The sequence below is a fragment of the Rhopalosiphum padi genome, chromosome 2, assembly GCF_020882245.1.
Source record: "Rhopalosiphum padi isolate XX-2018 chromosome 2, ASM2088224v1, whole genome shotgun sequence".
Lineage (NCBI taxonomy): Eukaryota > Metazoa > Arthropoda > Insecta > Hemiptera > Aphididae > Rhopalosiphum > Rhopalosiphum padi.
In genome coordinates, this window is record NC_083598.1 from 6328129 (window position 1) to 6400217 (window position 72089).

The following is a 72089-nucleotide window of genomic DNA, read 5'->3' on the forward strand; positions in this document are numbered from 1 at the left end:
TAATGTTCTGTTGTGAGTTGTGACTAGTGTCTATTTTCTTTCGTTTAATTATATTATAATGCCTATCGTAATGTCTTCGGATGTCGATTCTGAGGAAGAGGTAAGTTAATAAATGAGTTAAAATTATAATTTTTTCTAAATTACCTCGATTATCACGATGTATAATTTAATATAATACGTGACTCGAGAATTCAACCTGCATTTGTGAATTACATTTTTTTTAAAAATAATTTAAAGAATTGAAATTGAATTGTTTTAAAACTAAAAAAAAATTAATTTAACTTAGCATAGAAACCAGACTGTACAAAGATTAATATGTTTGGATGCAAAACATTTAAGAATAAAATTCTATTTTAATGTTTTAATTTTAAACTCATACTTCTGGATTAAAACATTTAAAAAATGTGATTTACCAATTTAAACTCAAAATAACATGAGTCCATAGTATTATTTTTTGATTTGGAATCAATTAGTCAAATATTTTTTTACTAATTAATAAGTTATATAAATTATAAATATTATCACACACTTATTTCTTAATTAGTTGTGAAATCAATTAATAATTTCAGCTATTCTTAACTTAACAATAAATTTGTCTTGTTTGGATTTATATACCCTCTATCTAATTTTTAATTTGATTTCTGTAAAAGATTGCTTTTGTATTACCTTATATTATTCAATTATCATATCTATTTATTATTAACTAATTCATATTTTATTCATTGAAATTCCAATCTTTTTTAGTTGTTGGAATTGTATGCATCTGGCAAATTAAAACCAGGTTTAAATATACCTGTAGAAGAAGATAAAGTATTCATTAACAATGTTGTAAGTAATATTACTATTATATATGTGTTTATTGATACCTATAGAATATTATCTTGATATATAAAGAGTACTACCTGTTTTGAAAGTTACATAAATAAGGTATAGAAAAGTATTAAGCTATAATTGTCTAGTTTGTTGAGTGGAGGTAAAAAATATTATGGTAAATTAATTGAGTTAATATAATAGTAAACAGGAGAGAGAAAAACAAGTGGACAATAATTATCAACAAGGAACTAATTAAGTAGAAAAATATTATGTCTTATAGAAATGCTCTAAAGGCAAGGTCAGGTAGTATATTCTACTTGTGTGGGATAAAGACGAAGAAATATTTATTTATAAATAATTGTTTTTATGAATGTAATATTTGAATATTTGATAAAATTACTTATTGCTTATTTTTTTTTTTTTAGAATGGAATGAAAGAAGCTATTGCTTCATTTCAAAGTAGTTTGCCATGGAGCGAACGACTCGATATTGTGGCTGAAGCTGCTCCAATGGCGCCTGAGCTTTCAATGGAAGTATGTATAATATCAAATATTTTATATACATTTCAAAAAAAAAATTTAAAATAGCAGATTTGATTATGAAAATTAATTTTTATTACAATTTACTCTTTTTAACTACCTTATCAATGGTAGAATAATAATTAAACAATTTTCTCTACTCGCACCAAGTCAACACTGCTAGTATAATAAGTTAATAACATAATATTTATTATGTACCATGCTCAAGTAAGCAGACAATCAATTATAACCCAGATTACCCAGCAATGTGTAATAAAGGTATACCATTTTGTCATGTTCTTATTACAATCCTGGTTATGATATATTGTTATTTTACATTTAAAAAAAATATTATTTACCACTGCAACATATCTAAGTATTTAGATATGGTATCATTTAAGGAGTAAAACTTGATTTGAATTCTCACAGTTATCAAATTTTTTTTATGCTTTTAGTTATTACAATAATTCACATTAAAATAAAATCATTAATTCTTTAATTGATATTATAAAATATATTAAATAGCTTAATGAATAAAGGTAGGTAGATAATTTTAACAAATAATTTTTAAATACAATAACAATAAAATTTTAATAAGTGTTAAAAATCTAATTTATGTAAAACCTTAAATCATGCTTGTTCTTTTGTTGTATACACATTTAAAATATCCAAATGAAATAGTATTTGTTAATGTACCAATTAAATTAATATTTCTGTATTAACCCTGCACAATGTACTCAAATAAAAATCTGGTATCTTTAAATTGCTTTATATTGCATTATCTATATCATAATATTTTTGTATTATTTCAGATTACTGAACAACAACAATTTCTTAAAGCTGGTAAAATTGATGAAGTTGCATTAAATGATTTTAAACGAGAAACAATGTTCCACCGTCAAGCCCAATCTGCTGTTATGCGTGGAATAGAATTGTTACGAAAACATAATATAGCTACACATCGACCTGAAGATTATTTTGCAGAGATGTTTAAATCTGATGAGCATATGCAAAAGGTCCGACATGCACTCTTACAGAGAAAGACTGCTCTAGAACAAACAGAAAAAGTTCGACGTATTAGGCAAGAGAAAAAATTAGCTAAAGAAAAACAAGTAGCAGCTATACAAGAAAAACACAAACAAAAACGTGAACTTAATGAAAATATTAAGAAGTTTAGAAAAGGTTTGAGAAATGATTTAGACTTTTTGGAAACTGATAGTGGGAAGAAAAACAAGACAAAAGATGATGGTGGTGAAAAGAAAAAAAATCTTTCAAGGTATTAAAATTTTAAATTGTTACCTATTTAACATTAAATAATGTTTAAATTAAGTAAATAACATAGAATAATAAACAATTTTAAATTGTTTTATATATTTTTCATAATAGATTTTATAACTATAAAACAATCAATTTAAAGTAAATTATGCAATATAGAGCTAAAAACTAAAATAATAAGAATATATATTAATACATTTACTAATTTTATATGAAAGCATGACTGAAACAATAACAAACACCCAAGAGTATAACCTATTACTTATTAGTTATTAGTTTAAGTATTAAAAAACTACATACACAGCACAAAAAAAATTTTTTAAAAATAATATATTATGTATAGTATTTTAATTTTAAAATGCACACATAATATTAATATATTTTTATATATTTATTTATAATTTTTTATTAATTTCTTGTGATAAAACTTCTTAATTATGTCCTATCTATTATGAGTTTTTTAAATTATTTTCATAAAATTGAAAGAAGTATCAAGATAAATTTATTTTTATGCATAATTAATTATTTAACAGATATCAATAGTCGTGTGGCTATATATCGTTGAATTAGGTTACTCTTAAATTTAAGATCATTATAAAAATCAAAATAATTTTTATTGATCTGATTGTGATCAATATAAGTTATTAATTTTATTTTTAGAGTAAAGTTTAAGTGAGCAGATGATCTGGGCTCCCTTAAAATTTACATAATATATTCATTTATACATTTTCGGGTTTAAAAGTAGTAGTCTAAGTATATTTCATTATCTTAGTTTAATTTTTGAAGTATTATTTTTTACATTTTTATCATGATATTTAATGTATCTTAAAAATATATTAAGTTATATTATTTTATTTTATAGGTCCCAACATAAAAGAAAAGGAAAAGATACAAAGTATGGATTTGGTGGTAAAAAAAGAGGCATGAAAGGAAACACTACAGAAAGTACATTTGGTGGTAGTGGAAAATCAAATTTGAAAGGAAAGAATAAGGGTAGAATTGCTAAAAAAAAGAGAATGTCTTCAAAAAAATAAATAAACTCATTTTTAAAAAATTTGAATGTACATAATTGTATTATCTGTGAAATTGTTTTACTGTTTAATCCTGTAGTAAGTTCAATTTCCTATTTAAACATTTCAATACAACCTTTTACTAAAACGACTTATTCTATTTTTTTTTTTATTTTCATAGTATGTACTTTATTCAAAATAAGAAAGACAGTTGGCGGCGACCAGTTTTCATCAGGTAACACCCGTTTGTCCTTCTCTACCAAGTCAACCATTTATATGCTTGTTGTGTAGTTTAGCCATGCCCCTGCAAATTAATCAGCCGCCAATTGTGTTTCTGAACTCGAACAGAGTGTAGTTTATTTATTTTTTTAATGATCATCAAGAAATAAATTAAAAGCTATCACTATATACTTATATTACACAAGTATACAAGTTTATACATTTGTGTTTTGATAAATGAATAAAATATAAAATAAGTATTTAAAACATCAAGTACATTTTACACTTGCATTAATTTACAGTAGGACTTATCATTGTATACAAAATTAAATAGGTTTGTTAACTGTGATCACAAATTTAATTTAGCAAAATTTTGCTATCTAATAATATAACAAATAAATGGTGGTGATAATCACATCATAAGTCAAATACATTTATTTAACCATGATATGTAATATACATGTATTATGTAATATCCATAATTTTTACTATACAATAGGTAAATTTAGCAAATATTTATTGCATCTTGAAATAAAATAGAATTTTGAATTGAGTTGAAAGTTCCTTAATCGTGATTTATATAAAAAAAAAATTTAAAGTAATATTAATAAATACTTGTCAATATTAATCTAGGAAATAATAGGTTTTGATTTTAGGGTATATTTATAATGTATATTGCATGCACATAAGATGGTAGTAAAATTAAATCCATTTGTTAACTTTCAATTAAAATTATTGATAAGTTTATTTATTTTGTTTAAGAGGGCGCTACACCCACATGTGTTGTCCCAACTTCCTAATGTAAAAATGGCAAAAACCGTTATGCGTGAGAAACAACCTAGAAGGCTACAGTACACTCATAATACTCATAACTAAGAAACAAAATTTTCTCCACATAAGAGCTTTGGCTGTGAAATATTATTTTTATTTTTTGATATTTGAACAACAAAAAAAGTTATTCAAACTCAAATATAAGGAATTTTGAATATTCAATAATAAAAACTTTTTTCCGTTTTTCGTATAATTGATATTACAAAAATTAAAACGATTTTCACAGATATTATTCAGTATTCTAAACTTCATTGTAAATCAATCTGGAGTTTTAACTAACGTCTATCACTATTCACTATATCCTGAGTGATTCTATTTCGCGCAAAACCGTTTTTGCTATGTGTAATAATACATAATTCAAAATAAAACACTGGAGTTTTATACCCAAAAAAGTATTTAATAATTAATCCAAGAATATGTCTAAAATAAATATATTGCTATTTATTTATCAAATAAACAAAGAAGATATTTTAGTAATCATTGGTTAATTAAGTACTGAATTTTATTACTTTGTACAATCTGTTAAAACTACAACATATCAAATAAATAAATGTTTAATTGATTAAATATTTAAAGTAAGTATTGTATTACTTTTTATAATCTGTTAAAACCATTGTGTATTATTTATTATAGGATTAGATTTCAAAAATTAATAACACTTAAAATATAAAATTCAAAGTTACAACCAATAAGGTACTTCTCACTAGCAGAGCAATGAGTGTTGGTTTCTATGATAAAAATTATTATGCTGTTTATTTAGCCTTTATTGACCTGCGCGAATGTCTTGAATAAATATTACCAGAAAACAGTAGGTCATATTGCACATTATTAAATTATTTAACCAACAAGATATTGAAAATTTGTATGATTAAAGTTTTGATAAATTATGTTTACTTGTAATTATCTAGTTGAAATATTTAAGAAAAATTGAGTTATTTTATTGCCACGACCATGAATTTACATTCTATTTTATTTCGATTATCATTTCATAATTGATAATAAAAAAAAATTAAAAGTATCTTGAACTATCTTAATATCTTCCCTTTTAAGTATTAACTATTTTAATGCGCTCAAGTACTTATTCAACTATAACGTCTATAACCTAGTTAATATCTTATAAAAATATACCTATCATATTAATTTGGTTAGATTATGTTATACAAACTTAAATATACGTATTAAAAATATTAAATTTATTTTTTATGCCAAAATGTACTGTGATTGCATGACGTACCTTTTTGATTTAATTTTTTTTATATTTATTATTACTTTTTATAATTTATATTAGTCTGTTAGTAAATAAATTCATTACAAATGGTATATTTTTATGATATAGATACCTATAATAGTACCTACCAACCTAAATAATATAATACCTACATAAGTAGCAATTGTAGGTGTACCTACTGGCTACAGAGTACATTTATTGATTAAAATATTATTTGTGAATATGAACTAGGTACTTACTAGTTATTACTTAACTCAACTTAGGTACCTACCGCCGAGCGAAATTGAAACTGGCAGTTTAAATAATTAGATTGACCCACCAACCCCTTATAATACCTAAACATTTTTCAAACATAATTTCTATAAATAAATATGTCATTTTAAATAGAAAAAAATTGCCAAGTAATATAAAAAATAATTAATTTGATTTTTTGATGATCATTTTTTATTTATTTATTTTTTAATATTAATGTTTTATTGTTTAAATTAATTTTTAAAACTTTTTGGAAACTTGTGCAGCTATGCACATAAAAAAAAATCGAACCTAATTTTCTAGGCAGTTCAATTAAATTACATAAAGAACGTTTTCAGCGCCACTCTACACATAAACAGAATATTACTGCCATAGTGCCATTATTTTGTATTATCTACTTTTCTAGTTACTAATTTATTATGCAAATATGCAATCAATAGGTGATCATATTCAACTTAGGTTGTTTAAGTTTGTTTCAAATTTCAATGATAAAATTTAAATTATCATTCAAAAGTTAATATTCAAAGTTGTGTTCATCACTCCAAAATAAATAAGTTAGTTACTATATACTTATCTAGGTGTCTAGGTAGTGCCACTGTTTCTATGGGTATACAGTAGGTTGTAGGTATAGGTACTATATCTGGCGTAACCAGTGGGGTGTTTACTGTTTTGGCTGTTAAAAGGTTTATGTAACCACAAACGATCATACAAAAAATATCCTTATGATTAAGATTACTACCAATAGAACATGTTATATTTTAATATAAAATTAAAAAAAATTCTGGCAACGCGCGTGTTTATAGTTGTAACTTGTAGATGCCGAACTATTAATAATTTTTAGGACCTTATAGTTAATTACAATATATCCACCTACACACGTCACACAGTTGTATGTAAAAATTCTATATTAATCGTTATCACTATTAACCAATCTATATTATCGTAATAATTTTATTTCCTGGTGGCTTATAAGTAAGACCCAATCATTATAATTTATAATTTCAATATCGATTGCTACGAAATTACAGCGAATCATTCATCAAATAGATTATTAATTTTAATTACAATATTATATCCAAAAAAGTGACAGATATATTATAAATAATTAAAAAATATAATTAGGTAACTATACGTCTATACGCATAGCCGCATAATATGTACCTACCTATTGTTAAAACCTACTTACTCGTCATTTAATTGTCAAAAGATACTTATACAGACATATACATAATATAATATAATGTAAACTTATTATTTATGCAATATTTATTAATGTATATTATTTATGTATAAATGAATGTTTTGTTATTTTTATACATATATCATACCAAATGGGTAGGTATAAACTATAAAGTATTGTATAGATATTATGCAAGCGACTAAGGGAGCAGAATGCATACTATACTCATTACAGTTTAGAAAAAAAAATAATGTTTCAGAATAGATGACAAATTTTATAATAAATAAAACAATTTTAACAAAATAATAATTAAGTATAATTTACAATGTCGACATTATTTTACTGTAATTTTAATAATATTGTAGTCACTGCAGCGACTATAAATCATTATTTTGGTATTTGGTATATATCGTAATTCGTTACTACACCTGCATTTACATATGTATTGCAGTCATTGTTAAACATAAGTACATGCATAAATACTTAACATTAAAAAAGCAATGTTTATTGCAGTTTATAGGAATGTGTCTTTCGAATTTTATTCAAGAGGTATAACAATTGTATTTAAACAATAAACTGAAAAAATATTGTTTAATGTCTTTCACCGTCGTCCGTCAAGATAGTTTTGTTCAACATTTCTGTTGAAGAGATTTGGGAGGTCAGGTTAAAATATTTCCTTACGTAAAATGTTTTATAATAATTTACTTACATTAAAATAGTTTTCTTGACAGTCAAAGTCATCACGAATATTGTTAGGTAGGTGCTCGTTGCCTTGAATTTTTCGTTTAAACCAAATTTGAAGGACATTGTTTGAACGTGAGTTTATTGTAATGCGTAACACAAAACAATGACAGTTTATAAATGCGGGTTCAGCGTCCTGTTATACCTAATAGTTTTTTGTAAAAATATTCAAATCACAAAAATTAACAACTTATTAATTTGATTTATCGACGAAAACGCCGGACACACATCTAAGAGAATACCGAGTAGGTACCTGAATAAAAAACTTCACGATTACACATTTATTTGATAAACAATTCGCACAATAAACAATACTGTCTGTATTTATACCGTTTGCGAAGAATTAATTTCTACTTAGACTAGTCACCTAATGACTAATACATGTATAATGTATGTAGTGATAATAAATCTTGGCGTGATGTCCAGCTCTATTTTTTCTAAGTTGACATATGTAACAAGAATGAATAATTGTAATCATTAAAAGCACTTGCAGTCACAACAGATAAGTAGGTATAATTAGGGCCGGATCCAGGCCGTATAATAATAATAATAATCAACATGCAGATAAAAAAATTATTAAAAAGTGTTTAGTAGGTACTTTGGTGGCTAAGCATATTAAAATAGTACATAAATGCATTCAAGTCTTGAGCCAGGGGCGTATTTAGAAGTTTTTTTGGGAGGGGCTGAGGTATTTTTAATTATATAGAACTTCTACAATTTACATAATATGATAGGACATAATAAGCAGGCTTAATAAATATTTTCTGGATTTCGAGGGGGGGGGCTGAAGCCCTCAGTCCCCCATAAATACACCCCTGTTTTAAACTAATATTTGAAAGAAGCTTTAATAATCTCGTGAGTGCATTTTGAGCTGGTTGATAGGTTAACTTTATAGGTCGAGCGTTAAATTATATTATTTGTAATAAAATATAAGTAATAATATTTACATTCTTGGGTACCCACATAAGTGCCTACATTGTGTATACAGTTAAAACACATATTTGTTCACACTAAAACAACAAAAACGCTTGTATGTCATCAATTTTTAATAAAAGGCTTTTAAAGTCTTAAATGAAAAATTAATTTAAGTCCACGTCTATGGTAATCATAGCCAATAGTTAATTATTGATTAATTTTGAGTTTTGACCAACCATGTAATAGAACCCTGCTCCTCAAAAAAATATAATATGATTATATTCTTAGGAATGATATATAGGAAATATTTAAATATTGGTATATTATTAAAAACTATTATGACGATGACGATAATTTGATTTAACGGTATACAATTTGAAATTCTTTGATATAATTCATAAAATACTAGTGTCTTAGCTTGTTTGTTTCCCCTATTTATCTTCTCATTTAAAAATTAAAAATGCACATAATTATTTTTGAATATTGAACGGAAATAAAAATATTTAACTACTTAAAAAATATTTACAGTTCATTTTTACAAGGAGATTACACTATCCGTCAATTTCTTTCTTAAACAAAAATATGTAACGTATACACATCAATAAATCATCATATAATATATTATCTATACAAAAAAATATAGAGTAAACTAATGATTTTTTCAAACGTTTTGAAGTTTTGATAAAAAAATGAAATAATTATTTAAAATAATAAAAGAAATCAAATTGTTTAAATAACAAATTTTAGTGATTTAATCTATTGTTTTTTCATCTTTTTAATACAATACATCATACATGTTTCACATTTGGTACTATAAATTAATTATAAATTATTTACACAATTTGTGTTCTTTTATTTCAGTTTTTAAAAAAAGGTTTGAAAAAAATCAGAAGTTTACACAAGATAAATATTTATTTGTATAACAATATGTGTTATTTGATATAATGTATATACACTATGTAGTAAATATATTTGTGTAATTTCCTTGTAAAAATGAGCTGTAAACTTACATTATACTTTTATATTGATTATAAAATGTATTTAATAATATAGATTCTATGATTCTTTGTAAAAATGTTAAGGCTAGGTAAAAGGTAAAAAAATTCAAATAAAATCTGTAAAATCTGAATAATTATTTATTTACATTATTTATGGAATATAGACATGTATAGGATCATTAGGATCAACCAAATGTTTGCATTTGAGTGAAAAGACATATAAGCAGATTTTTTTAAAGTGTGTTATGTAAGAAACGTAGTGACAAAATAAAATCGATAAATAAAAATATACCTATATAGTATATTATAGTAAATTTTAACTTTTAATGTATGCACTATGCAGTATGCTATATATATGTATATAGTATATTATATATAGATGAATCATTTAATATCTATTGTTATATTATATAAGTATTAACGTGACAAAACAATTATTTTCGTAATGGAAGGGTAATTTATAAGGTAATGCGAATTTCGAAGGGAAGGTAGTATACATTCTAATTTCATTTACTTTCTAAGAATACACAATTTATTATTGTTTTTTACTTTTTCAAAAATATTATTTTTAATACTAATTTTAAGTTGAAATTTATAAAAATAATTAAATGCAGAAGTGCAGACAGTGCAGTTATTTTATTTTTCATAACGTAAGACTAAACTTATTAAAGTGATGAACATGTACATTGTACGTAGGCCATTATACATTTATATCTGATGTACTTTGAAAAAGATTGGGTTTGATTCTTGATTATGATTATAGTTTTAATAATTTTATAGTTAGTATTTATAGGTACTGGATATAGCAGTGGTTCTTAACCTTTTTCGGTTCAGCGCCCTTTCACGTAGATACGGCTTACTCTTTTACAATCAATCAAAAATTTCTCATACGAATAGGATCATTATTCTAAATTAAAATAAAAACTCTTAATTTAATGTTTAGTAAATAATATTTTATTTAATTCTAATTTAAACTTTTCTATAACTATTCTGAATTCATGTGCGATAATACGTGTCACTGGACGCTATTGTTTTTTTTATTTCTTCCATTATTTCAAAATTGAGAACTCATCGCCCCTCCAACGCCCCTTCAAACCTACCGCCTCCTATGGGGCGGTGCCGACCACGTTAAGAACCACTGGGGTATAGTGTTATGATTATAGCAATCCTTTTAAAAGTAGGTAATTGTAATATAAGTAGTTCTGCAGATGACGAAGTGGGTATTACCTGCATGGTGCACATATGTAATACGTAGATTGCAAGTAAACTGTAAAAATATAATAACTAGTAAGGTAAGTATAATAAATTTAAATAAGGTACGAAAATTTCACAGAATTATTGATCGATATCGTATGGCGCAATTATTAATGGGCAATTAAGTTGAGTGGAACTACATTCATTTTTAAATTATTGGAACCAGTTACTTTCTTTGCATTATATAGTAAAACAAGTCTTATCGTCTTATCGAGCATTCAGGCGTGTATTTAGCATTTAAGTAGGTATAGTAATCTTAACTAATATTTAGAGCTGGCCAATAGCCCATAGGCTGTGGTATTTAATAGTAATTATTATGACTAATGATGGACATAAACATTGTTTATTAGAGGCGTGTTCGTCGCATTTTGAAGTTGTTATTGGCACTTTTACATCTTTTAATTAAATACACTTAACACTTTTAAATTAAAATAGTTTTTTTATTAGACCTTACAGCTTATAGTTTGTACAATATAGTAAAATATTATTGTTTAGTAATGGAGTGGTCATCATAATGCACATTTCCCTAATAATTATTTACTCTGTAGTTTATTTGTTCATTATAATATTTTTGTTAGTCTCAAAAAAGTTACATTAAACATTATTCACAACACTCAATATTAAATGTGCACAAGACTACAAGATTATGTTTTCCATTTCGCTTCTCGGTACGATCAAGGCATGGCACCGTGCAATTAAAATAAATTCTAAATATTGTAGTAGATGCGTCCCAATACGACTAGTTTGTGGAACTTGTGAATGTACATTGATGATTGATGTGCACTTTACCTTGACGAAATCCTGGGTAATGGTCGAAGTGTTTCGCTAGAATGTCTTATTGCATATTTGCATAAAACATTTTACCTATCCTATTGGGAACGGCGAAAACAGTTTAATCGAGAATCGGACATCGTGGTGGGTGCTGAGAAAGTGAGAAGACGGTAACTGCTATAGTTTTCCCCATTAAGACTCAAAGACTCACCAACAGAAAACATTATGATTACGTGTTTATGAGTAAATCATATATAGATGGCGATCATGTCATAAAGTCACATAAATTGAGGTACGCTTTGTATACAGCAGAAATTATCAAATGGTGACCCGCTGGCCATATGCGGCCTGTGGGCTGTGGACAAACTTTAACTTTTCGCAAAAATGTAGTTTATTTATTAAATAATATTTTTTTGATGATGAATTAAATAAAAATACTATTTGTTTGATTTTGCATATTTTTTTTTGGTTTATTATTTCATAAAAATAAATTAACAAAAATTATGAATAATAAATTATTTTAAGACTTGGTATTGCAAATGTCGTAATGAAGTGCAAACCCGGGAAAAAGTTTTTTTTTTAATTCGTTTATTTTATGAAAATTTACAATCTATATGCATGTGAGTACAATAAATAAATAAGTAGTATTGAGTATTAGACGATGAAAATAGAAAAAATTGAGATGGAGTTTTACATTGGAAACACCTGAACACTAGTTTTAATTAATAATTTTAGAGATAAATAATAATATATACGTTAAATATGATATGCATTAAAACTATGTTATTAGCGTTTCATGCGTTGGGAAGGATTACCCGGAAAAAGTTTGCGTAAAATTTTTTCAAAGAAATATGTTATTTGACTGAGAGATTTCGCGATAACTTCTTTAGTATTTGCAGCACACTTATGTTTATAAATGTACAATGTACATTGTACATGAAGTGAAAAACTGTTGGCGGACTGTCATAATTATATGGTATATACACGGTAATATTCAAGAGTAAATAATCTATTTACAAATTGTACGCAAGTTTGTCTACCTACTTTTAATTTTCGGTATTTAGGTACATGCAATAATGATTAAAATAATTAGGAATCAAATAAATTAGTACAGATAAATTATTATATATAAGTACTATTCAGTATTTATAATCAATGGTATAGGTATATTAGTTGTTATAGTTATTACATATTTACATATTAATATATTATTATTATGTTATTATAACAAACAAAAAGTAAAAAAAAAATAAAAATAGTAATGAATACATATCATATTATTCTGTAATACTGTGAATTTTTTTGAAAAATAACAATTTTATTAGCAAAATATATATAAGAGACTTCGCAGTTCGAGGAATTATTAAATTGGAGTCATCGCGTAACTGTAGAACAAATAAATAAATTGTTTACGTGGTATTTTTTTAGACGAAATACGTATGTAATTCGACTGGGAACCACAGCATAAAAACTGTCACTCGTTACTCATACACATAGACATATGTATAATATATAAGAATATTAAATATTATAATAAAATGTAAACACGCGTAAAACGCGGTGGGCGTCCAGGACAGTGTCGTTATATAGTAATGAGTGTACACTTATTACGTATAATATGATGCATATGTACGGTGTACGGATGATAACATTATAATATTATATGTATAAAATATAAAAATATTTAATATTTTAGTTCACGTCGAAATGTTGAACAGCAAAATAAACATGAGCAGTAGATACTTATAAAATCTCTCAGACCTTATCGTTCTCTCTTCCGCCGCCAACGCCGCTGCTCTATTTACCCGTCTCAATATCCCATTATGTGTCAGTCTGCACGTGACAGTAATTCACCGTTTGTCGGTTTTTTATTGTTTGTGCGATCCCAGTTCACCGTCCGCGTAAGATTATTGTATTATATTATATTAGGTATCTTATTGAAACAATGAAACGATTTATATTACGCACGAAAACCGTGGTAGATATCAATCGCTGTTATACAGTAGTCGCTGCTTATTCACCTATAGGCTCACACGCGGTCGGGCGGCGGGCTGGTCCCGATTTACACGAAAACCAACAAATAGAAAACAATTTGTTTATTGGACTCACCGCACTGGTTATTGGTTAATGGGTTTAATGAGTATTTTCCGAGAACATTTCTATTTTTCTAATTCATTTTCCCGCTTTTATTGCAAGTATTTTTACGGTTATTAATACCATGTCTTTGGATCATTACATCGAAAAGTATATTAAAGTTATTAAAAATGTCTTTATTACATCATTTGAAATGATTACGAAACCAAATTGAATATTTCCTATTTTTATCATTACTTATCAAAATAATCATGTAGGTATCTTTTCTTTATGAATGGCAATCTACATTTGAACTACACAATAATAAATATTAGTATATTAGTACATAGTTAGATTAGATTTTAATTGTCAACTATAACGTGTACATACTTATATCTTTTTTATTCTTGAATTTTTCGCCTTATTGAGTCACGTGGCTAATGGGAACAACGCACAAATTCTCTGGTCCTGAAGTGAGTACAATAAACGCCGACTATACCTATGTGGCTATGTAATCATCGACAATTAAAAACACCCATTGCGTGTCGTCGTGGTAAGGAAGAACAGACATTGCCAATTTTTTTATACTGTATTATACTTATTTATACTTATTATATTGTCGGACTTGACTACTTGAGCGTTGAGAGCAGTTGCTCTGCTCAAAAAATAAAATATGCCTCGTTGACTTTTGTATTGCAACATAGAACGCGTAAACACAATTATTATTCTCGGTACCAACTACCTACCAACCTACCTATGTATATAACCACTAACCATAATAATATAATACCGGTACGCCTATTATATGCGATCTATGAAAATATCACGATACATGTTGTAGAGTGAAAAAATCATTAACTCATGTTACATGCTTATAATATAGCTCCGATAATTAGATTCAGTACCGCACACGAGCTCGGGCCACGCAGAACACGAAAATACGTGTACAGGAAATTGAAAAGAAAAAATAACAGCCGGCAAAATTGCAGCGATTCGACAGGGAAACCAATTATTGAAAACAAGGCCTCTGGGTCGGCGCGCCGATAAAGATGACGCGAGAGTCGAGGACGCCGCCGCCACCGAAGACACGCGTGCGACTAGGTTACGCGCGGCTATATTTTGTTATTTCATTTTTATCATATTTTTTGTCCGACGAGTGGCGCGCGCCAGCGGCAGTTTACCTAATGCCGTTTTCACGTGCGGTGTCTGCCGCAGTTCGTTCGCTCCGTTTGTTTCGCACACAATAAAATATAAATAATAATAATACCTACGACCCTGCGCCGTTTTACGCGTACACACAATACACCGTATATTATTATATCATTACACGATAGTGTACATACACGATAACAGCGTTATAATATTATTGTTCCTACTACATTTTACTATTGGATCACCGACGTCGAGGAGTTTTTAAATTTTTTTTTTTTTTTGTTTGCCATCAGTACATTTGCCGCGCCATACTGACGTTGTCGTCTTCTCTCGACCGTCCGACATTCGACGATGTAACGACTGTCGAGGAAATTTATTATTCAGTGTTTGCGCCACGCACCTGTAGCAGAGTGCAGGACGACTGTCACTGTGGTGTGCGCGCGTGTCCCCAGTGGTTTTTGCCGACTACTTTATAATAATATCGTCGTTGCCGCTGCTGTCGTCGTCGTCGTCGTCGATTTCAATAATAATAATAATAATATATATATATTGTAACCTCCCGTCTTTACACGGCGACGTGAATCCTACACACTTGTACACTACGTTAGTACGTAGCTGCGTGGAACACACGTGTGCGCGTGTGTAGACGTCCGTCCGTCTGTGATAATATTTTTAATTTTTAATTTTTAAGTTTTTTTGGTTTTTTTTATTCAATCTCATTCACTCGCAATTGGGACCAAGTTACACAAACCGTGAGTTTTATATTTTGATTTGATTTCAGTAAATCTATCAGTACCTATAATACCTATTTTGATTTATATATATGTAATATTTTTCAACATATTATTTGTGACGTGTATAATAATAGCTTAAGTTCGCATAGATCACTAATCATAAACGTAATACCTCCGACTATTAAATATATAATATGAAAAATTAAAAAAAAAAATAAATTATAAAAACGTACTTACACGTGTGCGTCGACTAATAGTGTAGACTGTAGAGGTACACGCTAGTATATACATACAAGTGTACAACATCAATCGTTCATGCGTTTTCTCCGAGTGAACACCTATATTCATTAGGACATTATATTAGGTTTTTAATTTAAATAAGTAGGGAAAAATACAATACATAAGTTACGCATTTTTATTTGATATTATGATTTTACTAAAAGATTATAAAGAAGATACTTAAAAAAAAATTAAAAATAATATATTTTTAATGTACCTATAACGGATTTTTGTTAACTGTAAATTTCCAACGCAACATTTTAATTGGTTTAAAATACACAAATATTGAAATATATTATATAATATTGAAATACTTATTTTGTAGTTATTTATAGTAAACAATTTATTTAGTTTTGTTTGCAATTAGAAATTCAAATATATAGACGGGATTAATATCGTTGTATAATACACCCAGATAACACTATAACAGATTTTTGAAAAGTTATTTTTTCAAGTATTCTACGTACATTGATATGCCTACTTACCTACTTTCGTTTTCTCTCTTTCTTGTGGATGAGAAGAAATGATTTGTACCTATTCGGAGGTGACCGGTGGTTTTGATTCAACCGTCAATCCTTAATAAGTGTAGTAATAATAATAAAAAACAACTAACCTACATAGTAGATATTATTAGATTACCTATATAATTCATTATTCATAGTATTAATGGACATTTTATTATTGTAAAGTTGTTATTTTATATTTTTAATAATCTGAATAAATAATTTTTGTAGTCACGGATTAATAAATGCTTAAATATATATACATTAAAATATTGTTGTGGGTAATTTTGTATACATTTATTACTTTATAAAGTTTTGATTGTTTGGATATTTATTTGATTATGACATGTTTTATTTAATTTTATATTAAATCTTCGAATTACTGAATTATGTTTGAATGTAGTGTTTAAATAATTGTTTAGTTTAATGATTCATATAATTTCTCAATTCGTAAAAGATATCAGTTACCCATTACCAAAATGTTATTTAATATTTGTAAGTATTACTATTGTCAATAGACAATAATGTTTATTATAATTTATAATGGAACTAATCTGGTAGGTTTTAAGTATAAAGCTTATTTGATTATGAAATCAAAAACTTGCAATTTTAGTTACTATATTTTATAAACTATATTTTTGCTATTTTTATCATGGCACTAAAAGATACAGTTTGTGTTTCTTATCTTATCCAACTACTCAAATATACTTTAGATTGTATAAACAAAATGTTATATAATTAATTCTTTGAATTATGTTTAATTGGATAAATATGTAGAACTATGTAAATATGTATTAAATAATAAGTCATAAAAAATGTTGTCTTCTATATGGCGATAAATTGTCCAAAAACAAGTAAGTATGTTGCACGGTGGTTCTCAAACTTGGCATTTCTCGATATTGGAAGAAATATCCACACAGATTAAAGAAATAATACGAATGCTGAATGCTACAGCTCCTCCCACGTACAAACCAAATTTAGTTGTCGACTTGTCGTCTATGTTTGGATATTATGTATCAAAGTTGAATTGAAGCTTTTCCAAACACAATATTGTGTTAATTTTAAAAAAAAATATGAAATCAGAAATTGTGTTAGGTATGTTAAAAATACACATAAATGATAAAATAGGAAATAAACATCTATAGATTTAAAGAAAATGTATATGTAAACTATAGTCATATTTTTATTATTATTTAATGACACAATAAAAATTGTAAAAAGGTAAAAAAGCTGTACTTTTGACACTAATAACAGGTTTTTTGAGCACGGCATAATATTTTATATTTATCCGATGTATATAGTTGTTCATTTTATAAAATAATTTATTGTTATATTTTCGATTATTAATTAATAATTAATAAAAATCTGATTATTTTTCTTATTTTATTGGATATAATCAAACTTTTTAAAAACTATTACTTCCGTTGTTACAGTGTTACTTTTTATAGTTTAATAATTTAACATTTATAAACATTTATTTCAGTTTTTAAAATTGTAAAAAAAAATATTAAAATATACTACAGTAAATTCTTGTTACAACGAATACCAATACAACGGAAAATCCCGTTATAACGAAAGTCATGGAAGTCCCCTGCCGAAAAGCAGGGCTTATAAAGAGTTTATTCGAATTTTCGTTACAACGAAATTTCCGTTATAACGGAAAAAAAATTTGGTCCCCTGGAGTTCGTTGTAACGGGATTTTACTGTATTTAGTTATTATAATTTATAATAATAAATTAAATCATAGGTTCAAAATATGTGTACTGCCCTTGATTAATATTTACGTTATCAGCCAAAGTAATTATTTAACAGGTCTGATTGTTAGCAATTTTAACCAAGTTTTTTATATATGATTATTCAGCGTTTATGTACACAACATAATATGAAATTAATACATTTATATAATTTTCTTGGTTTTTTAAGGCCGTTAAGGTCCATTGCCGTAACCACCAATAACTTCTATCTCTTCCTCTTATTTACTAGTTGTTTTCTATTGTGTTCATCAATACCAAAATTGTTAAGTATTTTTCGATTCTATCTCTATATTGTTGCTTGGGCTGACTTCTTAGCTGGTTTTTTTGATTTTCATTTTATGGCCCAATTATTATAGGTCTTTCTGATCTCCATACATGACTGGCTTAGCTCAGCCTACTATTCGTAGGAGCACCAACTATATTGTTTCTCTGTACAGTTCTTCTTTACCTCATCGATTTGTCCTTATTTCGTATTTTCCTTGGATGTTTTTTTAGTCCAATTATTCTTTTAAGAATCTTTTGTTTGAAGTTATTTTTAATTGTCTTTGTTGTAGCACATGGTTATGCACATTTATCCTCATTCACTGTTAATCAAATTTATATTTATGTATTAATATATGATTTATACACCTAGAAATAGTTATTTTAATACACGGTGAAGTATTGTTTTTTGTGAAGAAATCGTCAAATTAGTTTATTTATTTTCAGATGTTCATAATATTTTTTTGCATATTAAAAGTAAATTGTTCATAGTAAAATAATATATTGTGAGAATTATATATTAATCATAGGTGCGGGTTCAATTAGGTATATCGATTTTATCAGTTGAAGTCTTCCATAGTCCATGGATGTTTTATAATTCGGTATAATAGATAATGATTTTTAATAATACATACTATAGTTTAAATATTATGGCTTTTAATTTACAAATAATAATTATTATAATGTTTTTTAAATGTATCTACAAAACAACAGATAACATTTAAAATTGTATGTTTATGCTAAAAAATACAATAATTATATTTGTATATGTACAAATAAGTTGTTTATTATTATGAGAGTATATATAACATTAGCAATAAAACTAAAATATGTGGAAGGAATATTCACTAGGTTTTCATTTGAAATTAATTTCTTTATAAAATCAATTTACTTGACATTTCGTAAATGTATAAATCGATCTCTTTTATAGAGATGATATCAATTATTATTCCTTTCTCTTTTTCCACTTAAGGAATGGATTTTTTAGTAGGTACCTATTTTAATATAATTATATGATTTCTGCATTTAATATTTTTATACCAAAATAATATGGGTATTAAAATTAAATAGTACAATTATTTCTTAATTTTATGTAATAGAATATTGATAATTTACGTTGTAATATTGATTTAGTATTTATATTACCCTTTTACGTACAGCTGTGCTAATTTTTACTTTTGATTTTGTGATAGATCACGGTTTATTCGTAATTCGATAACTAATAAACTAGATAATCAAATGTAATCAATTTTTTTAAACTGATTTACAATAACATTTATATGCAATAAAATATTTTAATAATTTAATTTTGAATAGTTGTCTTCAAGATGTATAAATAATATTTTAAATATAATACGTATAATAAGCATTATGTACGATACTAGAGAGTGCTTTACCTTCACTGTTATGTGACAATATAGATTTTCACATAATACAGTCTAGTAACACGCACTTGTAAGTACTATAGTTAAGCTTAAATATATTTATTTTTGTATACATTTAATGTATATAATTTAATTAAATTGTTTTGATAACTTTCTTTCCGATCAAATGTAGAGAGACTATATAATATAATTATTAAATAATAAATAATATGGATTTTTGAAGAATTTATTAAAATTATATTTTTTTGATATAAATGTTATACTCTAAAATTAATATAACTTTTCATGTAATACTATATGAAAATTTAATTTTAAAACTTTATTGGAAATGCATTGAACTATTTCATGTGTATTCATTTATTTATTTATTTTTTATCTTCTTCGGTAAACAATTATTTTAATCAATAAATTTGTAAATTTTATAGATTTCCTTCTCGAATTGATGTAAAAACTGTAATAACTTTCTTATGACGATGAATGTAGCTAGCGATTATTTCTGGCTTCACTTAATTAAAATACAATTTTAATAGAGAGAATATATTAACAGACATCTTAGAAATTGTATTAACAAATAAATTTAATTTAAATTTATTTTTTCGGAATCTCAAAAAGTGCAAATGTAGTTATATTATCACAATAATATAGAGCAATGTATTTTACTAAAAAATTTGATTATTTTGTGATGCATTTTATTAGATTAAATTTGTATTGATTAACTTTGTAGCACACTTACAGAAGTAATGAATGTAGTGTATGTTGACCTAGCGTTTTCGTGCAACCGAGACATATCGACTTTCAACAATGAACTTGAAATAGTGAATGATGTTCATGTTACCGATATTTTTTTTATACAGAATATCTAGTTTGATTTAAATTTTATAAATGCTTTTATTGATTGATAAATAGCTTCCATTAGCAAATAATGAATACATTTAATATATAATATGACTTATCTTATTTACCTATCTAAATAATGTATAAATTGTGCAGGTAATAACATTGATCTTAAACTAATTTTTTTGTTGACCTAAATATTCTAAATAAAATAATCCATGAAAAAGTTTCTTTTTAAATTAATTTAAAATAGATATTTGTTTCTTAAATGCTTTTTTAATAGGTAATTTAATACTGTACAATTTTTAAAGTTTGCGTTACTATAGTAATAAGGTTTAGTTAAACAAACATAATTTTTATTGATAAATGAAAGTTCTTGAAAAGACATTGTTTATTTTAACTAAATTCTGGGCTATTGATTTTATTACATTTTTTAATGTTAATTTATTTTTATTGATTAAATAAATCCAAACGTTATACATAATATTACACGACTAGTCCTTTCATGTTAAAAAGTTGTAAAAATAAAAGGGTTAATTTTAGTTAAGTAGGTACATTATAGTATATATACAAGGTCATTCATAATGTCTTATTAATATAATTTGTATTTATTGTAATTTATCTATTATTTTATTTATGTATTTATTTTAATCATTAGTATAACTTTCATTGATATTAATAAAATTACGTTACTTGTATAATATTAAATGTAAAATTGTAAAATGTTTTTATTTATGGTACTGCGTTATTTATATTATAGTTGGGTTTGTTCAATAAAAAAATAAAAATAAACTTTTTTAAATACCTATTTTAAAACATTCAAAGTTCAACATTTGAAATATAAACAATGTACTTATTATTGATGCATTAAAAATGTTCGACTTGGCAAAAATTGTGCCTTATCTATGAATATATTTTCAAACTAAATAATTAAGCGATATCAATCTTTAATTCGTATTTGTATATTTACATATCATTATTATTTGCCTTGTATATTATTGAATTGATAATAGCAATATATACATTTATATACTAAACATAATAAATTAATTTTGTTAATATCATTATTTGTAATAATAAAAATTGTTTTGTTACTTTTAGGACTAAAGTGATCGATTATATTAAGCACTAAAAGTTGGTAACTTTAGAAATATGAAAAAAGAAGAGCCAGCCAACGTGGAGACCGGATTGGTCATTAAGCAGACTCGTAAGTCTTTTAGTGGTTATAATACGATATTCCTTATATGCATATACAGCTTATGTTGATAAATTTAAATTTTTTATAGGGTCGATGAACTGTTCAAGAATATTAAATCTCATGGTTTTAGTTGGATTTATGGTCAATTATATGCTACGAGTGAATTTCACAATAGCCATCGTAGACATGGTACCTAATCATAAGCAAAATGTTTCGATAGAGCAAGCCACTAATTTTTCAATTTCACCATTAAATGATACCAATGTAAGTACACCTAATGTAATTTCAATGGGTTATACAAATTATACTGATCTACACAGAATTGATTGAAGATTTTGACAATTATTCTAATTATAGTGGAGTATCAAACTAATTTCGTATTCGATATTTTATATTGATATGTACATTTAAAAAAGTTTTAGATAATACTACTTAGAAATATCGGTTATTACGAGTAACACTGACCTTGAATTTAATTTCACTACTTTATGACAACATATTGTTGGTCAGTTATTTTACATCATTGGCACGAAATCTAAAAGTTTTTGGACGCACACCAAAGCAAAAACATTGGTTTTCTATGACGGTATTATTAAAATCTGGTTCTATTTTTGCTGTCCCCGTGAAAACATTTCTCAGTAAATTTAATCAAATTATCAACAAAATAATATGTTGTTTATAAATATTGATTATTTATTAGTAAAATAAAATTAGTAGTTATATAATACTTATGCATTTTTATTTATAAGTTAATAAGATAATTAATACCTAAACATATGATAATTATTGGTAATTGTAATATCGAGGTGCTTAGGAATTTTTGTGTTCAACTTAAAATTGTTTACTGTTCTTATGAACTTATATAAGTACACCGTATTAATTTTCATCATATTTATTAGAAAGTAATTCATATAACACAAGAAAGATAATATAATATGTATTATTGATTTAAACATATAGCATTAATGTCTTAGACTATAGATAATTATAATTTAATATGTAAAACATTTTTATTGGGTTTATAACTTTTATATTATTGAGACAAAAATATCTTCGAAGCACTAAAATAATCAAACATGCAACAAATTCGTAGAAGGCAATGCCTATAGCCTCCGTGGGTTTCCTAAATGTACTTATGTACTTTAAATTCGAAGCTATTTGGGTTCGGAGCTGGATATATAAGGTTAGTTTTATTTCCATTGTAACTGTATATAAAATATTTTAAGATACATAGTCAATTCGCATTATAATGATTTTCAAGGGACCGAGAAAAAAGTTTATTAGGTATATCTTGAGTTCGTTACATCCATATTCGTATGGGAGCGACAGTTTTATTCTGTATACCGAGATTTTCGTTAGACTATTGATTTTAGAATATATTATAAAACCAATGGTTATACCGATCTTCGTTATATCGGAAGTTGATTCTTATAGATTTTAATATATTGTTGAAATATTATCATAAAGTATATTGACTACTAGAATTGTCCATTTGTCATCGATCAATCAGTATAGGTAATACTGTAATAGGTATGTTATGTTTATTATTGAATTTGGTAAGTTAATTATTTATTATATTCAGTAGTTATTGTCCTATTTGGAAAATAAATTACGAATATTTATTATGAATTGTTGAATAACATTAAATCAACAACTATTATTTAACGATTATAGCATGTGGTATTATAAATTCTTAGAATATCAGATTGCTTCAAGGATGAAAGTATAACAATAGGACAATTTCCTTTGCACTTTGTTGTGATGTAACTTATAACACATTTTACGGACTAACTACTCAGCGTTCAAGGAATGACGGCAATTAAAATGGGTAGACCTTTGGAACATACTAGTAAAATGCTATATGATATCTATATAGTTTTATTTTTTTGCGTTGCATACGTCAATATCCTTATTATAAAAAGTACAGTATCGCCCTCTTAACGGCAACTTGATACTTTTCCTTGTTCAATATGTATTAACTGACATAAAGCTGTAATGCTTATTTTTTGATTTAGCAAGGTTAAAACTGAGATAAATATAAATAATTTCAGCATTTTTGCGTTCTACATTTAGATTAAAATAATCCAAAATCAAAATCAAACCATGTAATAAAAAGTAGGTACAGGAAGTGACTATTATGTCATGTTATCTATTATTAGTTATTACATTAATACATTATACCAAGTATAAAACAACCAAACTATGTTTAATTGTTTAAATCGTATTGAATTACGTCGTAGTAATTTGGAGAATGTTTTGAAGATAAATCAAAGATTTGATATACATTAAGATCAAAGTACGATTTTATTCATGAATAATTAAGTATGCTAAATATATTAATTAATATATACATATACGTATTTTAAACTGCTTGATAAAAAAAAATTATTGTAAATAAATATATCAGTATATCATTTATACCCAATATATTATCTATGTTATTCGATTATTTTTCTTCATGTGAATATTTTAAAATTAAATAATTAATATAATATAAAATAAAAATATATTTTAATATTTTGATTACCTAATGATTTTAATCTACAATAAAAGACTATCTATCTTATAGAATTTTGACGAAACATTTATTTTTGTTAAATTAAAAAACTTTTAATTTTACTGCGCACGTGAAGAAAAAAATTCAATTTTTTTTAAATAAGTGTAATATTACGTAGGTTCATTTTGTTTTTTATATTTTTGAATTTGAAATTTAAATGGTGATAAAAAAAATTAATGTTGCTTTACAAAACACTATAGTAAACTATAAATACTAACTATTGTAAGAAAAATTTTTGAAAATCCTGTTTTAAATAATTTTCAAATTTGACTATATGAGAAATAATAATTAAATATTACATTAATTGTTAACTACAATATGCGAGTATTTGGAATTTGACGAATTTCGTAAACATTTGGTATTTAAATGGAAATAAAAAAAAATTGTTTTCTCGATTTTTTTTTAAATACTGTAAAAAAAAACTGATGAATCTTGTATTGAATTATTAATATTTTTTATTCATAAGTAAACTTTTATAATGAATTAATAAAAAAAAACTAAAAAAAAGAGAATTCTAGTCAAAATATTTTTAAAAATGTTTCATACCAAGGAAATGCTAAAATATTTATTTATTTATATTTGTATAATATAATATAAATTAATGATAAAAACACATAATTACTGTCAAAACAATACATTTATCGCTCCACTCAGAATCTAAAAAATATATTCATTATATTATAAGAATACGTAACATACCTATTATAGATATTGCAATATTAAAATTTATATGTTTTAAATGAATTGATTGATGTAATAAATTTGAATTATTGATGAATGTTTAAAATATCGTTTTCTTAAGTTAATTTTTTTTTCTACCTTTTAAACACAGTAAATCTTAAATTTTAAGTTTTGATTTATTATTTTTATTTTTATTTATATTCAATAATCAATATAGGTCTATGATGTTATGTATTATCATTTATCATATAAATAAATCGTGCATTACAGAATAATCGTAATAAGTAAATGCTATGTATAATAATATAGATTAGACGAATCTCCAATCATTAGATGATGTACCAATTTGGCAAGTTGTACAATAATAATTGTACCTATGTTATAAATTCACTCTGAGGACATTTAACGTTATGATAAGTAGATAGGTGAATTTTTTATTTCCGAATTTCTAATCTTTAGGGTAAATGATTAAATATAAAATGAGTTGTATTTTTATTTTTCTGATTTATGTATATTTAACTATTTATATTGAATGATTAGTATAATTATTTACGGCTAATATAAATTTATTATGTTTTCTAATTACTAGGTTAAATGCCCCGAGGTAGTGAAAATATAGCTTATAAATTTATAATTTATCAATAATAATTTAGGGCATCAGATCACGATATGGTTTTAAATTATTTAATAACCATAATACCTACAACTGATTTAATAGGTTTTTTTCTGATTGTAACCAATATATGTATGACCTTCGATGTTTTGATATCGGTTTAAATTACTTCTGTATTCAACAATATACTATAATAATTATGTTACCTAGTACATTAATTAATTATTTCTTAATGATAAATAAAAAATAATATTATATTATATTATTTTTTTTTTTTGTATGTTGGGAGAAATATTTTATGTAGGCTAAGTATACGAGCTATTAACCAATAGACGATGACATTTTTATTTTATATTTGTATATTTTATGTTACATTTTTTAATCTTGAACTACTATAATGATGTGTTTAAGTCTTAAAATTGTATATTTAAAGCCTAAAATAATATTTTGTTTTATACATTTTTTATAATTTCTCTCATTATGGGCCATTTTACTGATACAATTACATTACTTTTCTATAAACTTATCATTAATTTTACTTAAAATGTAAGTCTTCAAATATTGTAATGAATAATGATCATATAAAAACAAATGAAAAAATTATGTAAGTATTTAATTTAGAATATTGACTATAGAATTAAAATATCATGCGCAATAATTTAACGTTCTCTCTATATTCTATTTTAATTTAAGGTACATGTTTACAATTTTTTCATTAGTTTTGTTACTGTAGGTATACTGAATAAATATAATTTATGTTTAATGTTTATATCATGTTTTATACTAGTAATGCCATAATTTATTTATTAGGTAAATTATTTGTTATTATACATATTAAATAAAATGAATTTAAATTAAATAACTAAAATAGTATACCTACAACTGTAAATGGTTACCTACAAATGAAGCAAATGGATTACAACACTTTTATTTTTATATTTATTTTAAAATTTAAATAAGATGATGTAATGCGTAATCAAAATAATATTTAAAATTATTTTTGTGACTGTATATAGTTATAAACATTTCTTTCTTACTTACAAATTAGTTTTAAGACCTTTTTATTATAAATTAATAATAGATGCTTGGGATATAATTTATATTTTGATACTTGAATGTATTGTTTTTCTTTCATTGTTTTGGTGGTTAATAGTATAACTAGTATAACAGCATACATTTTTATGAAACTTAAACAAGTGACTTTTTATTTTGCTTCACTCTATAAACTCTCACGTGAAATTTTAAAACCAGATTTTTTAGTCCGACTAGTGCTAATATATGCTATAAATTATCATAATACCTGATACTTTTAGTATATGGATGTGTAATATATTTTAAGGATCAGGTTTTTTTTTTATATAATACAAATACCGTTATTTTTAATTTATTTAAAGTTGTTGTTTAAATTTAGTTTAACGTATTGCTGCTTATGTATATATTTTATAAAAAATAACATTATGAATTATGATATACTAAAATATTTGTAAATTATTTATTAAATACCATTGTGCTCATTCATCCGTCATGACATATTGACATGCGTTACCACAATCAGTGGCGGCATGACAAAGGCTCTACTCGTAAACTATTTACAATTAAAGATATTAGGTATGCGTAACTATTTTTAATACTTAAAAATTAAACTACAATTTTGGTGGTCCCTAAAATTGTTTTTGTCTCATGAATGAAAAATGTTCACGCCGCCACTGAGTCCACGGTTACTAATATTATCATTGTCGGTTTTGTAAAATATTATTACAAGGACTTTTAGTTTATGCATTTTTTGTTATTCTTTATAGTTTCTGATAAAAACTTATGATATTTTGATGATTTTATTATAAATAAACTAAAAAAATAAAAAACTACTACCATGCTAATTTCTTAAACTTGATGTTTACGAATTTATAATTAAAATATAACTATAAAATTATTAATAATATTATTTTTATACATTTAATTGTTCAAAGTTTAAATACAATTTAAAAATTGTATGCAACTGAACTATGGAAAAAATTTAAATATTTTATCGTAATTTAATACACGCGTTTCACAGAGCGACAGAGCTACCTGTTTTTAACAATTTTTATTAAAAAGTTTACATAATTTTATTTATGTTAATTTAAATACATTAAATTTAATGAAGTATCTAGTTGTAGTATAAGAAATCATCAGTTAGTTATATTTAATTTTTAACTCATAAAATATACTTATTTACTTGAAAAGATATTTATTATTTTTAAATTTATAATAATTTATAGACATCAATAAATTGCATTAATTTATTAAATTAAATTTTAAATATTAAAAATACATTTATAAATGTTTCAAGTAAAATTAATCACAAATAATAAATACAGCTGTGTATATAATAATATATAAATATCAATATATATTTGCAACATTATTTAATATTGAATATTTGGGTATTGTTAAATTAATTAATTGATTAGGTATTTTAAAAAGAAACCATAAAATAAATAAATTGATATACTTATAATATTACTTGGAATATTACGCTTTATGATGCTATTTATTTAGATGAGTTATGTTATTTGTACTAATGTAAATAATATTAAAATGTGGCAAGTAACAATTATTACTAATTCGTAAGTTTTAAGTAGGAAAAAGAGACTTAAGGGAATGTGAAGGAGAGCATCTCACAAGTCTGTATAATATAATAATTACTTAGATTTTTCACAGCTCCTCAATAGTATTTGACTACATTATACACCAATAGAAATAACAGATGGCCATGACTGAAACTACCACTGGCACATGGTCACTAATTGAATTATAAATTTACGAAACCCAGTTAAAACAATTAGATTTTAATTTAAAATTGATAAATTAACAATTTATTATCAATACGATTATATGACACCAATGTTTGGTCTCTCGCAATATAGTTCATGCATATCAGTAAATTAGTTATGTGTTTTTATAAATTATTGGAATGTGATTTTAGAATATAAATAAATAAATAAAAGAAACTATTAGGTATATTAGGGGAAATAACTATATTTTTATTTTAGTATTTATAATTCAACAAGTAATAATGTTTTAATATATTTTCAGGCCACCGTGAGTTTGATCCACCATAATCTACCTGGTGCTGTGAAGTTTAATTGGTCTGAGTACGAACAAAATATGATATTGGGCAGTTTCTTTTGGGGCTATGTTCTTACGGAATTGCCAGGTGGTCGTTTGGCGGAAATGATTGGAGCTCGACCGGTTTTCGGCTACTCTATGTTGCTAGCGTCTATGGTTACCTTATTGACACCTATGGCCGCAAAAATCAGCATATATTGCCTAATATTTTGTCGGGTGTTTTTAGGATTTACTCTAGTGAGTACTGTTAAATATATTTATTACAATGAACAAATTTAAAGAGTAGATTGACACATTTTTATTATTTTTATGTGTACCTATGAAACGGATTGTTTTAATTTTAGTTGTATTCATACCGGGTGGGACATTATTAATAAAACGGAAATAAGTTTAATGTTCTTTGAATATAGTTATGCTGAAGAGTAATTTTGAAATTTAACAGTAGATTTAAAATTCCTTAATTACTTTCTTCTATAATTTGTTAAAAGAAGTACCTGTAATATGATGATAAAATTATAATATTATCATGTAACTTCTACCTGTTTTTCGTATTTCAGGGAGTAACATGGCCGGCTATATTGCCACTTGCTGCCAATTGGATCCCACCAAATGAACGCAGCAAGTTCATGTCCAACATGATGGGTATTATGTCTTTTAACTTAATATTTTATAGCTTTTATATCATACCATATTTTTAACCATTTTTTTATTTATGGTTATTTTTTATTTATACATTTTTATTTTTAGCTATGGAACAAAATTATTCAGTAGCAATTCTTAAAATAAACTGTTTATTGTTACATATTTTTAAAAGGAATGAGGTTTATTAATTTATTAAACTGCCATAAAAAAAATTGAGTTCTTGACAATTAATTATAAAACACTGTATACTATGAAGAAAAATTTAGCTTAATATGCTGACACTAAAGTTAATTTGTCAATTACATTGTCTCGTTTCTTGATTAATTCAAATTCGTTATAAAACTGTATATTATTGATGTGGGAAGAATTTTTAATATTTTTATACATCGAGCATACTTGTAAAAATGTAATCGTGAAATGATTATTTAAAAACAAATATGTAGTGAATTGGCCATAGTCATTATACTTATGTTAGTAAAATATATACAGATAATAGTCGTATAATATCAAGATTATAGATATTAAAAAAAATATTGTTGTTTGAATAAATCATTGATAATAGTATATAATCAACGGTGAAATGTACAAATTATCTATGATATAACTATCGAATTATTGGATTTTATTTCCAATTGTTCGTATTAGAAATAAACATAAATTACATTTTTTTACTAATTTATTAAATGTCTATATAAATTACACTATAATACAAATAAATAATTTATATCTTATAATTATCATCAATGTTTATACATTTTCTAAATAATATCACTAAAATAATATAAAATAATTATTCAATTGATATAAAAAAAAATTCATTGAAATTATTATTCTTAATTATATTTAAGCTATCTATTTAATTGCTATTAAAAATTGTCTAATATCTAATCACTAATCGTATTGGAATTTCTAGCTTCTACTTTAGGCGCAGCTATTACCTTACCAGTTTGCGGTATATTAATTTCTGCATGGGGATGGGAATCCGCATTCTATATCACAGGACTAGTAGGTCTTGCATGGTCCATATTGTGGTTTAATTTAGTTTTTGAAACACCTGCCGATCATCCTAGGATAACCGAATACGAAAAACATTATATTGAAACAGAAATAGCTAAGCAAAGCAAACCTGGTACAAAGGTAATAACGAGTTTCAATAATTTTTATTCTAGTATACATGAAATAAAAAATATAAAATTAATGATTTATCATGTTGATTGATATTAAGTATTTTATGATATTATTATACTATGCATTTTAAATTATATCGATACATAAAGACTTACATACCAATTACCAAGTTCATTTATTATTTTATATTTTTATGATCAGTTAATTTTATTTTATAGACAACAGAATACTTGAAATTTGAATAACACAGATTGTATTCCTGTTGTAAGTTATAAGATTTTATTAATTTTTTTTTTTAGCCAAAAAAACTGCCATGGATAAAAATACTTACATCATTACCAGTATGGGCCATAGTTATTACACACGGAGCTAGTGTTTTTGGTTATTTTACTATTGTTAATCAGTTACCTACTTACATGAAATATTTACTCCATTATGACATTAAATCGGTATATATATATAATTAAATATAAATATTACGTTTTATTAATCATGTTTATTTTTAAATTGTGAAATTAATAAAGTTTAAACTATATATTAATCACCATCATGATTTCAGAATGGTTTTCTATCTAGTCTTCCTTATTTGGGCAAATATTTAATGGCATTGGTTGCTGGGATAATTGCTGATCGTCTATTAAATTCTGAAAAAATATCTAAGACAATGACTAGAAAAATTTTTACTTTTATCGGTAATTTTTCTTTAAATTATTTTGTTCTAAAATTCTATTTTTTTTATTTGTTATAAAATATTTTTTATAGTGTTTTGATTTTATCTAAAAAAACAAACTTTTAATTTTTAGGAGTATTTACGCCAGGTATTTTGATGATCTTACAAGTGTATTTTGGAGATAATCAAGTGTGGTCGGTAATAATTTTTACTATTGCATTGACGATGAACGGAGCTGTTACAGGTGGTTATCTTGGAAATGGTTTGGACATAGCTCCAAATTTCTCTGGTGAGTATTAAATATTCAGACAATATATTTTACTACCTACTCTAACAGTTTGTAAAATAATTATGCAACGACATGAATGTGCAATGACTTTATTTCAGGTACAATATTTGGAATGGCGAACACATTGTCTTCGTTTGGAGGGACCTTGTCGTCATACTTAGTGGGAAAACTAACGAACAACAATGTTAGTATAAGCGCATTAAACACAAAATTTTGATTCAACATTTAAATACTAAAATAGGTATCTATCAATATATTATTATACGTATAATTGTACATATACTTGCAGCAAACATTTGAGCAATGGTGTATTGTATTTTGGATTTTGGCTGCGACATACATGTGTGGCGCTATGGTATTTTTGATATTCGGAACAGCGAAAACGTTATCATGGAATTCGGGTCCCAGCACAGAAGAATCAAATGGTGTTTCAACAAACGAATCGGAAGCACTGAAGCCATTGAAAACTTTACCAAATTCTCAATGATTTAAACGAATAACGAGTTTTTGGAACAAAGACAAAACAATATAAAACGACCACTGTTAATTAATGTATAAATTACAATTTTTTCTTTTTAAACAATGTATATACGTTGACGTTAGTATTTATTATATAAATCTTAATATCTAACACATGATATCAAGTGAAATATTATAAAATTATTCACATTGATAAATATTATAAAGAGACTAATAAACGAAATATTTTTTTAAAAAATATTTTTATTTAATTAGCTGTATGCTAATTGCTGATCTTATTTATTTATTTATTATTATATTTGATACATATACAATTTTAGCAATAAGGGAGAATAAATTACAATCGATGAATATATATTTAATTTTAAATTTGTACGAATCATACCAAATGGTTATAAATAAATGGTAACGAGTGAAAGTTCTAGTCAGACTCTTTTTTAGATTTCGAGCAGGGCGAGAGTCTCTATGTACCTGGTTTGGATTTTATTTATTGTGTTTTAAAAATCATTATTTATAGTTAAAAAAAATTGACATTCATAATTAAAAAATGTATAAATCAATTTGAAATAAAATAGTTATATAAAGTACCTATATAGCGCATAACGATATATTATCTGAATGTATTTATGTTGTTTTTCGATATTTAAAATACAAGTTGATTTACTATTTAGTATTTTTTATATTTCAGTGGTCTGTTATGTAATCGTTATAAGATTATTTACTTAATAAATTAGTAGGCAAGCTATAAGTAGTTGTAATATTTAATTATTTAAGCCAAAAAGTAACATATTTTGATGTTTTATCATGTTTTGTGAATTTATCCCTTCTTAGACTTTATTAAAGATTGTTTTGACAAAACTATATAAATTACAGGTCTAAGGTACAGTCATAATAACTATTTTATTAACTGTAACCTATGTCCTATGGCAACAATCTAAGTAAGTAAAAAAATCGGAGCATCAGATATCGGAAAAAATTCATATCGGCAGTGACTAATTTTAATTTACTTATTTTAAAGACATTAGAATCAAATAAATTGAGAAAATATTTATTGATTCAAACTTGAATAATAATTAAAATTATCATGACCAATATAAACATCTAGGAATCTAAGAATCGAATACAGTATTATTTTTATATTAAATATAATTATCATAGTAATTTTAAAAATTATAGTTATTAGCTTTGTAACATTTTAAACTGTATATTTTTTTTAAATATAATATAATACATAATGATGTATAAATGACGAAGACTGAAAATTAAATTCCAAATTTGTACAACAAAATTGTTAAAGCTACCTAACTTTAATCTTTAGTAAAAAGGGTCTTTTCATAAAAGTTGTAACATTATTACTTATTATAGGTAGGTAGGCATAGTATAATTTTTTGTAGATCTTTCATCGTTATTCAGTGTACTATTAATACTTATATTTATCTGGTCATCGTCACCGTATATCCTTATAGCTTAACAAAAGATCATTACAATTTACGATAATCTTAAACAAACTAAAAAATGACTAATAATTTTTATTCGTCAACTCCACACAGTTCAAACCACTAAAGCAAATTAATTGAATATAATATATGTATATCTTTTTAAATAAATGTTATAACATTTTAAAGGGTTTTTTAATTGTTGGGATCAATAAAGACTAGTAATAATTTTCGCTGGACTTAAAGCAAAAGTACAAAAAAAAAAAAATGTAATAATTGTAATGTTATAATATTAATAATATTATTTTAGGTCTATGTGACCGTGTAAACGGTTTTCGAAAGTATGTTCTGATTGAGGTTTTCCGACACGAGTTCTTCGTCGATGGGGTTCGGACCAGGTCCCAGGTCCACTGCTGCCTTATTGCCTTGCACCGCCTGCAGCCCGACCCTGATGCTCTCCAGCGCCTCGCCCAGCCCAACTTTGATCTCCTTGAACTCCTGCGTGACCAGTGACAGTCGTCCGAGCAAGTAGTTGAGATTCTCATCCACCTCCGTCATGCGGCCGGCGATCGCCGACACTTTGCCGTTCATGCCGTCCACCGAAGTGGCCGTACTGTTGACGAACATGTCCGTCTGCTGCTGGAGCGTGGCCAATGTGGATGCCGAGTCCGTGAGCGTCTGGTACATGATACCGATCTGCCTCCACACCTGACTGATCTCCGTTTCGATTTTCACGCTCAGGTTGGCCATACCCACGGACTGCGCGTCTAGCACGGTCTTTACCGCCAATTCCAGGCCAGCATTTACCGAGTCGTTCAGCTCCTTCGACCGGTCGTTGATCACCGCCGTCACTTCCATCAGGATCTGGTGTGTGCCGTACTCGATCCTACGCTTAGTGTCCAGTACATTGTCAGCTGTTTGCACGAGTACTTTCTCTACGTCTGACAGCGTCTTCACTTCGTTTGACATCAGTCGGAAGCTGTTCTGCACGTCGTCCTGGAACGCGGCAGCTGATTTGGCTACTTCCGCCAGTTTTGCATCCGATGCCGTGCGCTTCCGGTCGCTATCGTCCATCCGGTCTGACAGCGCCTTGATCGCCTCCAAAACCACATGCCTGGTCTCCTGCACCAGCTGAGACGTGGCGTTTGCGGGCTCCGATACCGTATTGTGGTTCTGTGAGCTCTGGTCGATCATCATTTTGTTTAGCAGTTCAAAGATGACATCGTTCGTCACGTTGGACTTAGGAGTTCGTTCCAGAGAATCAAATCGGGACTGTAACGCATTGATTTGTTCCGACATGGCGATCAGCTTTTCGTCGAACGACTGGTATAGCTGGCTCGAAGACTTTTGTTCTGCTCTTAACAAAGACTTAACCTCAGCCTCAGTGGAAACGATACGCTTGTCCAAGTTCTCTAACATGAGTTTTGTGCTTTTTCTATCGGCGGTCTGAAAATAAAATTGATCGTTTTTAATATATGAAAAATTAAATTCTTAAATTTATATTTAAAAATTTATGAACACTTTTAACATGAAATATAAAATATCTTTTTTTTTTTATTAGGGTTTCCTATTAAATTAACGGTTCAATACCAGTTTAAGAAATGTCGAGATTATGATTTATAATTTTCCAACGAGACACTTTTATCTAGGTAAAACCCTTTCCAATATTTTAAATTAATTAAATAAAAGCCTTAAAACAATACATAAATTAAACTCATAACGTTTTTACTTTTTATTTAAAATTATTCACTATTCTAGCGCACGTCTTAATAATTGAGGACTGATTTCGAAATTTATAGTTATCATATATAATAATATCTATTGTAAGTGAGGCAATAGGCATCTTATAACATTTTGATGTATACTATTTAAAAACTGTATTTTTAACTTTGGGCCTTTTACTGTTTTTTGTTATAAAACAAATTAATATATATAATATATTTATATAAATATATATAATTTTTATCATTTTATAAACATTTTGACCGAAAATATTTATAGAGTATAATTTTTCTCTAGTGATGTAATATGCGGTAAACCTTTTCGTTATATTTTCTTACCTCTTCTGTTTCTGCTCTTGTTAATGCGCTCAAACTTTCTTCCAATCCTTTGATAGCCATCTCGATTTCCTTGTTTTCTACATTTTGCTCTCTCTGCTTATTCACGATTGTCAACAGCATATTTTGCATTTGATCACCCGATTGTTTCTCGCGCCGTTCGTGTCGCTCCAATTTGTCCACATTGTCACGCAACGAGTGCGCGAATGAATATATTGCAGTTCTTATGTCTTCGTGCCTATACACGATAAATATTTCTATAGGTACGGTAATTTAATTTATGATTTCTTTGTATTATCGACGCTGAAATGGCCAAGTAATCTACAAAAATTAAATGTTTCATTGTTTCAATTTTGTTAGTAGTTTCGTTAAAAATGAGTGATATAAAAAAATGATATAGTACATTTTAACCAAATAAATTATTTGAAAATTACGTTACTTGGGAAAAATGTGCATTAATAGTTATGTCATTATCAGTTTTATCAGTTAAAATCCATATTCCGTTGGTAACGTGGTTGATATTACATAATTTGGCCTTTTCACCGTCATTATAATATATTAAATTATATTCATCACGATTTCAACGGTTAAACATATTAAATAGCATTGAAATCAATACTCACGTGGCATCTTGAGCGGCGAATGTTAATTGAAGATTTGCGACGGCCAGCAGCCATAGATATGCAGTAAAAGTGATGGTTTTCGACCACATTGTGTCACTGTATTAATAATATATCCTATTGCAGTCCCGATGACAATATTTCGGTACGGACTGTGAGCGACTAAAATGTTACGTTTTATCTCAGAACAAATGGGCTCATTTTCATTGACCCCCGGAATGAAATACTAATAATATAATATGTAAATGTTAAATGTTTGTAAATCAATATTATTTGTACACTATGATAAAAGCCCACTATCCGTTTTGTTCCGTTGTAGAGCGGAAACGTTGGTGATAGTGGCTACGGGGGACCGATAAAAAATAGAAATACTATTAAAATATTGATCCATTATAAGTATAAAGTAACCAGATAAGTTAAACGCAATATTCGGAATAAAATCAAAATTGAATATTTATCTGCTATGGTCTTGACAATTATATAATGCATCGTGAAGAATATATATATAATGTTTTGCATTATTGTGTCGCTGACTTAATTTATTAACCGTATGAAGTTGCATAATAGATAGGCTTAGTTTTTTCTAGAAAATTTTTCATTAAATGATATTTTCATCTGCTAGGTAAATTAGGTTAACATACAATTTACGTAAACTATTTAATAACGTGTCATTACAGTTATACGAATATGTTTATTAAAAATGAATAATAGGACCTTACCTAAATACCAAAAATGATTGATTTAAGATTTATAACCTTATTCCTGGAAAACTTTGAAAATACGTTATTATATTTTAATACTTTTATATTTAATAATAATAAAAAGTTCATTGTCCTGTAATATTCGTTTGTACGAATGAAACTCCATAATTGAGGTATTACTTATTAATTATAAAGTTAAAGTCTAAATTATTAGAATAACAAATATTATATAATACAATTCAAATTTTATTTTATCAAATTTTTTTATATAATTTACACAACTTATACTTAACCAATTAAACAAAATGTTGTGTAAATAATAATTATAATAAAAATATTATTTGTAATTTTCCTTAAAACTGTTTAATGTTTTTATTGCATGTTTTATCTTAAATATAATACTTACGGATATTTTTGAAATTTTCACGAATATTGAAAAATGTAACTATGTGCAATACACTAACGTATAAGTGAAAGTTTTTTTTAATTCGTTCAAAAAATAAACCGTTTGATTGAGGATTTAATGTTACATATATATAACCGACGTTCTCGTGCATTACTGGTATAGTAAAATGTAAAATACAATTGTTATCATACGTATGACAGTCAATTTCAAGAATTTATACTATTAATTGATAACTTTATAGTTGCGATCGCTAACCCTGCTATATTACTAAACATATACTGTTTAAGGTAAGGTAAATAATTAATATATTTACGTTTATTCAGGCCTATTTTACGTATAATAATATATAATATAATAAACTATTAAACGATTTGAATGTTATTAATGTTTAAAAAAGCCATTTATTCGAATACAAAGTGCAAGGTCAAATTACTAAGTTGTATTAAAAAATTAAAATATTAAAATATAGTTAACACACATATAATTATGCTATATCTATGTATAATCATTATATAACATTGGTATATAATAAATATTATGTGGGTATAACATTTTTAAAAAATATAACCAATTTCAATCACATAATAGAAGGAAACTTATTTTATTCGGAAATATAACTTTTAAAATAATAGTGTATTAATTTTTTTACTTTAAATAATACCAACACGTATTTGAATGTAAATACCTTTTATAAATTATACAAATGATTTACAGCGGATTACTTTTTTTTAACCATATAAAGCTGTGTTTTTTTTTAATTCAGAAAATTAAATATTTTAGATTGTACTGAAAACACGGTTTCAAAAGTAGCTCATTTATTGGGATTTAAATTGTATTTTTCTTTGTTAAAAACGTAAAAAAAAGTTAATTTATTACTGTTTAATGATTGATTTTTAAAGTAAAATTAACACAATAAACATATTATATTTAATAAATTTGAAGTTGTATTAATTAAAAAAGATGAGTACAATTGTCTAAAAAAGGATAAAATACTTATAGAAAAGTGTTAAAAATAAATTTAATAAGTTTCTAGTATTATAATGAATTTATTATAATTGTAATCTATAACTATTTTTAAAAATTTTTGAAATTGTTTTCGTCATAGAATTTCTAGTCGAAATAAAATAAAATAAAAATAATATTTTTCATCATACATTTTTAATTTCATATTCCGAAGCAGAATATTATTTGGAATATTTTAATACATAAAAATCGACATTTTGACCAGTAGCTTATGAGTTATAATTATTCAAAGTTTTGTTCTGTGGAGTAGTAGACCGTCATTTTGTGGGGGATCCCCCTACGGCCGTACCTCACAACTCCGCTCACTTTATATACTAATACTTATAAGATAACTCATAAACTATTCGTTCGAATTTTAATTTTTATGTATATATGAAAAATATTCTGTTACAAAATTTCTAAGTATGAAATAAAAAATGTATGTAGTAATTTAAAAAAGTAAAAAATCTTTAAAAATTATGATAATGATAAAAAATATTAAAAAATATGTATATATTTTTTTTAAATGTTGTTTTATATCGACCCGAGATTATGAAAAAATAAATAAATTAATAAACGTTAATAGATTTTGAAATAATGAGTGTTGTTTTATAAAAGAATTACCCATTGAATTTTAGACGTCCAAAAAGAAATATGGTTATTCAATTGAATAACCATTTTTTAAACTATATTGTGTATGTTTGAAGAACCATATTTTATGAGATAAACTTCAAAGTTTATAGCAAAAGACTTAGATGAACAAATTAAAGTAAATTAGGTCAAATATTAATATTTGAATGGATAGATTTTACGCAACCAGATTATTTAAATTATTTATAATAGGTATTTATTCATAAGTCCATTACATTATTTGACATACCTATGTATGTGTTGTAGATATTTTGCCAAACAATATTTTATTTAATAATTTTGGCACATTATTATTTTATCGTGGGTACAGAAACTATTACAAGTACATTACTAATCAATGCTACTGAAAAAATGTTCAATATTATACTACAATGGCTAATTGACAATTTGTATTGCTTATTGTATAAGCATGTGTTAAATTGATTAAATATATTATATGTTCAATAATACATACATTATACGTATTAGGAAATAATATTATTAATATCGAGCTTGTTGTAGATTGTAGATATACCTACTTCCATCCCACTGATTTGCGTTTCTCTGTAATATTAGATTGGTCTAAACGACAATACCGAGCGCAGTGGAGATATGTCTAAATAGGTAAAAACATTAATTTTCTTTTTGTATTGAAAAAGCACATTTATGTACAGTAAAAATCACAATATGTATATGGATTTAAAATTGAATATAGGTCATATTTTAAAAAGGTAATTTCTTAAACATTTTGGAAGTTTTCCAGAAAATGTATTTTTTTTAAAACTAAGCCTTGATAATTTTTGAATAGGCGTACGTACCAGACGCCATTTAGATTTTTTTTTTGATACAATTATTTATCATTGGTTTCAATTATAAGGACACCCCACACACCCCACTCTGGCCCATTTAAGAGAATAAGTAATATTAGAGTTTGATAGATAGACAAATTACCTGATAAATTAAGTGATTATTTAAGTCCAAAGATCTTTAATTGAATTGTTTCAGTTAATATACATAATATATATTATCATTATAATATGTTTTCAGTATATAAGTACCTATATTAATTATATGTATCTGTGAATATTTTAACGAAAAAAAAATTCCTTTTGAGGAACTCACTCTGCTGTATATTATATGATTTACTCAACCCCCTATCCAGTGAATATTTTATTGAACGTGCAAGAATGGATTAAGGGTTTATTGGTAGATAGTTCATTTTATTTGTAGTTACTCGTGCTGTAGCTATTACTAAATTTTCATTTATAAATGTTGAACTGTAATCTATGATATTTTTTTAAAAATTGTATATTTCAAACCGTGCAATTAAATGTTTCACGTGATATTTTATGTACGAGTATATTCAATTAATTTCGTATGCTGGCAATTATTCAATACCTTCTAGAGATTTATATATTATAAATAGTTAATTTTATGAATGAATTGGTTTTAGAATAATGTGATCAAATTTTGACGAATTGGATACTTAAACGTTAAAAAAGATATGTTAATTATTTTATTGTAATTCAAAAAATATTATTCATAAAGACTTTAAACTTAACATAAACATGCAATTTTGAATACCTATTTTAAATTAATTTTTAAATGTTTTTAGCTATTTATACTACAAAATCATTCAAATCTTTCTATAATATGTCGGTATTAACTTATAGAATTACATAAAATACTTTATATAAAAAATATGTTATTTGTTTTTGACAAATCAAATATACAATAAAATATTCTTAATAATTTTTCGTGTACCTACAAAAATTTATCATTCAATTCAAACTTGACACATCCATTACAATAATCTACACGACGATAGTACATTTGGCACCTACTATACAGCATGGAATAATTCCTGGTTTATAAAAAAATGCTTGACTCAAGTTCAAGATGAAATTAGAAAATGAGTATTCTATTTCTAAGCTATATTGTATATATATATCAATAGCGGATAAGAACATAGAGTTTGATTTTGTATTTAAATATAATTTAATGATTAATGTTGCTTGGATAATATTTCGAGTACGCATATGATATTAATTACATAAATGTTTACAATGTTATTACTAGGACTATAAAGTATACATGTCTATGTCTTTACTAAATAATTTACTTAGGTTACAAAATATAATGAAATCGATGTTTGTTATATTATAATAATTTTAATATTAATATGCAATTATTTGAACTGTTAAATAAAACCTTTATGATCCAATACGCAACAAACGTAAATATATATTATGTTTGATCATTGATGTGTGTGTATATTGGATTAAAATAGCAATTAAAGTAAAAATATGTAAATATACGCAGAGGTATATTATATAGGCATATTCTATGACGTTGTGTAATATTGGCAATATTTCTGCAAGAAATCAATGATATTTTTCCTGTTTATTATGTACATATAAAATATAAACTATAATCTGGAATGAAAAAAAACATAATGATAATAAAACCAATTGGCTTACTTCCCAATTGGATTTATGATTATTGGATCATGCATAGTGCCTACCTCTATACAACTGAAAATAATTGAAAACTTATATTTTATAGTTCCCGGAGTCTAGAATATTTTTTGTCTGTGACACAATTTAGCATAAAAGATACTTGCACACGGATAATAATATATAATATAGTGCAATATACAATATAATATGTGCTGTATGATGTCATACTCGCATTAAAGTAAAATAATATGTATTGCTTAAACTTCAAAAATTGAGTTCTCAAAAGCAGTATATTATGGAAAAATTATTTATATGTTTTAATAATATTTATTATTATGTTTACATATTCTTTAAGGTTACCTATATGTAAAAAAATTATAATACTGGTAAGTCTATGCGTTTTATTAAAATCATAGCATGTTAATTTAATTTTTATCGATTATCAGTTACACTTATACATTGATTTAATGTGTTAAAATTAATATTCATGCGATGTACTTCAATTATCACAATCATACGAACATCATCAATAAAATCAATAAACCATAAACATAATAATCAATTGCGTACTATAAACGAGAATTTTAGTCAGTAGGTACAAAGAACTTAAATAATAATAAATTGTATTTCATATCATATACCAACAAACTAAAGTCAAATTGAATTATATGAAGGAGCAAAGGCCAACGTCTGCATACTCTACTATGAAAAAATATAATAAACGTGTTGTATGTAAAGTGACTTTTTTTACAAAAACGTTAAAGTACATATATTTTTTATGACATTCGTAATTTATTAAATTTTTAGTATATATGACTGTTTATCATGTAAGATTTTGATTTCTGAACAAAACGAAGGATGTATTGGCTGAATATTGCGACGCGTGTGTGTGTGCTAAGTGCTTTGAATTTCTGTCGCCACTCATTATTATAAGGAAAAACTAACAAAAGTAAATGGAAATGTACATTCTGAAATTGTTTTCTTTGAAATATGATAGGTTTAAATGTTTTGTTGTATAAAAAGATCTAGATGCTTATGTGAATTTTTTAAGACATTAAAATCCTAGCTTAAATAATAAATTATAAATACAATCGCTGTAATTAAGTAAAATGGTTCAGTTTGCTGATCTGAATGTTAGTTTTAGTTGTAAGACTAAAACAGCTTTATTCAGATTTGTTTTTTGTGTTTTAATTATTTCGATCTTTTTCCTTCCAAATGTATTTACTGTCTATAGGCTATCAACGGATACTAGAGGGTACGATTAATCCTTATTTCTTAATTTAAATTCTAAAATAATTCCAATAATAATTAAATAGACAATACATTTTAATCAAATTACTAAGTCTTTAATATATTATTATTAATTTATTATAATAAATAATTTTTGTTTTTATTATTTTATAACTATTATATTATATTGTTTATAAGTATTTCGAATACAACTATATACGTATGTAACTTACCATATTATATTAATAATTAATAAGAGAAATATTTAATTCACTAAATACTAATATTATTATTGTTTATCAAATAGTTATTTATTTCATTCAATAGATTACTTTTATTTCAACGGGAGGTCGGGAGAGTAGTTGTGGGTTTTTATTTGTTTATACAAGCAATACTGCGCTTGAATTTAAAAAGTAATTCAATCGTTACTTTGATTATTTTTATAGACTTAAAATACAATTAAAAATCGTTCTTTGCTTAAAAATAAAAGGGTTTCATATGCATGGTAATAATAACAATAATAATAATAATAATAATAAAAATAAAAATAAAAATAAAAATAAAAATATTTAAAAGGTAGGTACTTCGAATGCCATTTTTTTCCGGATGTTAAAATAGTCAGATTAGTATTATTAGTATTATTATAAACAAAAACATAACACAATAAAAAATTTTATATTGATATCTACGTATATGTATGTAATATGGTTAAAAAAAATGTATTGGTTTGAAACCTGTGTTAATATTATTGTATAAATGTAAATTAATATAATATACCTATATTTAATTATATTAATAAATATTTATTATTTTATAATAATGTTTATTTATATGGTAAAAATGTAAAATGCTTTGCCTATAAATTAACGTTATAGTTTTTATATTACGAGTATTATACATAAATAAATTATCCTATTTATTTTTCAGCTTCGTCACTTACAAAATTGAATAAATATACAAGAAATAAAGAAACATTTAAAATGTTTTAGAAATATTATTTGTAGGTTGTGAGAATATTATTTTAAACGTAATTAATAGTTATAGTAAACCAATAAAATCATTTTAAGTATTAAAAGTTACCAAAAGTATTAGCCGTCATAAGGTATAGAAAGTTTGATATAATATATTGGGCAAATTTTTATATACCTAGTTAATTTTAATAATTTAAAAATTATTTTTTTAACTCCATTGCCATAAATTATTATTCTTAAGTTTTCACTTATATTATTTTTATTTTGTTTGGTCAGACGTTTGAACTATAATAGTTAAACAGTAGTTTTTAGTTAAAATATAACTTGGCGTTATTAATTCATCATAGGAGAAATAGATAAAGTATTTGAATTGTGAACACGTCTTGTGTAACATGATTGTTTAAAATAAAGATAAATAAAATAATACAAATATACAAACATAATTATAATATTATGCTGTATTGGAATATAAATATAATACACTTAAATGGTAATGGCTATACGTGTTAACGAAAGATTTGAATAATTATAAGTTATAAAGTATTATGCAAACTATTATTATTGTTTGTAGGATTAAAATTTCAGAAATGAAAAGAATTAGTAATTTATGTAAAATAAAATCATCATCAAATATGTAAAAGTCAACGAAACCGAAGCATTTATTTAGTGTGAATAAAATATTAAAATATATAAACAACAACGAACACGCCCAATGTCAATTATTTAGATGAATGTGTTACCAGTTGACATTGAACGTGATCTGGAGCGCTCTTGTTGTTTTTTTATTCGTTCTCCTATAAAAGCCCGGGGGCAACTGATTTCAAGCTCAAATTATATTTCTCGCACTCGCTGTTACCATGAAATCTTTATTCGTAAGTATCACCGTCAAAAGAGCGAATCGATTGTATACATTTTGTATTATTATTACAATTATTCGTAAAATGCATGTGACGTTAACAAAACTATTTCATTAGATAATATTAATAATTATTACTATTGTTTATAGGTAAAGTTCGTCGTGTTATTTTTAGTACTTACGAGATCGAGCTGTGTTCCGGGAAGATTAGGTACTATCGATCAATATCTTCCGGAATTTACGGATACCGATGATCAGTCATATACGACTACTCCGACTGAGTCTGACGAAAAAACGGACGATTATATTTGGGACTACCATGCGGATGATAATACCGACGCGACCCCGAACCACATACCTTTGAAAAAATTAGTGGATCATATCGAATTGCTCGCCGGACAGGATGGTACTACCAAAGGGCAGTACGTGTACACTGACAAGGCAGGCCGTTCTGTTACCATCGTGTACGTTGCTGGTCTTTCGTCATCGCTTGCGGCGTACATTCATGCCGAATGAATACATGGTTTATTTGTCGTTGTGTTTAATTTGGTTTTTTTGATTTTAACATAGAATATGTTTTATGTTTCGGAGCATTATCTGTCAAAATCGACGTCGAAAACTGTTTAAAAAAATGCTCAATCGGAAACCGTTTGTTGTACCTACATGATGGTAATTAAATTTGACTTGATGACGATTTTCACCGAAAAACATATTCTATGTACGATAAATATTATATGTAGTCGGAACGACAGAAATAATTAGATTTTGTTATATATTTTATAAAGTTATTTTATTTATTTTTTTTTTTAACGTGGACTAGTCTTTAATAAAATATAAAAACAAATCGATTGAAGAACAATATGATACATTTAGTGGTTTGCTTGTGGCTTAGCTATAGGTGCGCATCAGTTTTGACTGAACGTGTAGCTGAAACCGTCTGGAGATCTGTTCAAGTTGAATTTGCCGGAAGCATGGTTGACGTTGTAGGACGAGGGTGGTGGTGTTGGGGCAGAGTTCCATTGATTCCATTTGGCAGTGGTTGGAATGGAGTTCCATTGGTTCCATTGACTGTGTTTTGGCGCCGCAGTCGATGGAGCGGAGTTCCATTGGTTCCATTGTCCGTCGTTAGATGACTCTGAACTCCATTGGTTCCATTGACCGTCATCGGACTTCGATGATGCAACTTCTGAACTCCATTTGTTCCATTGACCATCATCGGAATCCGATCCGGTTTCTGAGCTCCATTGGTTCCATTGTCCATCGTCATACTTAGGTGTTGGTGCCGAGTTCCATTGGTTCCATTGGTTTGGGACTGCTGGTTGTTGAGACCTAAAATATATTCAAAATAAATTTAAAAACAGGAAATCAAGCTTTGGCTTATTGTTTATCATATTATGCAGGTCAGCGTAAAATAATACGAAAATGTAATGAAAAACGCACGTCAAAAACCTATGTTGTTTTCATTGTTCGTAGGACACAGCTTATGTACAAAACTATGACCAATACGCGCGGTTTAAAAAATTATATATAATTGTGCCGAACAATTAACAATCTATTTCTAATCAAATAATAACATTTTAGTCATTTGTTTAGAACAATATTCATATAATATATGTCAAGACCATCGTTTACTGTTATAAATATTAAAACAGTATCTATAGTGGAGTAAAAAAGTATTATAATACATACTGCATCCATCAATAATTACAACATAATATTAAATTGTTTCATATCCGGTTGCAAATTAATTAAAAATCGTACCTATGTGGTTGACGATTATAATATTATAAAGGTATTCGAACGCGTATTGTAATTTTAACAAACGGAAAGTGCGAATAAAAGGTTATAAAAATAAAAACATATCTTTTCCGAGAGTCATCAGTGTTATTATATACCACGCAAACACACACATTCGATTTTAACGATCGCATTCAACAATCTTACATCGGTCTCTTCGTCTCTTGTGAGTATATTTCGAATCCAAAAATGTAAATGTCCGTAAAGTCTACTATGACCCTCGTCCAGCCCAGAAAAGTAGTAGAAAAAAGATAGAACAAAATGTAGGTACCATCATAATATTGTGCACAGGTATTGACTGTCTGTTTCCAACAATGTTGGCTCTTGGCAACCCATAGGAAAGAGTATGAGGGACGCGCAATCCATATATATATTAATCTATTGGTAGTAGGTGTACTCACCATTGGTCTTGCCATGGAGCCGACTTGGGTGCGGGTGCGTTGTGGGCAGCGGGTACTGGAACGGGAGTCGGGGCTACCGGCAAGTGATCACCGGTGGCCTTGAAACCGTCCTTGCCGGCTGTGTAGCTGACTGTGCGCCTTTGGCCGTTGGGGTCTACGTAACTGTACGAGCCTCGTCTGTTACCCTCAGCGTCCGCTTCCTCCTTGAACTGCACACCGTCGCCTTGCGTGTAAGCGGCGCCAAACTGACCGTTGTTGGACAGGTACCGGGCGTCGGTCAGTATGGCGGCGTTCTGCTGGGCGGCGGCCAACGCCACCGACATCAACGCCATCGAGACAAATACCTGAGATTGCCATAATATGCGGTGTAAGATACTTTCAAAATATTTTAAAGGACTGCTATCGATTGTTACGTTTTTAAAGTATCGTACCTATACGACTAAAACTTTAAAACCTGAGTCGAAACGATAAAAATACGCACCACCACAAAACCAAATAATATTTATCAATTTAATAGTTTATCTAACGCAAAAAACTGTTTAGTATTAGCAGTGTTTCGTGTTGAAACTTGAAATATTAAGATATATTTTAACATAATTTTGAAACTTTAACTAGATTGAATTATATTAAACATACTATTATGTGCTTACTAAGTTAAAACATAGATATACGAGAATAGTTTGTATTTATATAAAAATGAACATATGCATCAGACGAATTGAATTAAAGTTAAAATACGATCGGTCGCTTTCAAAGTGTTTTTTCAAAATTAAACTTAGAATATTTTTACAATAACTTCAACGCTTTGCACTATAGAATATAACTCAACAACCTTATCGATATAACAAAGCCTCTACAAACGTGCCTTTTACATACAGACACCGCGGAGTGTATAAAATGTATAGTAGTATAAGTAAAATTATGATTGTGTTATAAAGTTTACTTACGACAAATCGGCTCATGATTTCTTCAATATTGTCTTGTGCTACGGCAACTAGTAAACGAGAACTGTACTGCTTGGTGTCTGTGGATAGCGTATTTATAAAAGATCGTCGCCCGAGTCCTGATTGCCTTGCATTGCGAGCAAGGTTAACGGATACGCCCTAAGGAACCGAAGATAATGGAGGGAAACATTATCGATGTAAAATTAAATAATAATAATCATAAAAAAAAATCCTATCGTTCCATTTACGTAGTGTTTGACTTCCTGGGCGAAATTATGCTTAACCTGACCAAAACGAGATCAATCCAAACGGATAAATATGTGACGGTGATTGTTAATATGAATTTTCTGAAGGGCAATGAATGCCTGAAGTGTACGAAAAAATTCCTCGAGACGTGTTTTTATTTTTCATTATTTCATGGGCGTGCCCCAAAGAGTGCATCGGCTGAGTTGCCACCGTGCGCGTGGGAAGTAAGCGAGTGTGTTATTGTTTAGTAAAATTACATTTCTAAATGTATTCGTAACTTATGATTATTATTATTATTACTGATTTTTTATAATTTATTCGATAAATACGCGTCCTAAGTCCGGCGCCAATTGTATGAGTACTATAATGTACGTAGCCAATGATATTATAATCTAAAAAAACAACAAAAAAACACAAAAATGTGAGATGACTTTATTTTAAATACCAACACATCCTACCATAATTCCAATACAAATAACAAATTAAAAAAAAATATATATTTAGATATATTAACTATTTTCGATTCAGTGATAGTGAAAGTTTAAAGGTTTAAAGTAAATTATTACTTATTAGTTGTTACTATAAATTTTAAATTTTACAACTTATTGTTATTTTTATACAAGTAAATTCAGTTAATCAACTTTATAACCGTAAATTGTAAAAGTTTTATTGTTCCAGTAATTTCTATACGACTTATTGAAAGTACTTAATAGTTAATACTCATATTAATATCACAAATTATGCTTACGTTTATTTATGATGGATAAGTATATTTGTGATGTTTTAGAGCTTTTAAACTATTTCAATATTATAGTGTTCGTTTTTAATTATACATCTATTATACATGTTAGGTAAACTATAATATAATGATCATATAACATATACTTATTGCATCATCTCGTGAAGTTGTAAACCTTTATATTAAATATATTTTAAAAAACTTGAAAATATTTAATTTTAGTGACATGTATATTTTATATACACATATTCGCCGAACGTTAAATTGTTAACACTTAATAACAATTGGTTAGTAATATATATTTTTCTTATATTATTCTTAACAATTTTATTACATAGTAAAAGATATTGCCAACAAAAAGTTCTTAAAATATTTAAAAACGATTAATGTTTGAGCATATTAATTTTTATTCGTCAAAATAAAATTTAACACAAGCTATATAATATTTTGTTAGTTTTATAGGCATTTTCTTAACATTTTATTTATGCGATTTTTCATGTCATATTGAGATATTTTACTTTATGGTTATTATTCAACGATGATTCACCGAAATTTATTCGTACGCATTATTATATTTAACTTCAGTTAACTTCAGTGTAATAAATATGTACATAATATTTTAATTTATAAGACTTGGAAACATGAAAGCTATAACATAAGTCATAAAATAATGAAAATATGTACCGATATAATTATATGTCTAAAATGATGGTGTACAATATTATAAATATACAACAATTTATAATAAAAAATATTATGTCGTGTACCAACAATTTAGGTTTTATTTTTAAGTATTAATTTTTATCATTATTTTATTAGAATTTCAAAAAATATGTTTGTATTCTACATGTATAAGAATAATTTGAACGAACCTTGATAACATAATTAGGTAGATGAGAATAAATTACAGAGCGTTAAATAATATGGGTGTTATAACTTATACGTATTAAATTATATTAGTAATATTAACGAATAATGTCTACATATTATGCATATATGTCTACATATAATATATACATTCTGAACAATAATATATTTTACAAATTTTTATTATTTTATGATCTTAGAAATGTATTGATGGCTAGTAAAAAATATTTGTGAAAGATTCGTTTGGGTAATTATAATAAATACATATGAATTATAAACATTATAATATTATATGTCAATTATAAAATAACAAAGCGTTTATAAAATCGAATAATTCAATAATAATAGGTATTAATGTAGGCGCAATAATGCCACGCAAAGTATTCACAAAAGCATTGGCATTAAATATGATTTGTTAACACATTTAACTACTTAAAGTTTATATTAAGTATCTTTTACTTATGCTTAAAACATATTCTAACAATATTCGCATTCCTATGATTTATAAAAATAAACAGTCATATCATGGCAATGTTTTGTACTTAATATTGTCTAGAAAAACAATTTTTATGGTACCAAGTTAATATATAAGTGACGCATAAGTATTGTATATTTGTATGTATAGTTCATAAATATGTACTTTGCACAATATTGCCAAGAATACACGATTCAAAGAATTTGAAAAATTGAATATAAAACCGTCTCCACTCAGAAGATTCAATATTGTTATTTAAGTGCGATAATAATGGCTCGTTTTATATTATACTATTATATTTACTGTAATAACACGTGTTATTGTGTTAATATAATACTTCACCCGAGTAGTTTATCCAAAGCGTTGAGTGGAATACATGTTTATTCGTTCTACGTATGTTCGTATATTTTTAGAATTTATTTATCACTTATAATGAATAAGACTTGAAGTAAAATTGTTTTATTTTTTTTCGCTACCGTAGACAAGTATGTGTATACGCAACACTAACTATTATTGTGATGGATTTTAAATTTTTAAGTAATTGTGGACCTAAATAGAAAAATAGAAAATCTATTATTTAGTATAGCACAATTAATACAGTTCTGAATATCTTGATTGTTAACAGTATCTTTGGAATAGTAGGATAGGTTTGTACACCTATTTGTTTTAATGTATTTCTAAATGTTATTGACTTGGTATAAAATTATTTAGCATAATATACTTCAGTGGCGCCCAGACAGGTTAGCAAGTGGTCTTGGGGGGGAGGGTATATGGGTGACCGGTGGATATATGTAGTTAGATAAATTAGATACCAAAAATTATGGATTATGGTGAGACATCTTAATAATTATTTCTAATTATTTTAAGAGTTAATTACAGTTAAAGACAACAGTTCAAAAGAACGTTTTTTTTTAAATAAAAAAGATGGGTGGGTAACTTTTGTTAGTTGCATGTGTTCTCAAAATACCGTTGTGCACCACTAATATACTTGTATGTAATATTGTTCAATAATACAATTAATTGTGAAACCCTGAAGTCAGATGCAGTTTATTTGTGACGTCAAAATAATTCCAAAATAAATTTAAGTAGTATTTTATGAAAACCATTTCACAAATGGCAGTAGGTTAAGTTAGACCGTTTTGCTATTATTGTACTTACTGATGATAGAATAGTTTTATTGACCGTGAATAGACCAGAAGCTGTTATAACGGTTTGAGAATTTTGTACTTGAGACATGAAGAAAGTAACCTGAAATTGTACAATATATTCAATAAAATATATGTAATTTACGTTTTATTATACATATTACAAATTACTAAACATGACAAAATCTAAAGCAATACATGAATACAATATAATATGTGTGTTTGATATACATATAACTATATAAGTATTGATTATAATATAATATATATAGTTGTGCAATATTTAATGTTAATGTTAAGCACCAATAGGCAACAGGTATTTTATGTATTGAATAATAAAAAAATGTGGTTATTATTTCATTAATCCATTATGATGTGTAAGCGACGCGCGACGTAAACATTATTTAATCGTTATAAAGTATATGATTAAGGTGAAAGACATTATTTTTTTTATCGTGAATCACAACATGTAAAAATGTGTTGTGATGGGTTTTAGTACTTATATTATGAAAGTATCTATTTAAATCAGAAATGTCTATTAAGTCAAATCATCTGGGATTAAACTGATTGATACAATTTTACACATTTAAGCTGTAGATATTTGGAATTATAATAGGTAGGTAAATATTAAATTGTTAAATGGTTTAAACAATTGAAAATGTAAAATATACGAAAAATATTTGACATTTAACTAAAAGAGGTTCTTCTAATCATATTCTAAAAAATATTGATTTTATCTTTTCAATGTCACTTGGAAGCTAGAGAAGAAAATTATATACGTACATGTTATGATTGAATTTTAAATACGATTCTATACGATTATATTTATAACACAACTGATAACTCATATAGTTTTAAACTTAAATTAAGTAGATAATGTTTAAAATAAAAATAAATTCAAAATTTATGTATACCTGTTCAGAGCAGTCTTGAGGTAATTTCCATATCGGTATGTTTCTTAAGTCAGTTATTATTTCTTTACTCTGTATAAAATCGTATATAATATTATTTTAATATTACTGATTACATGGTAATATATATTTAATTAGATTTATAAAATCGTGCTTTATTATATTATTTAGTAAGAGGATAGCTGAAAATTAATTTTCTACTTTGATTTCAGGGTTGTTTAAATAATGTTCGTTTAGCTAAGACGGATATATTTCTATGACGTGATGAGTAATTTGATATCAAACAATAATGACGATCAAACACGTGCGTGCAATCTTTGCAGTGGTACATATTATAGCCTATGGGTACATAGGTATGTTATAGTATTGGTGGTGTAGAATTATCATAGAATCAAATCAGACCAAAGATTGACAGCTTTTTTTTAGGATATATTCCGTCTTTAGATGTGTAGTAGCTCACACCTCGCACACTAAAAATTCGGAGCGCCCACACTATAATGGATTTTTTTCCTCTCGGTTGAGAAATACTGGGTTGGAAAATAATTTATTTGTTTCCACCAAAGTATGTGACACGATTTATAAAATATTGAACACTTTCGATGTTTTGTGAGCATTTCACGAGCTGTTTTTACCCACTACCTCACAACAACTTTAGAGTTAAACAAGTCCCGCAATTGGCGTTGTGACTGTAACAAATCATGTTGTATGCAACAGACGTGTAGGTTAGGTCATGTCTTTTTCGTGAACTAGACAACGACAGACAAATACTCCGTTTAAAAAACAATTGTTTTTGCGATTATTCTGAATGTTTAGAATTTTTTTTTTAATGATAATCGTGATTTTTTTTTATTCTTTGAACACATTTATTTATTTTTAATATCAATATTGTATAATTTTTAATATCATTGCAATGCTGTATAGTGATTAGATACAATCTATTATACGAAACACTAGGAAAAAAACCAACAATTCATTGTTATTTCGTGTATAATAGGTACCTATCAAACAACTTTAATACAGCAGGTACACAGTATAGTTACAAGTACAAACACAATATTTGTTATGTAATTGTGCATGTCATGACGAGTAAACATTCATAACAATGGTGAACGGATGGTAAACCTTATAAAGTATATTTCATACTTTGTTGTTTATATTAAAATATTTATAATTGTAACACATTCGTGTATAATGTTTAAAATGTTTAAATGATAATGATTTTTTACGATGAATCAAACTATGAGTGCATATTATAGGCATTTTAGGCAGAATACAATTTAATTTTTTTACAGTAAACAAACGTACTCTGAAAAAAGGCATTTATTTTGTCTCATTTCATGAAAGTAGTAATAAAAATCGATCACTTCACGAAAACAACACATTATATTTGCCTGTCGTTCTACGGAATTATTAGACCGTATATATCCCTTTCACTTTCATAATCGTTCTATATACTTGTGTTCCTATATCTTTCTTAAGTGGAGGACCATGCCTGTGAAATATCAGGGCTTACACGTTACACAAATAAAAATTAGTGGCATTTTTATCTATTGTTTTAGATTTTATTGGTGTTGTTATAAATAAAACTAATTTTATAATTTTTTTTTTTTAATATAACAATATCTACGGGTTTTTTTCCAATGTAAAATATGATTTATTTCGTTTAGTAGTTAATAATTTGAGGGCAAAATATTCTATAATACTTATCGGAATAAGTATGTGTTTATTTTATACCATAAAAAAATCACTACACATAATATCAAAAGACAAAACAAATTCGAGGGCTTATTTTTTTTTTTTTTGATAATCCACCACTATCCATGTCGTTAGGTATATCTAATGCCTGCAGTGACGTACTACATAATATTATGTATCTAATTACAGATTCGGTGAGCGTATCTGACAAATAGGCGACCAGGTATGTACCGATCCAGGCATGCCCCAGGAACATTAATGACTCCAACATACTGACGCCCTTGTTCTCCAGCGCTGAGTGCTTGAACCTGTAAGTGGGCATCACGTACGTGTCAAAGTAGAACCGGGCCAGGTGTTCGAGGAACACGAAAAGCAGGTACGTGGTGAGTCGGGGACCGAACGCGACGCGCACCTCCTCGACGAGATCGCAGAGCTGCGCGTGCGCCAACCGCTCTGACTCCAGTACTTGGCACGTAGTCCGCGGAGTGGACGCGAGCACCTTGGCCACCTCCATGCGCCACCGCGTCCTCAACGACCGGAAACGGATGCACATCTCGTCGCAGAAGAGCAAATACAGCAGCGGAAATATCGAACTCATGTACCTGCAGCAGTGTAGTTAATTGTGACATCATCGATTATAGCAGTTTAAGCAGTATATTATCATACGCAAGAAATAAAATAACTTGATATCATTAAAAATACCCATAGTAGATAGGTACGTTCTAAAGTCTCACTCTAAATATCTCTGCTGTGAGATCTTCACACATAAATATATCTAAATGCAGGTTTTTAATAACCAACAAAAATTGCACTTTAACGAACAACGGTATTCTACATTTATTGTATAGATTACTGTTGAAAAACAGTGCATTTACATACATCGATCTGTCACAGAAATAATTATAACGATAATGTACTAGTAAGTTTTGTGACACGCTGTATTGGTGGTTAGTATTTAAATAGGTGCAAATGTGCAATGACAGTAATATGATAGATGTAAAGGCCGACGAATGGTACAAACGTTTCTGGTCTTATCTACCCACCACTCTACCAGCATCCGTCGAAAAATAATAGGCGCTGTAGTGTACCTAATATCAAAATATATAAGTATAGGCACGCATTTAAAACTTTTAGAGAATTAAAATGCTTAATCCCAGTATAGCATACACTAACACCAGCTCAGTCAATAAAAATGCATTTGGACATCTATCCCACTTAGTATTTGACATCACATCGGTACCCTACTAGGTCCACACGATTTATCGGGGAGGAGATTCGTTAGTGTAGTAATAGGGTGATAAAATAATCGTTTAATTGCCCGTGACGAATTGACGCACTGCATGTCCCAGAACGAGTGAAGGTATATGTCATATTTTAATAATTTTATTATTAAACGATAGGAAAATATTTAAAAATATAAGGAAAATTCAATATAATATTATACATATATTATATTTGTTGTAGGTTTGCGGAGAGACGTCGAAATTCGTTCGATGAATTATTATTCTAAACCGCTGCGTTGTATATTTTGTTTGCAGATAAGCGGAGTACCGGACGACGACATTTCGCTTGACGAATCTACTTCACCGCAGTATCATCAATAGAAATGGGTCACGTGTTATAAGTTATAGTGTTTATAGAGAAATAATGTATTTCGTATCTCCGTTTCCTGTTATGATTTATAGTTATAAGCAGTGGTGTGGTGAACGTGTACATGCAAATAAGCAACGATACACAACATATAGTATCTACCCAGTATCCACCCTTAATCCCCTAAATCACCTTAATATAATATAATAGATACAGTTATTATGATTAAATACTTATTTACTTGTTTATAACAATTTTGTGTTATAATATTGGTTACCATAATGTACCAACCACCTACCCACATATCCACCCAAACAATTGGCTACGCGTCATGAGATCCCTTTCACCACGCCACTGGTTATAGGTACACGTCCTATATATTATGTATCATATCTAAATGCACTGATGCAAACGGAACGGCCGCAATATACTTTTGTAGTTCAGATATATTGAAATAAAAAAAATATTATAACAAATATAGGTAGTTGAGCGTAATATAATATATAGAATAGAGTTGGTAATAATATTACGATGTTATGTAACAATGTAATGATAATTACAAGAAAACACTATACACCCACGTCACAAGTACCTATATTATTGTCTCTGTTAGTCAATTTCCTTACGTGCAAAAACAAATATAAACTACTTTCTTTACTTGAGTTCATAAACATGTGATTACGAATGTACCTACCTGTTGCAGTGCATTTTATTTAAACACAAGTGTTCGATTTAACACCTAATGTAAATTGTTATTTCAACAGTGCTGTGTGTCCAGATAGTAATAGGTACGATACGTGTGTATGTGTGCAACTGCAGGCGTGGATCTAATGAGGAGGGGTAAGCGGCTAATAATCCCATCCAGTATGGCGTAGGCTATTTTAAAATGATTTTAGGTCTTTAGGGGATTAAAAAAAACCTATTTTCATTCAAACATACTGAATATCGATCGATCTAATTAGATCTGGTATAAATATTGAAAACAAATTTGGACTTCATGTTTTGTTTTATTTAGATACTATTAATGATTATCAAACAAATTTACTTATCAAAAATTGACTTTGAAAATGTAACATAGTATGCAGGGGCGATTGTAAACTCGGCCTGAGGCAAAAAATATTTACATTTGCCGTATGCAGTATGTATTTTATATATGCTTTTTTTTAATTTTTTTTTTTTATTAAAAATCAAAAAGAAATATTTACAAATTTACAAATTTAAAACAAATACAGAACAATTTAATATTATGTTTTTCCAGGTTAACAAATTTAAAAAGTTGTTCGTATGTTCTAAAGTTAATATATTAGAACGTTCAAATTCGGCTTGAAATAAACATTTATAAAATGTTTAATTTTAATAACTCAAACTTGTAAATTTAATATAAGATTCCTCAACTCGATTTTATAAGGGATTGTTAAAAATAAAAAGTTTAAGGCAAAGACACATACTTGCACATACTTGTATGTATTATGCTTGTCATAATAAATTATGAGTAAGAATTTATTGTCTGCGTATAGATGGCTATTGTCCAGTAATAAAATAAATGACTGACAGCAATATTGACCTAGATTCATTTTTCGTAACTGTCAAATTTTTAATGACATGAAAAAACTATATATTATCTAATATTTAGGTACCAAAGTTATACTTGTCGTCTTACTAAAACAAAACCGTGTAACCTCTCGGCCTTTTAAAATTTCCAGATTCACGTCTGCGAGTGAGTTCGTGGTAGATTTAATATTATTGGTTAAGTAATAAAAATGCTATACCTCAAAATGGACTCATAGAATACTTTTGCTGACATTTTGTTAAGTAAAATATCAATGCAACCGCACGCGAGCAACGTCAACGTACATCCCAGATAGGCGATCACGTAGTAACGGGGGCCAGTTCTTTGCTCCGTGGGTCGACCGTATTTAGAGTCGAACCGGTTTGTGTTCTCGATGATTTTTGGCAAACGCATATCGACGTAGATCGATGTCAGTTGACTTAGAAATTCCCTGAGTATGAAATTAACCGTCCAAAACCACAGGGTGGCGGTCGGATTTCTTATGGCTTTCAACACCAACAAATAGCATGGCGTTATGTACGTTACCTTGATTGACACATACGTTAAAACAAGGTGTGATTAAAAAATATTCATAATCATCAATCATTAGTCAAACATAAAATACTTATTGAAATATATCATGTTATTATGATATTAAAATATTGTAATGTTTGCTTTTTCAGGTTTTCAATAAACTAGAATACGTTTCAAGTCGTTCGATTTATGAATTTCAGATTAGATAAATTATGATGTTTTATTAATTTTAACTTGCAAAGAAAATTAAAATTTGTGTTTAAAAACAAAAGCGGTTTATCTTCAAATGTTAACAAAATAGTAAAATATTTAACATGTTAAAGGTTAATATAATATTGTTCCGCTGTATGTTACACTAATATATTAATGTTTTATGATTACTAAAAAGTTATCAAGTTGGTAATTACCCTGCTGTACAATATAGGGGTTGTATACCTATACTTCATTATTGAGTAGTCGTTGTTATGAATTCAATTATAAATCATTATAGGTACCTACGTGTAAAATGAAAAAACGATCTGAGCGAAAATGATCTAACATTTTGGTAAATAAGATTAGGTTAGGTTATTTGATAATAACAATTTTAATAATAATATTAATATAAATATTCGGATCTCTTACCCTGATTGTTTTAAAAAGTACTGAGAATTTTCAATTTTTGGCTTCCCCGAAAGTACCAACAAGATCCAATTTACTACTAGAAAGTTGATAATTAGAGTAGTTTTTCTATAAGAAAAAAATATCCTGAATTTAGAGTTATAACATTATGAAATGAATACGTTCCTCGCTCCACTCAGAATCCAAAATTAAAATAAAGTTACATTTATTACCTATTTTGAACTTGTAATATTCGATTTTTTTCTATTTTGGGACATATGTTGGACAATTTCAGTAATTCTTTAACTTTATAATTGAATTGAATTGATTCAATGTTCACTAATGAAAGGTCAACTCGTTGTTTGACTTTATTTTACATGCATTTATAGTGGTCATTATGACAATACTTAACGTTCAGTTAAATCTAGAAGGACCCATTGTCCATCTCCTCTTTTATTTATCACATACTTATATTTAATTTATTTAGGTTTTTATTCTCATAATCAATGATTTTCTTCACTTATAATTTTATGTAGAAAATTTGAATGACATATTTTTGATAATACATTGTGTAATACACAAATATACAATATACATGTATATAATAAGTTTAATAAATTAAACGTTAACAACAAAGTAATTTAAAACAAAATAATTAAGAATTAAAATTAAGTTGTAATTCGTTAAATAAAAACAACGAGTATTTGAATTAATTATACTTTTAATTAATTTTAATTTCTTACAAGAATTTAATATAGTTGAGGAAAAAGGTGTTAGTATATTTGTATTTTCATATTTAGGTAGTATGTTGACATGTTGTAAAGGTTAACTTAATTACAATTTAGTTTTTATGTATATACATTAAACAAAAGGTAGAGAATAGAGATATATACTATAATATAATAGTGGGTTTAATAATGATTATTTATATTATTTATATAATTAGTGTCCGGACCCTAATAAGATTTCTTTAAGATTTATGAAACATCAAAACATTTAACACAAAAAGTGATACAAATTGATGATACCTAATCACTATTAGCTTGTCTGTGCCAGGAATAGTGAGTCTAATAATTTTAAAATTTTTTATTGAATAGGTATATTTTAATAGGTACAATACTATCTATTAGGTAGGGTATACCTATTAGTTACGCGTTTTATAATACATACCAATGGCCATATAAGATTAGATCCCCATTGAAAATCTATTCGACCATAAAACACATTTTTAAGGCTCGTTAGTCCCATGATTTTGTACAGCATCAACGTTGATCTTATATCTTCGTAGAAATCTTTATTCGAAATCGACATTTTTAAAAACAATAATATGTAAAACGAACGATGTAGTCATAAAAAAAATAATTGAAAGCATAAGTTTCAATTGAAATATTAGATATATAATATTATAGCCATGCGGTATAAACTTAGGTCGTATGCTATGCGAGTATTAAAACCATTTGTTGTGATCAAACAGAATTACATGACCTGTAAATTCATATGTTAAGTTTAAAATATTAATAGAATTTACTTATAATACATTTTGATTGGGAAAAATGCATATTGTGTACATATACGTATGAACGTCAATATCTTATCTTTTGACAATTTACAAGGTTCTAATTTAGATTTCATGAATAGTAAATTTATATAACTATTCCTCAAGAATGTCGTATTGTGCGCGTGTGTGTGTTTATGTGTGTAGTTTTTTTAATAATAAAAATATTGACCGTGTAAATATTTAAACAAAATAATAATATTTATCTATATTAATAAAGTAGGCGTAACTATATTGGTGAATTTATTACTTCGATGTATAACACACGGGAAAAGTGTGCGAGTTACTAAGTTTGATTGTCTTCAATTTGACAATAAATATTTCATCAAACGAGTAATTGGAACAATGATTCGATTATTCCGTCAGTTCTGGCGAATTAGCATTTTATTTTTTCGGTTTAGCATATTATATTTACTCAGTGGCCTCGGGTCTACATATTATATTCCACTTTTCGTTTAAACGAACGTCGAATAACAAAAGTGAATTTAATTAATGTATCATTTATCGTGTTTATTATGTTTCTATCGAAACAGTTTTCGTGTTGTGTAGACTATACGATTCCATGTTACATTACTATAATATTATAGGTAAATAGCTTATGTTTAATAAAGATATGGCGTGAATATATTTTTGTATTTGATTATTATGGGCGCATTGTGTACAACAAATAACTCTATTTTATCACTTTGGTAATTTGATTCACTAGTCAATAATGGATGACGGTAAGATTCACGAGAAAAAATTGAATAAGGAAATATTGTGTTGTTGAGTTATATGTATAATATATTTTTACTTTTTAGAATAGCTGCAGTATATATAGTACAAAGTATAAGCAACCTACTATAGTCTCAGACCTAAGTAATTAAGTTAGTATAGGTACCTAAAATACAGTAAGACAAGTTAAATTTTAAGTTTTGCTTTTGGAATTGATTCAAAATTTAATACATCTACAAAAAAATAAAGACACGTACCTATATAGTCTTACCAGACTTACCATAATTCATATGTATGATACATTTATTGATCCTTAACAGTAACGCACACATTATAATATCTAGAAAAGTATTAATATGCTATTGAAAATAATTATAATATACATACCGAAAAATTTATTAAAATCATTATTTTTTTCAAAAATTGTATATTTTTGCTATCATTTAAATTTTTGAATGATATCATACATAATTAATTTCATATTCTGTCATTCTGAAGCAGAATATTTTTCTGAGAAGTTTTTATGTATTAGTGCAATTATGTCAGTAGGTTATTCTTATTGGTAAACACCAATTATTGGGTTAAAAAACATTTTTAACACATTTCATCACAAATTATTTAAAGTAATAGCAAAACTATAGTTTAAATAATTGTTTGTCTGTTATTAGCATGCATTTTTTATTTTAAATTTAGTAACAAAAGAAACATAACGTATTATTTATGTATTGGGTTTCTATATGCAAGGCAATTCTCTTATCGAACAACACTCATTATTTCAAAATATTTAAATGTTTTTGAACATTTTTTTTTTGCATAGTTCTCAATGTAAATAAAATATATATTTTCAAATTTTTTGTCGTTATAATTGTTTAAGGTTAATGAATAGTAGACCAAAATTTTACCTTTCCATTCCGCTTGCCTAAATTTTAAATACTAAGGTGAAATATTTAAAAAATATAACGATAAAAAATATTAAAAGTGTTTGTTTTATTTTGACTGGACATTATATTGTGTGAAAAAAATATTTTCAAATATTGAGTGTTGTTCGATAACAGAATCACTCAGTATATAAGAGTATTTAAAACTCAGATTAATTGAAAAACGTAGGTACTTATTATCTTAACACCCCCAAGTTATTATCCAAATCAGTGTCAATATTTTGTAACTGATTTCCACTGGCTTGCAGGTGAACCAATGCGATATTTGGAAGGGTTTCAAAGTTACCTATTAAAATTCGAACTGTAGCGAAAATATTAATTTGCAAAATATGTTTGCTGATTTGTTGTCAACTCTGTGGCTTGGAGAGGGTCATCTTCGCAGACAAAACATCTCGTTTGGTTTAAATGTTTACGCGCGATTTAAAATCAAAAATTACGCTTACAATAATTGTTATTATACTAATCGAGATCAAACAAACAGATATCCGAAATTTGGGTATACCTCTTCTTAGTTTTTTTCTTACATATTAATAATATGTATCTGTACATGAGTTTAGATAATATTACTACGATACGCGTAATGTATAAACGAAGAAAAAATAGTTGTTCTTTTAACGAGTTATGATTTATGACGTATCCATATTAAATAATATTATACGCATTATTATGTTGATTAGGTATAATAAAATACCAAATCTCCACTGATATATTTTAGTCAACCGCAAACGCAATTGGAACAGAAATCGGATAGTTGTTTCAATAACCCTGGGATGAAATTCATAATATAATATTATTATACGTACATAGATAATGTAACACTATAATTTATGGCAATTCATTTACCTGTGGGATCCGATTAATAAAATACGTCCTTTAAAACATTTTTAAAGATAACTCGAGGTCGAGGAATTTACCTTCATTCCATAATTTCTATAACTCTACTTTGATATTATATTATATTTTATATTAATGTATTCAATATTATATAACAGTGCGTTATAAGCTAATAATTATAAATAGTATATACTGAGGTAGTCATAATCAAAACTAGTCTAAGAAACATATCGCATAACGTATAAATTGTCTGGGTTTTGAGCGCATTCAATTATTGTTACGTCATTCGAGAAATAAAAATTAATTTTTTAAATTTATTAAAAACTCTTTTCGTTATTATCATTAAAAATGCATTTTAAATTGGTACTGTTGGTAGTTTTATAATAATATAAATAATATACTGTGCGTAACTGCAGAAGTCGCTGTCAAATGGAATTAAATATAACCTAAGCAAAAACTTTGGTTCTTATCAATATTACCTGTATTTTTTTTTGTCAATACCCATAAATCATGAAAATATGATGAATATAATAGTTATTACATACCTAGTTAAGTTGTTAATTGTCAATTCCAACTGTTTCACTCTGTATACATGTTTTTCAAAATTGAATATTTATTCGTAATAGCATTACTGTACGTCACATATGCGTATGCAAAATTGTGAATACACGTATACGCCTGAATATAAAATTTTTTTTTTTTTTAATTGGGTATATTTATTGAAAGACTATAATTATTGACATTAAATAGGTACCTATTTAATTTTCAAAATATTATTATAAATTATATTATTATTGTATATCTTAATTTATATTAAACACACGTAAAAACGAATCAGATTATTTTATTTTTATTTAAAGTTCAATAAGTATGCTTTAAATTAAATATAATAATAAATATTGCGACTCTCTCTCTCTCTAGTACTAACATACTGTAATAGTCTTACAAAGTCATATATACAAAATTGCATTACGAATTAACATACGAAAAAAAAGTTTATTTATTTATAAATTTTATAGACGCCGGTTACTTTATGATTAAATAATAAAATAAATTTAAAACAATGTTTAATAGGTTATTACTTATTATTTAGTTGTGAAATGTTCAAATTTCCTTTAGTTGGAATCTGTATAAATGTCTTATATACTTCCATTATATTCCGAGTTCAAAAATTAACTTTTTGTCTTATCACAAACTTAAATATACTCTATTTGTGGAACATGATCATTTTTAATCAAGGGAATGACGGTCAATATATTCTTAATAATGGCAATTTATACTAACACAATTAATTAAATATTATTGTCGACCTATTATCACAAGGGCAACTATTGCTACCTTATTAAATTTAATCAGAAATAGTTTTAGTAGAATAAATTTGAGAACAGTTGTTTGCACTATTTATGTTTACCAATATTGGCGATATTCGAATACTTTACAATAATAATATTGTATTATACATTCTGGACGGCGTTTTGTGTAGGCAATTCATGGCCATTATTTTATTAATAAATAAATAATTATAAATTGTACATTGTTTAGTTTAGTCTAAACTTTAGATATATGTAAAATTCGAGGGAGGGGTATGGCACTTATAATTTACTTGAAAAATAAGGGAATTCAAAACCATCAGTTTTTCCATTGAATTGTAGCATAGATTTTTTATTTATTTACAATTCACGAGGAACGTTGCATCAAGTTTTTGACTTGCAAATAAAAGATGTTATTATACAGGATGATTCTTTTATCAAACATCACTCATTATTTCAAAATGTATTAACATTTTTGACATTTTCACATAATTTCTAATCGATATAAAACATTTAAAAAAAAATATATTTATATCGTTATAATTATTTTAATTTTTACTTTTTTGAATGATGACATACATTTTTAATTCCATATTCTGAAGCAGAATATTATTTTTCGGAGTATTTCGATACATAAAAATCGAAATTCGGACGTGTAATTTATGAGTTATAACTTTATAAGTAGGCGGTATTTAAAGTTTTTTTGAGTGGAGTGGAGAGGTACGGGAATACTCTACAAAATGTTGGTCTACTATTCCTCTTTTTAAAATTTTAAATACTTATAACAGTATTAATTATTCGTCCGAATTTCGATTTTTATTTATCGAAAGACTCCGAAAAATGAAATTAAAAATATAATTGTTTTATTTTGACTAGAAATTATATAATTTTTTTTTTCAAAAAATTTATAAAAAAAATAAATTTTAATTAATTTTGAAATAATGAATAATGATAAAAGAATCACTTTGTATACAAATAAAAATCTGGACCCTAGTGATTATAAATATTTAATTTTGAGTTATAATTAAAAAAAACAATAAATATTTCTTTGAACTGGTTTTGCTTTTTTACATATTTCTGTTATTTTAAAAATAATTATTGGGAATTTGTACATTTGACTCTTCAAAGTACAAACTACTTAGATCTAATTAACTATCTAAAACCACCCTTTTAAGGTTGAAAATGAAACCATTTTTATGTCTTAAAAAAGTGATAAACTGATAACAAACATGAAAATAAATTTAAAAATATAACACATTATGTTGATCAAACATCCTCTTAATCTATTAATTTTCAATTCTGTTGAAATGTTATGGTCATCACAAGTTTTGCCACCATATCAATAGCTTTTAGTACTGAAGAAGTTGATGTACAATTTATACAAGTAATCCTGAGAAGAGAAACATTAAACAGTTTTATGTCCATATTGTAAATGTACAATATTAATTTTTATATATTAACTTGATATTCATTAAGTGTTTTATACTTGAACAATAGCTTTGTGTACATTACCCACAAATAGAATATTTTAGTGTCTCTTATAATGTATTTAAGTATATACGCATGCATGTAAAATGTAAAAATATAAAATAATAAAGAATAATAACGATAAGTATTACTTTATAAGAAACACCTTTATTATAATTTCAATCAGAATTTAATTAAATTTAATAAATTAAATTTTTTATTTTGGTTATCAAACATAATATATTTTATACTTTTAGAATACAATTAAGTGCGCAACTGTATATTTTCGAGTATTTTTTTTTTAAATCAATTTGGGTAATGTGAAAATATATTATTGAAAATAAAATAAAATATAATACTTAAAGTTATTTTTAGATAAACAACTTATAATTATATTTTCACAGTACTATTAATGAACATTTAATATGTAGGAAATTAGAACGATACAACATAATGGATAAGTTATATAAAATAACCTTAAATTATAAATAATAATAAATTAGGGAGGCATAACTTTAGGAATGGGCATTGACGCTGGCATGATTCCATTTGTGCCGTTAGTTTGTGCTTGTCCAATATTTGATGCACCAGATTTATTCATCATATTCATATTGTGCTCATAAGCAGTATGAATCAATTTTGTTCTCCGTCTAGTGTAATGTTGCCAAATCAATAACAACTGATCATCAATAAATTTTGAACAAATAGCAGTAGCTATTTCTTTTCTAAATGGTTCATGTTGTAAGAGATCTAAAAAATATAAACACATAGGATACCTGTAAAAAATTTAAAAAAATTGATGAGTCCAGTTAGGTTATTTTATAAACGTTACAAATATATTTATTTTACATCATGTTATATTTTATACTAAGTATTATAATTAATAATTGTTAATACATTTAATTTTTTCTCTTAATTAAATACATTTTTATACTGTTTAATGATTAATATACCAACACAAATAAAATAACATGTAGCATAATATTATAAAATCCAATGTTCTTAAGTTTTTGAAATTAGAAATAAATAAATAAATTTTAATTGTAATTACTTTTTTCAAAATATTATTTTTGAGAATTTTCAGATATAAGTAAATCTTAAATTATTTGTTATCGATATAATTTTCATAATCTTTTTTTATACATTTAACTTGTTTCATTTTTATTAGCCAGGTTTTTCTGTTATACTTTGTATACTTATTAATGAACTTAAAGGGATTGGAAGCGATGATTTTCTGTCTTTGTCTAAGGCACACACAACATAGGATTATAGACGTGTTCTATTTTCAACGTACCGATTGATATAATGAAGCGATAAGAATTCTGAATACATATTTGAATTCGACATCAAATTTTTTTGAGATCGACTTTCCCACATATTTGATTTTTACTACTCCAAAAATTGAAATATGTCAATTTTTTAATTACTCTTTTTTAATATAATGCTTTATTGGATTCTGGGAGGATAAAATCAAAAATGTGGGAAAGTCGATCTCAAGTAGAGTTTATAACAAATTCAAATCTGTATTCAGAATTATTATCGTTTCATTATATCAATCGGTATGTTGGAAATAGAACACGTCTATAATCCTATGTTGCGTGTGTGTTAGATAGACAGGAAATCATCGCTTCCAATCCCCTTAAGTAAAACAAAATTTATATGATATACCTAATATTTTAATTATTTTAAAACCTTTAAATTTGTGTAAAAAAAATTGTTAAATGAGTTTGCAATACTTTGAAGATTAGAATAAATATTTATAAATATAATGTAGAACATGATAAATTAAAAATATTAGGTTTACTTTAATGCAGAGGTGTCCAACCTTTTGTGAAGACGGGTCCATATTATGTGAGTATAAGTAGTTGTGGACCACATAGATTTTAATAGTAATACATTAAAATTTATTATACAATTAATCGATGATTTTAAAATTGAAGTGAGGGCTGCATTAATATTTATTGCAAGACACAGGTTGGACACCCCGGTTTTAATCTAATAACAAAATGTATACAGAAATTCATATTGCCTATACCAATATTTTGTTACATTTATACAAGATTTATTTAATTATATTTAAATATAATAAATTAGGTATGTGAAGAAACTTAAGTTATAAGTTATAATTTATAAATATACATCTTATATAGGTAATACAAACAAATGAATTATTTATAGATATGTTCAATTAATCAGTACGCTATTGAGAGGTATAAAGTAAGTATTATTAATACTTAGTACTTACTTAATAAACTTTGCATAATCTGGTTCTTTCCAATACAATAAATATTTTAAATAATTAATAAAAGACTGATCTTTGAAGTATCCACGTTGAGCTAAAACTGAATAGTTTAAAAATAATAAATACATTTTTCAAATTGCTATTAAATATCATTATTAAAAACTTACAATTTAAATAATTTGGATTAGCTAAGCATTGAACAAATTCAAGTTCTACTTGAAATCTTAATCTGGTTTGTTCTTCAGTTTCAGGACCACCTGTAATAGAAAAATAAGTTTAATAAAATACCTAGGTAACAAACTAACAGCAATTTTAACATTTGATGCTAATCTCTGAATAGTATTCTATTTATATAAATATATATTAATTGGCAATATTAATCATTAATCACCAAGATACATATTATTTCAACGCATTTATACTAAGAGCAACAGTTTTAATTTAAAAATAATATGTTTAAATGTAATTTATAGAGAAATATTCATATTAATTAATTACACATTATCGTCTGTTTCAACTTTCACAAAGTATCGTAAATCATCTACAAATCATTATTCACTCCATAGATGTATATATAACTAGCGTATACTTCTAATTTACCTTTGTTAGCCATTTCGGTTTAATTAATTCTTCATTAGATTTTGTGTTATTTTAGATAATTATCGACTTGTGTAAACCGTAGATTTACCACTCAGACAGACAAAGTCGGCCCTAGCAAGTCGGTGGAACGTCATATATAAACTAGTAAACTATTATAAAATCATTGAAGTGATAGCAATGGCCTATTCACTATATCAGTAACAAAAATATTAAATAATCATAATAATATTACAGTCGTCTTGTACTACAGAACAATACTTGTACTCCGCTTATCAGTCTGCGGCCCGTCAATGAGTGAAAGAGAGAAAGGAAGTCTTCAGTGTGGCCTTCATCCTGACGTGCGTATGCTTTATTGTGTAAATTGACATGCTGTTAAATTGATAATAATAATAATAATAATAATTTGGAAATATGAGATATGAACGAAAAAATAAGAATATGATGTACTTTATTATAGACGTACTAGGTATTAAATAGTAAATACAAATTTGTCATTTGAGTAGTTTCTCATATTTCTAACATTTTAATTTCATTTTCAAGATTCATTATTATTTGTAACTATTATATATTATCAATATTTTATATTTTCATAGTACTAAAAATGTATTTGAACTGCAAAATATTAAATTGATTTTCTATTTATTAATCTTATTGACAAATAAAATAACAGTTTCGAATTATTCATTCGGATCTTCTCTTTCAATGTATTGATTTAAAATAATGGTAGACAACGCATTAACTGAAAAGGTACTGTTGGCTACTGGAGGATATGATCACACAATTAAGTTATGGCATGCAAACACTGGAGTTTGCAATAGAAGTTTAACACATTTAGATTCTGTATCCTTTAAGACATAATCATAAATATTTAATCTGTTCAATTATTTTGTCAATGTAAGAGTTGAATGAATGTTAAAATATTTTGAATTAATTAGTACATTTTTTTTATATTATCATATCGTTTCTGTTTAAAAATTCTTACTGTGTATTTGATTAGTATTTTTTATTGTTATTTTAATCCTTCCAAGTTATAATTCATGTAAATTTAAGTATACCTACTTAATATAAAAAAAGATATTTGGCATATTATGTACCTTGACTGTTTTTAGTTTTTTAAAATGATTTATGTGAATAGAATCCTTGACCAACTAATTTAGCAAGTAAATGCATTAGAAATAACGCCAGACAGACAACTTTTGGCTGCTGCAGGTAATTTTTTCAGTAATTACATCTCATACTTATCTATTTAATTATGGTATTTCGGCACATAGGGTTTCAACATATTCGTATGTACGACTTAAATTCAAGCAATCCAAACCCAATTTTAAACTATGAAGGGATTTCAAAAAATATAACCGGTGTTGGATTTCATGAAGATGGCAAATGGATGTTTACATGTGGCGAAGACTGTAGTGCTCGTGTATGGGATTTAAGGTATAAATTAAAAGTTTTTAAATAACACAAGACTAAATTAAGTTTTAATAATTTTTGTGCAGGTCTAGAAATTTGCAATGTCAGCGCATTTTTCAAACTACTGCACCTATTACTAGTATATGCCTTCATCCTAATCAAGGTGAGTTAATATTAGGTGATCAGTCTGGCTTGCTTCATTTATGGGATTTGAAAACTGATCACAACGAACAACTTGTAAGTGTATTACATTAATGCAGTTCTTCAGTTTTAATTTTCTTCCTGTTTTAACTTTCCATAAGTTTAGATACCTGAAGTTGATGCTTCTATACAATGTGTGGCTATTGATTCTAGTGCAAATTATGTTGCTTCTGTAAATAATAAAGGAAATTGTTACCTATGGAGATATAATGGCAATGGTACTAGATTAAGTCCGGAGCACAAAATTAATGCTCATAGGAAGTACGCTCTTCATTGTAAATTTAGCCCTGATTCAACGTAAGAATGAAAATAGTTTTGATTTGTAATAGTATTAACCTCTAATTAATATCTTTGATTGAAATAGATTGTTGGTAACATCTTCAGCTGATCAATCAGCTTTTATCTGGAAAACAAGTGATTTTTCTTTGAAACAAGAACTAAAAGATGAAAAGCAGAGATGGGTATGGGATACAGCGTTTAGTAATGATTCGGAACATTTATTAACAGGTATTATTGTGAATAATTATAAAAAATTAGAGCTATGGTTAATTTATTTTAAGAATAATTTGTAGCAGTTGTTGGGAGTTTGGGACAGTGATAGGTGGTTTTATTACCATCCATCAAGCTGACCCAGTCAAAAATTGGTTATCACTGAGAAGTACTCTTAACATAAATGGGCAATATTATAATATTGAATAACATTTTGATGTTCAGCTAATAATATTATTTAATGAATTATGTTATTTGGCATCACTGAGTTTGCTTTTAATTTAATAATATATTAATGGTCTATTATTTCAATATATAAATCAATATAATTATTGAAGAATTAATTTTTTTCATTATTTTCATTATATGAATATATTCATATTTATTAAGAAAAAGTTATTGCTCTGTAACTTAATCTTACATTTCTAAATCTACAAATGTAAATTTTGTGTGAATTCGTAATTCATTGACAATCATTAACAAAGTTCTTTTCTTTAAATTAATATGATAACTTTTATTTTTGTTAGAATACACATTTAACAGTTAATTTAGGTTATTGTTTTGATTCAGATAACTATTAAAGTATCTATTATACATGAATATTTATTTTAGTAAATTCTATATTTTATATTTTATTTACAGGTTCTAATACATTATTTTTTTCTACATTATTTGGCAGTGCTCAATTTTGTAAAACGAAATAGATATTTTACTTCATGACTTTTTTTTCTTATTTTTAGTTTCATCAGATGGCATGGCAAGATTATGGAACGTAGAAAGTGGCAATATAGAACGTGAATATGAAGGTCATCAGAAAGCACTTACAGCTTTAGCATTTTGTGATCCATATAGTTAAACAATCATAAAATAAAATTTGAAAAACAAAGGCTCGCATTTGTACCTCCAAAACCAAATGCATTTTTTATTGCTATTCTTTTTTCTTGTTTCCATTCTATTGGACCTTTTGTAACACAAATTAAATTTTCAGCTTCTTTGCAAATATTATTTAGATTTGCTGTTGGTGGAATGACACCTTCATAACAAGCAAGAATTGTAAAAATACTCTCTAAATTACCTGCAGATCCTAGTAAATGGCCATGACTACCTTTTGTGGATGAAACATGTACATTAATGCAGTGCTCATCAAAAAGTCTTTTAATTGCTATTAATTCAATTGCATCTCCTACTGGAGTTGAAGTGGCGTGTGCATTTACATATGTAATTAATTTCTTGTCTACCTTGGCATCTAGAATGGCTCTAGTCATAGCTAGTAAAGCTCCTTGGCCATTTTCTGGTGGTGCTGTTAAGTGTGAAGCATCACCAGATAGGCCATAACCTAGAACTTCTCCATAAATATGAGCATTTCTATTAATAGCATGTTCTAATTCTTCTAATATAAGCATAGCAGAACCTTCACCAATAACGAAACCATCTCGATTTACATCAAATGGTCTTGATGCCAATTCTGGTTTATCATTTTGAGTAGATAGTGCTCGTATTCTACAAAAAGAAGCTATTGACAATGGGCTTATACACGATTCGGCAGCACCACAAATCATTGCTTTTGCATGTCCATACTGAATAAAACGAAAACCATCACCAATTGCATGGGCTCCGGTTGCACAAGCAGTAGACACAGCGTGATTGGGTCCTTGTATACCGTAAGCCATACTTATTTGACCAGCAGCCATATTGAGCAGAATGCGTGGTACAAAGTATGGGCTAACTTTACTGTAACTAGTTTCTAAAGCTTTGGCTGTTTGACACACATCCTCTAAGTCTACCATTCCTACTCCTACACTGACCCCAATATTTTCTTTATCAACAGTAGACAAAAATATTTTTGAATCGTCAACTGCTTCTTGTGCAGCAATTAGGGCTAGACGAGTCGAAGGAGCCATTGTACGTACTTTGCTCTTGGGTAATGATTCTGGCAAATCCTCCAGTCCGTCAAGAGTTGCTGCGATTTTGGAAGGAATGTTTTTGTAAAGGTCATTGTCCAATTTTCTTACAAACGATTTTCCCGACAAAATATTTTTCCAAGACGTATATTTATTGGCACCAGCTGGACAAATGACACCCATACCAGTTACTACGACTCTTTTTTTCATCATTTTATTTTTAT

At 26.7% G+C, this 72089-nt stretch overlaps 9 protein-coding genes across 10 annotated transcripts in view; 4 read left to right on the top strand and 5 right to left on the bottom strand.

Moving 5' to 3' along the window:
- The window catches only part of LOC132920778 (probable rRNA-processing protein EBP2), a 3859-nt gene extending 92 nt beyond the window's left edge, over nucleotides 1-3767 (top strand). Inside the window, exons 1-5 of the mRNA XM_060983439.1 lie at nucleotides 1-100; nucleotides 745-828; nucleotides 1239-1346; nucleotides 2144-2607; nucleotides 3469-3767. The exon at nucleotides 1-100 is cut by the window's left edge and continues 92 nt beyond it. Of these exons, the coding sequence (XP_060839422.1) occupies nucleotides 59-100; nucleotides 745-828; nucleotides 1239-1346; nucleotides 2144-2607; nucleotides 3469-3640 (870 nt within the window). The 5' untranslated portion in view covers nucleotides 1-58 and the 3' untranslated portion in view covers nucleotides 3641-3767. The remainder of the gene's footprint in view (nucleotides 101-744; nucleotides 829-1238; nucleotides 1347-2143; nucleotides 2608-3468) is intronic.
- Nucleotides 3768-15256: 11489 nt separating this feature from the next.
- On the top strand, nucleotides 15257-32586 carry LOC132919376 (sialin). Its single transcript, XM_060980953.1, has 11 exons — nucleotides 15257-15982; nucleotides 22082-22187; nucleotides 22267-22442; nucleotides 29105-29374; nucleotides 29695-29779; nucleotides 30693-30916; nucleotides 31207-31356; nucleotides 31467-31599; nucleotides 31711-31866; nucleotides 31965-32050; nucleotides 32156-32586. Exons 2-11 carry the CDS (start codon nucleotides 22133-22135, stop codon nucleotides 32351-32353), a joined length of 1533 nt encoding a protein of 510 aa, XP_060836936.1. The 5' UTR covers nucleotides 15257-15982; nucleotides 22082-22132; the 3' UTR covers nucleotides 32354-32586.
- A 1269-nt stretch (nucleotides 32587-33855) lies between these two features.
- LOC132919377 (uncharacterized) lies at nucleotides 33856-37731 on the bottom strand. Of its 2 annotated transcripts, none has more exons than XM_060980955.1 (4): nucleotides 37567-37731; nucleotides 36463-36621; nucleotides 35843-36077; nucleotides 33856-35228 (listed from the first exon to the last, which is right to left on the bottom strand). In XM_060980955.1, the coding sequence occupies exons 2-4, from the start codon at nucleotides 36549-36551 to the stop codon at nucleotides 34095-34097; spliced, it is 1458 nt and encodes a 485-aa protein (XP_060836938.1). In that variant the 5' UTR covers nucleotides 36552-36621; nucleotides 37567-37731; the 3' UTR covers nucleotides 33856-34094. The 2 variants fall into 2 exon arrangements, with proteins under 2 accessions (XP_060836938.1, XP_060836937.1); XM_060980954.1 differs by having other exon boundaries at nucleotides 36463-36685.
- A 6739-nt stretch (nucleotides 37732-44470) lies between these two features.
- LOC132920829 (uncharacterized) lies at nucleotides 44471-45575 on the top strand. The gene is made up of 2 exons (XM_060983526.1): nucleotides 44471-44730; nucleotides 44865-45575. The coding sequence occupies exons 1-2, from the start codon at nucleotides 44716-44718 to the stop codon at nucleotides 45228-45230; spliced, it is 381 nt and encodes a 126-aa protein (XP_060839509.1). The 5' UTR covers nucleotides 44471-44715; the 3' UTR covers nucleotides 45231-45575.
- Nucleotides 45478-48014, bottom strand: LOC132920827 (bifunctional endo-1,4-beta-xylanase XylA). Its single transcript, XM_060983525.1, has 3 exons — nucleotides 47860-48014; nucleotides 46913-47256; nucleotides 45478-46043 (listed from the first exon to the last, which is right to left on the bottom strand). Exons 1-3 carry the CDS (start codon nucleotides 47872-47874, stop codon nucleotides 45620-45622), a joined length of 783 nt encoding a protein of 260 aa, XP_060839508.1. The 5' UTR covers nucleotides 47875-48014; the 3' UTR covers nucleotides 45478-45619.
- A 139-nt stretch (nucleotides 48015-48153) lies between these two features.
- Nucleotides 48154-59643, bottom strand: LOC132920826 (uncharacterized). The gene is made up of 6 exons (XM_060983524.1): nucleotides 59375-59643; nucleotides 57294-57619; nucleotides 54122-54536; nucleotides 52243-52311; nucleotides 51342-51431; nucleotides 48154-48494 (listed from the first exon to the last, which is right to left on the bottom strand). Exons 1-6 carry the CDS (start codon nucleotides 59513-59515, stop codon nucleotides 48417-48419), a joined length of 1119 nt encoding a protein of 372 aa, XP_060839507.1. The 5' UTR covers nucleotides 59516-59643; the 3' UTR covers nucleotides 48154-48416.
- A 5527-nt stretch (nucleotides 59644-65170) lies between these two features.
- LOC132920869 (mediator of RNA polymerase II transcription subunit 31) lies at nucleotides 65171-68099 on the bottom strand. The gene is made up of 4 exons (XM_060983590.1): nucleotides 67865-68099; nucleotides 67432-67521; nucleotides 67268-67364; nucleotides 65171-65798 (listed from the first exon to the last, which is right to left on the bottom strand). The coding sequence occupies exons 1-4, from the start codon at nucleotides 67875-67877 to the stop codon at nucleotides 65522-65524; spliced, it is 477 nt and encodes a 158-aa protein (XP_060839573.1). The 5' UTR covers nucleotides 67878-68099; the 3' UTR covers nucleotides 65171-65521.
- A 215-nt stretch (nucleotides 68100-68314) lies between these two features.
- Nucleotides 68315-70850, top strand: LOC132920868 (target of rapamycin complex subunit lst8). The gene is made up of 7 exons (XM_060983589.1): nucleotides 68315-68704; nucleotides 69022-69073; nucleotides 69136-69298; nucleotides 69361-69511; nucleotides 69582-69772; nucleotides 69840-69982; nucleotides 70705-70850. The coding sequence occupies exons 1-7, from the start codon at nucleotides 68585-68587 to the stop codon at nucleotides 70818-70820; spliced, it is 936 nt and encodes a 311-aa protein (XP_060839572.1). The 5' UTR covers nucleotides 68315-68584; the 3' UTR covers nucleotides 70821-70850.
- The window catches only part of LOC132920867 (3-oxoacyl-[acyl-carrier-protein] synthase, mitochondrial), a 1623-nt gene continuing 85 nt past the window's right edge, over nucleotides 70552-72089 (bottom strand). The window contains exon 1 of the mRNA XM_060983588.1: nucleotides 70552-72089. This exon is cut by the window's right edge and continues 85 nt beyond it. Coding sequence (XP_060839571.1) covers nucleotides 70825-72078 — 1254 coding nt within the window. The 5' untranslated portion in view covers nucleotides 72079-72089 and the 3' untranslated portion in view covers nucleotides 70552-70824.

Bases quoted from the DNA above. Each gene is read 5' to 3' on its own strand.
- LOC132920827 (XM_060983525.1), bottom strand. The intron at 46,044-46,912 runs GTGAGTACACCT...AATATATTTTAG, and splicing joins GCTCCATGGCAAGACCAATG to GTCTCAACAACCAGCAGTCC.
- LOC132920826 (XM_060983524.1), bottom strand. From the start codon at position 59,515: ATGTCGATTTCGAATAAAGATTTCTACGAAGATATAAGATCAACGTTG. The intron at 52,312-54,121 runs GTAATTAGATAC...GATTTTATACAG, and splicing joins CAGATACGCTCACCGAATCT to AGTAAAGAAATAATAACTGA. The intron at 51,432-52,242 runs GTATACATAAAT...GTACAATTTCAG, and splicing joins CTCAAGACTGCTCTGAACAG to GTTACTTTCTTCATGTCTCA.
- LOC132920869 (XM_060983590.1), bottom strand. The intron at 67,365-67,431 runs GTAAGTTTTTAA...TAAACTATTCAG, and splicing joins TAATCCAAATTATTTAAATT to TTTTAGCTCAACGTGGATAC. The intron at 65,799-67,267 runs GTAAGTACTAAG...AATTTTTTACAG, and splicing joins GATTATGCAAAGTTTATTAA to GTATCCTATGTGTTTATATT.
- LOC132919376 (XM_060980953.1), top strand. From the start codon at position 22,133: ATGAAAAAAGAAGAGCCAGCCAACGTGGAGACCGGATTGGTCATTAAG. The intron at 22,443-29,104 runs GTAAGTACACCT...ATATATTTTCAG, and splicing joins CACCATTAAATGATACCAAT to GCCACCGTGAGTTTGATCCA. The intron at 29,375-29,694 runs GTGAGTACTGTT...TTCGTATTTCAG, and splicing joins TGTTTTTAGGATTTACTCTA to GGAGTAACATGGCCGGCTAT.
- LOC132919377 (XM_060980955.1), bottom strand. From the start codon at position 36,551: ATGTGGTCGAAAACCATCACTTTTACTGCATATCTATGGCTGCTGGCC. The intron at 36,078-36,462 runs GTGAGTATTGAT...TATCGTGTATAG, and splicing joins TTCGCCGCTCAAGATGCCAC to GCACGAAGACATAAGAACTG. The intron at 35,229-35,842 runs GTAAGAAAATAT...TTTTATTTTCAG, and splicing joins CAAGAGCAGAAACAGAAGAG to ACCGCCGATAGAAAAAGCAC.
- LOC132920868 (XM_060983589.1), top strand. From the start codon at position 68,585: ATGGTAGACAACGCATTAACTGAAAAGGTACTGTTGGCTACTGGAGGA. The intron at 69,512-69,581 runs GTAAGTGTATTA...CCATAAGTTTAG, and splicing joins CTGATCACAACGAACAACTT to ATACCTGAAGTTGATGCTTC. The intron at 69,983-70,704 runs GTATTATTGTGA...TCTTATTTTTAG, and splicing joins TTCGGAACATTTATTAACAG to TTTCATCAGATGGCATGGCA.